The sequence below is a fragment of the Balaenoptera physalus genome (assembly GCF_965194825.1).
Source record: "Balaenoptera physalus genome assembly, chromosome: 21".
NCBI lineage: Eukaryota > Metazoa > Chordata > Mammalia > Artiodactyla > Balaenopteridae > Balaenoptera > Balaenoptera physalus.
Genome location: NC_138902.1, coordinates 40424094 through 40496182, shown reverse-complemented (window position 1 = coordinate 40496182; position 72089 = coordinate 40424094). Strand labels below are relative to the sequence as shown.

The 72089-nt window shown below is 40.5% G+C and overlaps 1 protein-coding gene across 2 annotated transcripts; it reads left to right on the top strand.

Moving 5' to 3' along the window:
- The first annotated feature begins 34020 nt into the window (after positions 1–34020).
- Positions 34021–46695, top strand: AGA (aspartylglucosaminidase). Of its 2 annotated transcripts, XM_082444115.1 has the most exons (9): positions 34021–34250; positions 36129–36282; positions 37615–37727; positions 38645–38757; positions 39990–40104; positions 40744–40819; positions 41660–41767; positions 42486–42619; positions 44030–46695. In XM_082444115.1, exons 1-9 carry the CDS (start codon positions 34124–34126, stop codon positions 44128–44130), a joined length of 1041 nt encoding a protein of 346 aa, XP_082300241.1. In that variant the 5' UTR covers positions 34021–34123; the 3' UTR covers positions 44131–46695. The 2 variants fall into 2 exon arrangements, with proteins under 2 accessions (XP_082300241.1, XP_082300242.1); XM_082444116.1 differs by lacking the exon at positions 41660–41767.
- The last annotated feature ends 25394 nt before the right edge of the window (positions 46696–72089 follow it).

Here is a 72089-nt window from a genome sequence, read left to right as displayed (position 1 = left end):
AAGTCACTTGAAAAAAAGAAATAGAAAAAAATTAAAAAAAAAAAAAAAAAAGAATGGACCTTGGGCATGGAACACTTCCTTACCAAGAGATAAGGAGCTCACACAGCTCGTGCTGGGCTTTTCCCCTTGTGTGGGAATATCTTACCTTGTTTCAGGCTCAGTGAATACTCTTTGGTTCTGCTTAAGCCTGTGTGACATATGGTAGCTGGCCAACCCCACTGTTATATCTATCCTCTGTGGGGAAGGGAAGCGTCCTTCCATGGTGCATGAGAGGCATGTACGTAGGTGAATAACCCTGTGTAGCTGTGGGAAGAGACCTGCTGGCCATAGGGGACCAAGGCCCACTATTAAAGCTGATCTTTTGCTGTCTCTTCATGTAAGTAAAGCATTGCTGCATCCTGTGCTTGACTGCATCGTGTTTTCCTCGGCAACTTCCATACAAGATACAACCATCAGAAGTGTTTGGACTTCTATTCCTGGTGGTTGGTGTAGTGATGACCTTTGCTATTCTGCATGGAGTTGGAGCGCTCCCCATGGGATTAATAATCAATGCACAACAAGAAAGAGATTCAGAGAAAAGAGAGTGTCACTTTCCAGTACTAGGATACATCTGTCTGGCAACCTTCAAGTAACAGAGGTCTTTGTACATTTCAGAGACAATGGACCAATAGCAAATATAATTAACAACCTGGCATCAGAGACAAAATGTTAGTTGGCCAAAGGAAGTACACACAGATTGCCAAGTCTCTGGAGATTTTAAGAGGCTTCAGGCTCTCTATTAATGGAAGTACATTATAATATTTAGCATTCATAGGCTTAAAAAAATGTTAATCACCTCGGTGATTGACAGCCTCTAAGATGATCCCCAGTGAAATCCACCTCATCTCCTCGTGTTCATGCCCTTGTGTAAATTCCCTCTCCTTGAGTGTGGCCTGGACCTAGTGACTTGCTTTAACTGAGTAGAATACAGTAAACGTAATGGAATGTCATTTCCTCAAAAAAGCCGTGGTTTTCATTTTGGTGCCCTTTTTCATTCCCTCCATCCTTCACTCTGAACGAAGCCAGGCGCCATGTTATAAAGTGGTCCATGAAGAGGCCCATGTGGCACGGAACCATCTCCATCCAAGAGCCTGTGAGGACCTGAGACTCACAGGGGTGAGTTTAGAAGCCAGTCCTGCTCCATCAAGACTTGGGATGTCTGCAGCCTCTGCTAACAGCTTAGTTGCAGCCTAATGAGCTGCCCTGGTCAGAGACACACAGACACCCCTGTGCCCCATGCCTGACCTACTGGAAACTATCCAAGAATCATGTCTGCTTTAAGCTGCTACGTTTGAGGGTAATTTATCACACAACAATAGATGACTCATACAGTCTCTAAATTTCTAATGTTAGATCTGTCCTTGGGATAAGTAAGGTGTTTTATTTATTTTTAACAATGATTTGAATCCAGGCACTATTCTAAGTACTGTACAAATATTAACTCACTCTAGCCTTACAACAGTCCTTTGAGTTAGATCCTGTTGTTATTTATTTTTTTGTAGACGAAGAAACAAACCACTTTTCCAGTGTTCAGCACTTCGAGAGGTAAAATTTAGATCCACACTTTTAACTATGATGTTCTGCTGACTCTACAAGACAGTAAACGTTGGTTATTTTCATTGCCATTTAGATGGAAACCTCCCCCTAAATAAATTCCCTGCAACTGAAGTATTCTAGTCAAATAAGTAGTTCATGAGTTTCTCAAGCCAAGAGCTCTATCTGTATGTCTTGCCTCTACCAAGCACCTACCACAGAGCATACATTCAGAAAATGTTGGCTGAAAAATATTGACTTAGGGGATGGGACAGCAGTAGGGTCATGCAGAGAAGAATTCATCCTATGTGAAATGAAACATCCCAGAGTTAATTTTACTGCTACTTACACTCTCTATAATTATTTCAACCCAGTCTGTAAAACGAAGTCCAACCATGCATTTACATAGATGCATTTTTCTAGCTCTTTCTCTTTACTTCCATCTTGTACCAGTTGGAAGGAAAGGTTTATCAGCTGGTCAATGACAAGTAATTTATGAACAGTGGACATAATTTGGAGACACCGGACGCTCACCTGGGCGTTGGGAGACCTTACTTTGTTGTTAGTAGTCATGCAATATCACGCCTTCTGTATTCGTTTTTAAAGCTAAGTGAATTGGTCCTGAATGAAGCCTCATGAGATTGTTTTACAATTAATACACAGAATTACTGTCAAGTAGAGGGAGCTTTACATGGACATCGTAAATTATTGGTTCATCTCTGAGATGTCTCCCCACTTACAAATATTTCTTTTTAAAAATTAATATATATATATAAGTTTGGCTATGATAGAATACAAAAGAAAGAAGAAAAAATTCAGTAGTGAAAAGTTCAGGGAGAAAACACAGTGAAGCAAGAAGCCAAGAAGCCCGTGAGCTTAAAACAGTTCAAGGGAAAAGATGCCGTATTGTTTGGATCTGAGTCACTATGGTAACTGCAAAAAGACTTGGTCCACAGAATTAAAGGAGCTCATTTGTGAGTCCCTAAGAAAAGCTGCAGATATGACTTCTTGCTTTCTCAGAGAAAGAGGGCAATTTCACAAAACAGAGTAGGGATGAGAGGAAACAAGAGGGGAATGAGATCAGTTCCCTCCATCCCAATCCACATGGTACCATCTGAACTCACAGGTATTTGAACATCAAGTTTCCCTTACTAGGAAAAGTTCAGAGATAAGTTCAAAAATGGTTCTTTAATCAACTGAAAAAGAACAGTCCAATGTTTAGTTTTCACGACATTTAAGAAACACTGGAGAAAAATATAGATATGGAGTGTGTATTAATGCCAACATAATTACCAGTATATTCTGTGACTGGAAATATGGCAACTGCTTTTATTATTGAGAACTTACAGAGTGAAATATTTCAAAAGGGCCTTATTAGAGTATATTTTCACTTTCCATATTTACTGCTATATTTCTGCACATGTTCAACACCTTTGTTTATTACCTGATTTTTACTAAAATACAATGTAGAGGCCACACATATGCATTGTTTTATACTAGTAATGAACCCCCAAAGTGGAAGAGAATATACAGCAAAAAGCAGAAGGGAGGGCTTCGGCTGTTAACAGAAGAAATTCTGTGCTTCAAAATTAAATACTGAATTTAGTGGCTAAATATTTTGTTTCTTGTCAACAAAAGCTTTCCTCCACTAGAGCAGTATTATAAATAACTAATATTTGCTAATAATTTTATAAGTTTTGAAGTGCTTTCATATTTCTTTTAATCTGTACAAAAGCCATGTGAGGTGTGAACTACAACTATCTCCTTGATGAGAAAAGAAGCTCAAAAAGCAAAATGGTTTGTCCTAGAATACCAGATTTTTCAATATCAGATTTCATGTGTGTTTCTCACTACATGCTGCCTATAATTATATTGCTGAGGAATATGCAATGCTCAGGAAGAATAAAATCAAGGTAGCTAGTCACTAATAGTATATCGTTTCCTTGAAACAGGTATTCCTGATATTTAATTCCCATAAAACTGTCATCCCATGCAAAATATGACCAATAGGTAAAAAGGGAAAATAATTATACCGACTTCAATCCATATGACAAATGTATGTCTAGATAGCCGAAGAAACATGTTTAAAAGAAATGGGGAAATGCCAGTAGATAAAGAAACCAAATTATGCAACTGCATTCAGAAATAAAGGCCCTTATGGCTATTTCTGTTTCCAGATATTGAAAAAAAAAAAAGTGGAAATGCATTTTCATGATTTACTTTCAAATAAGATTGACACAAATGTGATGACTTGGGGGCTTAGGGTAAAAATCATACCTAGGAAAAATGATAAATGTTTATAAAATATCCTGTACAATAGAATTATATTATAAGGAAAATACGAAATGTCTGGTGTTCCTTTGTCATCAGCAAGAAAGTGGTAAGGGTCGTGACTATGGTATCACCACACATAGCAGAGCATGCATATAAATGAGCATGCTTTTTTTAAACTTTTTATTTTATATTGGTGTATAGTTGATTAACAACGTTGTGTTAGTTTCAGGTGTACAGCAAAGTGATTCAATTATACATATACATGTATCTATTCTTTTTCAAATTATCTTCCCATTTAGGTTGTTACATACTACTGAGCAGAGTTGCCAGTGCTATACAGTAGGTCCTTGTTGGTTACCCATCGTAAATACAGCAGTGTGTACATGTCAATCCCAAACTCCCTAACTATCCCTCGCCCCCGACGTTTCCCCTCTGGTAACCATAAGTTCGTTCTAAAAGAGCATAGTTTTAAACAAGATTTCAACTGTGTTTACTTTAAACATTCTAAATATTAGAATACTAAGCTCTTAAAGGAGTTTTTTAAAATCCTGGCAAAGCTACATGGAAGGCACGGAAAGAATACTGTACCGCTGAAAAAAAAAAAAAGCAAATTAAACGAATCACTTTAGCCTTGACCTAAATTCAACGACAGGTCTGATATTCTGAATCTGTCTGGGAAAACTATATTCCACAACCGCTTGAAAAAGCTATGGGACATCATGATTTATAATAGCAGTTCTGAACAAATAAAAACCCCATGTTTTTACACTTGAGCAAAATTGGGCTTGGACAATAGGGAACCTGAAACTCATTTGGATTCACGCCGTGTTTCAAAAACATATCCCTAGGACCTCTTAGCATCCATTCTGGCCCTAACTGACGGGCCGGACCAAGCGCTCCAAGCAGAGCTACTCGTTGACCAGACTCTGAATGTTTAAAATCTCAGGGGCTGCATACTTGTACAGGCTATCTTTTCTTTTTCCAGTGGGACACCTGAAGGAGGCCGGGAGGCAGAGAATGACTGTAAACCAAGTTGGAGATCATAAAAGTATGAATTAAAGTTTCACTGCCCATCTGTGACATTACATTCGAACTCACTCTGTTACTAAACTGATCACATATGGGTTTTCCCCAGTAGTCCAAATGTAATTCAGGAACAACAGCCATCAATTAACATTCATGCCTTGTGCACAGATAAGAGAACGGAGATCATTTTTGCTTTGTAGCAGGAAGAGACGAAAATCTGCCGGCACTGAATTTCAGGAGCTTTAAAGTGTGTATCTTTTTCATATTCTCTGAATTATACTTCAGGATGTCTGAGACCCCCAGAGCTCAGCCTCCAATATCCTATGAGACTGAAGCAGGTGTCGAATAGGGAAAATACTCTCTAATAGCTTGGTCAATTTCACCATTCTATTCTTATTCTTTTCTTGGTTCATAACATCTATTTATTCCTGAAATACTCAGGCACAAACTGAGCTACATCGCTGTAAAAATGAGAGAAAGAAAAGAACAGCCAGCTTCTGTCCCTTTACCAGGAGGGGTTACAACAGAACTTAATAGGAACACGACTGGATCGGGGCAGCGAGGCTGAAGAAAGGAGGTCTGATCCTCCATAGGCAGAGGCTTTTAAGCCCCACGTGGCACAGAAGGATATCAAAGTTTCCAGGCTGGATTCAGGAAATCCAGTTAACTTTACCGTTTAGCCTGAACACATGGTTTGAATACAATAGATGGGTTTCATTTTTGTGTTATAAAGTCGTATGGTATTTTGGGATTTGACCCAACTATTCAGAAAATTTTAACTTTTCCCATAAAAGTAAACTGATAGGGACTTTTCATTATCAATACAGATTTGCTTTTCTAAAATGGATTAAACATTTCGTTCCCTAAACTATGCTGCATAGGTAATGTTTCTTTCATCTTTTTTCTTTATTATCATAAAACCTGTATAATTTTATCATCATACCAGAGCAGAAGAAGTTACTATTTCATGAAGATATAAGCTATCATGGTGATTTCAGCCCGAGCCTTGGAGAATTCTATGTACAAACAGAGTTTTTATAATAAAAGTGATTTTATAATAAAAATGATTTTGATAATGATGGATAATGAGTGCGATATAATATTGATATCCAAAAGTCTTTGTTCCAAAGATTTTGCTCTTCTGGACTCCTTCTCAGAAATCCTCAAGCTAAAGTTGTGTATATGCATTATTTGTATGTTTTAGTAACCAGATAATCTATGACTTTCCTACACAGGCAGAGCAAATGGGAATTATAATCAGTTACCAAATTGGGCAAGTGATAACAAGCCTATACAGACCTATCAGAAGTGGTCTACTCCTTCTGTAAAGGAACGTTTCCTTCTAATCACACAGATGAAGGTCTGGACTCCTCACATCCCTGTTCTTTGGCAGACTGACCTAGAGAAGTAGAAGGACCGTGATACACTCTGGCTAACAGAATGTTTCCGCAGCCTGGGAAATTCCACTGGGCAGATCTACGGAGAATGTGCAGGTCACCACATTTCAAGTACTGACGCTTAATGGAGTTTGGGTGGGGTTTTTTTATGTGAGAATTACTATGAAATTTTATTTTAGTGTTTTACGTTCACTCCAACTTGAATCTGTACAGATTTTAAACAATAAAATATACCATGTAAACTTTATTTCATGCTATCTGCTATATAGTTTTATTTTAACTTGGGGACTCACTCCCTTTATTTCATACATATTTTTTTCTTTGAAAAAATATATCATTTTCTAAGAACATCTCATATTTGCTGCCTTCATGGACTTTGTCTTGTCATTATTTCTACTTAAATTGCTCATCCCCAATCTTTACCCATTATAAGTCTTCCAAGAACCCGTTCATCTGCTAATTCCTCAATGATTATCCCAGACAGACAGACTCTCCCTCTACTCTGGACCCTTAGAGCATTTGGAGCCACACTTGCAGCGTGTGTTACTTGTTGTGTCTATTTAGAGACTTATTCTCAAGCTAATTATAGTAGGCAGGGTAAGAGGAAGAAGAGGGGTGATAATATATTCTCTCATCACCAGTAGGCACTCAACACACACCTACTAGATAAAACAGTGTCTGGCAATTAAGAGCAAGTCTAGGTGTTCGTATATTTTTCTTACTAAATGCCATTTATTAACAATTGTAAATTTTTTCAGGAAAAATTCTAACAATGGCAACTCTTTTATGAATTTACTGTAAGCACAAAAGTGGTATTTTGTCTTTAAAATCACTATTAAACATCCAAAGTTCTGTTAATACTCTATGAGTACCAGAAACTACTGGCCAACATATGAAAATAAAAGGAAAGAATGCCATAACAAAGAAGAGGAGGAATCAGACAGAGTAGGACACCAAAGGAAATCTACAACATCACAGGAGATGACACCTTGAATCTACTGCTCTCAAGCAAGGAGTGAATATTACAACCGTATCAAAGTAACTGATGTTGGCAAAATGAAAGGGAAACTAGTAGAAAAAACATTCACACAAAAATGGATTGACTCTCAACGGCGTTCATAAATGGTTTCATAACTTACAAACCATAACGGTGCACCTATACCCTCCACCAAACACAAGATGGCAGGTTTAAAGTAGAAAAAGACAGTTCAGTTACACAAAAATGCATGATACAGGAGCCAGGTCAGACAGCACAGAGTGAGCTAGATGGCTAACACTGTCGAGAAAAATCCTGCAGGGGAGAAATGGATTTGAATTCTTCAGGATAACAACCAAGTCAGTCAAAAGTCAGTCTAACCACAATTTTCTTTCTGAGACAGACCTATTCTGCTGACACCAAGTTGTGCTGTGCAGACATCATTAATGAGCAATTTATTCAGATAAAATTATTTGTTCTATTAGGATATCCTTATTTAGGACTAATCCAAGATGATTTTGGTTTATCATAAATTTTGCCGTTCTGTGATTTCAAACTTATTTCAGGCATGTGGCTGCATAGAATAATTATAAAGTGCTTTTTCTTAGAGCAAGTTAAAACCAGATTTTTATAGACCTGTATTTTGACTTCCTCTCCATTTTTAGTGGGTTTTCTTTCTTTTAATTTTCCTCTTCCCAAACCCACACGCAGCAGTACCAAGGCTGGAAATTCCCCTCCACGTCGATGCAAAAATTTTATTCAGACATTTGTGAATTCTACGTCTTCAAGCTTAGCCTAGTTGGTTGAGAAAGCTAGTTCTTGGTTTCCTTCACCATTCCTCCAACTTGTGATGCCTTCCAGCTGTACTCCAGAGTAGCTGTCTCATTCTTCTTGAGCTGGGGTAAACTTCTACATAATAAGAGCAAACAGATCTAACAAAGGAACGGAATTGTCCAATTATATGTTATCAAAGTCCAGTTAGGGGGAACAGAGTATATCCAGTCACATAATTCTTAAGAGGTCAATTGGGAGAAAAACATCATGTTTTCTGCTAAATGCAACCACTTGCAAAAGCTTCTATGTTAGCTCTGCAGATGTACTTCCTTTTAAAATAGCTCTCTGTAGAATTTAGCAGTTAAAAAAAAAAACAAAAACAAACTGTAAACCAGATCGATTTCTCACTTTAGGCTCTGTATACCACCAGTTATTTTGTTCCATTTTATGATTATACACATTTGGGTTAGGTATCAATGGCAATGAAATCTTGCATTTTACAGATCCTTCCAGGAGAAAGCGGACGATGATTATAAATACTTATTTACAGAACACGGCGCCTAAAGGCAATTGTCCCCAGGTCCCCAGTACACACTAAATAAACTTTACATTAAAGCTCTAGGGTCAAAAGGGGGAAAAGAAGTAGCCTTTCTTGAGTTGTTACAGGTGCTGGGCCTGGAACCTTGGGTGCTTCGTGTAGGTTTCAGCACTTGACCCTCTAAGCCCAGAAGGAATAGGTCACGGTCACTGTACAGAGGCCTGGAGATTGATTTTCCCAAGTCATCCAGTTATTCACTGGCACCATTGAGGCTGATGGCTCCAAAGTCTACGTGCTTTCCACCACAAAAACGCTTCTATTTATCAAAGTGGAGGATGAAAGAGATAAGCTTTGGGTACATAAAGGCAAGCGCAGGTTTCCTTTGCAAAATTTATTTTGGCTTAAAAGCCCACATATCTTCCCAGACCTAAACCAAATACCTCCTCCTCCAACCTCTTTCCTTTTTTGAGTCACTAACCAGAAGCGATCTCTCCCTCCTAACACTCTGCAAATATGTTTTCATGTGACAAATCATTACTACATCAAACTCACGGGACGGCGCTTAACACCAGGGCGTCCCTTTTTAGACTCACACCTAGTTCTTAGTTTAACAGTCAGAATGTCAACTGATCAAATGTCCAGGGGCGTCCCCCTGGCCAGAGCTCAGCGGGAATAAGAGCCCGGGGTTACTGGTAATGTCTCTGCGTATCCTAATTACTGTCTTGAATCCCCTTTCTCCCTCTAAAAAAGAAAAACATGGAATTTGGAAGAGTTTGCTCAAAATAATAAGAATAATGATTCGATAAACCTCATAAGTGCTTATGTTTCTGTGCTTCTAAATTTGTACCAGAGTTCATCATAGGTACATATGCAAACTGCCAGATAGCTTTGTGGAGCCCGAGAACGCAGGGAGCCCAGGGTCCACACCACGGGGAGGGCCCAGGGCGGGTAGCGGGGTCGGAGCAGGAACCAAGGCACAGAGAGTCTGCACGGATGGGGCCTCGAACAGCCTTGCGGTTTCTGTGTGTGACCAGGGACAGACAGGACGCGGACGTATCGGACATACATCAGAAATGACCCGGAGGGTGACGACGGCTCCGCTCAGCGGACAAGGGTGTGAGCGACGATGGAGCGTCGGCTCTGGTGTCCCCAGCGCCCCGCCAAAGCCCTGCCACTGAGTTCCCAGAACATACACTCAGTCCTTGGATGAAAGGAGACAGGACTCTCCAAGGTGACTGAACGTGTCTGCTGGGGAAAGGGAACTGGCTCCAAGTACACCCAGAAAACTAAAAAGCCACATGGCATGTATTGGGTGATACATGCTTTCTACGAATTAACTCAGTCCTCAGAAAAAGCTACTGATGTTATTTTTATTGCTAATTTGTACACGTGTAAACAGAGACGTTTTACAGAATAGGAAACAAGGTTGAATAATTTGCCTGAAGTCACACAGCAAATAAGTGGCAAAGTTAGGATTTGACTCAGGCAGAGTCACTGTATATTATTAGCATCACCAATAACATAAACTACATAACTGTCACCTTTTGGCAAGTATTAATTCATAGTGCTGTTTACCAAACATTGACAATAAATTCCTAGTTCATAAAACTAAAAAAACAAAACTATAGTAATAAGTAACGTCATGGAAACATTAAAAAAATTGGCTGATGAGGTCCATTTCCCCCTAAGTAAATTAAACTAATTAGAAGCATATTCATGTGTCATGTAGCCTTCACTAGAAAATTCAGCAGCCAATAAAAATACGTATTACTGATATATTCAGTAGTGTTTTGTAATAACTACAATCCATTAGTTTTACTTTTTTAATGAATATAAAAAGAAAGTATTAGTAATACTTTAATATTAGTAAAGTATTAGTAATATACCAATCTTTATTACAACCTCTCAACCCATCCACATAAGACTATATTTAAAGATATGGTTTTATTTTCTTCCAGGACAAAAAAGTGATGTTCTTTAATTAAAGCTTTATTTTTCAGATCAAGATAATTTAGCTCTTGTCATTGACCAACTCTCTTTTAGAAAGAAAAGGAAGAAGTAAGATCCAGCTTTAGAAAGCCCTGGTCACTTGGTTTCAAATTTACACTAAAGAAACTACCTACATCTAAATGGAAACGTGAACTTTTTTTCTGAATCATTGGTATCTTTAGCAAAATTAGAGCTAACCAGAATGAAAACTGTGCTCCTCAAAACCACAGCTAACACAAATCTGAAGTATGTTTCTTTGTCACCAACTTGAGTCAGAATTGCCTTAATTGCATTAGAATCTGAAATTTCAATTAAACATATATTTTTTTAACTCTCACTTCCCATTTTCTCTTCCCTAACCTTTCCATAGTTAATGATGCACAAGAATCCTATTCCTTACACAAACTAAAATATAAATATGCAAGAATCCCATTAAAAACCATTTGGTTGAGGTGTGGATTTGGTCATTATTTAAGTAATATGCCTTATATTGAGTGGGATGGATACCCCATCTCAGTAACTATAACCCAGCCCTCTATTACGGGGCCTTGATTTCCTGATGAATAGAAGAAGTAAAGTTCTCCTAGGAGGGAAGAAAGGAGTACAAGAAGGAGAAAGCTAGCTAATAAAAAACCAGCTACAAGCTAATAAAAAGACTGTCTAAACTATTACACAAATGGAATATTGAAGGTTTGCAAAATATATTTTAAAAACTATTCAATCATCACAAAATAAAACAAAGAGAAAATATATTAAGCTCTTAAATACACAGGACTTTTCCGAAATCGTGCAATAGTCGTAATTAAATGAAACAAATTAATAAATTGAATATAAACATTTTATGTGTTACTTTCATGATAGTAGTGGAGAAAAATAATAATCATAATGGGTAAAATGAGAAATCTGTTGACCTTACGAAAAAGAAGGCTGGCATTTTTAAAGTTAGATGTTCTTTTTCCTATTTTAATTTAACACTTGGAAAATGCTCACCCCGTGTGAGGGTTTTGCGATAATACTAATCCTTAAGGAGCGCACAGTCTTGCTTAATAAGCATTCCTTTTTTTTTTTTTCTCCAGAATAATACCAATAAGAATTTATTTTTAGAATTAACTAACAAAATATCAAAAAGGTTACCTTTTGCTCATAAGTCCATAAAGGATTTAAGCTTACCGTCTTTGTATTTCCACCAATAATCCTCTGAAATGAACTTCTTTTGAAGGCATGCTATTCTACTTCTAGTTTCTATTTTGTAACTTTTCCCCAAGATAAACAAATATTAACTGAATTTAAAAGGTGTTGATTGACATAAACACTGCCATTAACACTGGTCAACAGCATTAGGTAAACTGAGTTGGGTGCATTTCTCAACTTTATACTTTTCTGTTGTTTGATTTGATATCATGTGTATATATTACTTGTGTAATTTAAAAAGAAGTATCTTATGGAGGAAAAACAAAAAGAGAATCTGTTGGTGTAGGCACCACCAACCTTAACAATTTTCAGATGTGTTCAGAATCACCTTACCAAGGATGGAATCCGGGTAAGCTGCTTTGCCACTGGCCTTGACAGTGGAAGAATAGAATGGATTTTGAAAATAGTGAGCTCCCCGTAGCTTGCAACAAGAGCTTTGTTAGTTGGCACCTTCAACATGGTGGACAAGCTCTGGTTTCTCTGAACTACTGCTTATCGACCACTCACTACATGCAGAAAGTGATCTAACAACTTTATATTAATGAACACATTTCGTGCTGAGTTTCTATGTATGATACACAGTTAAGGGGGTTTTCTGTTTTAGGGGTTTGCTTGCTTGTCTTCTGTCTCAATCATTTTCTTGTTCATTGTTGTTCATGTGTCACTGAATTCACATTTTGTGTCTCAGAATGATTCTCACCAAAAAAGGATTTTGCCCATATACGTTCCAGACATCTTTGATTTTTCTCACCACTTTCAATTTTAAAAAAAAATTATTGTTCCCACTTTTTTTTTTTGTCATCATATCTATGTTCTTACTAGCACTTAATTCACTATAGTAAATCCCTTTCTGCTTAAAATAGACAGACTGGTGTCTCTTCACCAACCCAAAGCAAAATTTCTCTCACTCTGCTTTTTATTCTTTCTACATCTTGGTTTTACAGTTTTTCCGAGTTCCTCTCAGCCCTCTCACTCTTCCAGTACATTCTATCTCAGCCTTAGAAAAATAACGTAAAACACAGAGTGCCCTGCTCTTGTGGTCAAATAACGAGTTCAAACTTTGGGCTTCTCCTCATAAGCTACACAACCCTGAGGGCTCTCATTCAAGTTCTAACTCAAGAGAGAGATTTACAGCATTTGCCTTGGACCTGGGATGCAGCGACCAGAACCCCAGACCCAGGTCAGGGCATGCAGATGTGCGGTAGGTTACGTCCCCTGTCTGTGGATGCATCCCGCTGCGCCGGGCAGGGGACAAGCAACGCTTTCATATCAAAGTTGAAAAGGGGACACATGAATAAAGAGAAAGAGTGGTGACTCCTTCAGCATAAGGGCAGGGATTAGCACCCGTGCCATCTCCTAAGAGAAGTGCTGGATTCCACGCCCTCAACACTGAGGATGGAGCCAAGACTCCTAACCCTGGAGCGGCCAACTCACTGCCAAGTCCAATCAGATGGCCTGTATCTCAGGAAGGAAGTGGAACATAAAAAGCCAGCAACATAGCCAAGTAAATACAAGCAACAGTCTCCTTGACTATTTCCAGAAGGAAAGTCCAAGGCTGCAAATAGAACAACAAAAGCCTTCTAAATAAAGAATTCCGCAAGCCACCATTACCTAGTTGTAGCAATTCTTGAACCCAGAATCCTGATTAATCCTTTTACTCAATCAAAATAGATGAATTAGAGAATTAGTACCGGGCACAATATACGCCAGGCTGAAGACATTTAGTGAATAACACAGAGTGTCCATCTTCTCGAAGTTTCCATTCTCATGACGAACAGCAACCATAAACAGGGAAGGAAGAAAATAATAATTCCCCATAAATGCTAAGAATATACCAGGTAAAGAAATAGGGGGTGGGTTAAGTAGGTTGGTCAAGGAAAATGTTTTTGTAAAGTTAACATCTGAACAGAGATTGGAATGTGTGGAAGAACAGATCATGCAAAGATCTGAGGGAAGAATGATCCCTGTTTGGGGATGGAAATGAGCTTAGTATGTTCGAAAAAACCACAAGAAGGCAAGTGGGGTTGAAGTGTAGAGACAGGGAGAGAGTGACGGGACAAGGGAGCCTAGAGAAGTAGTTTCCAATCTAGGTGGATGTTGGCACCTCCCAGGAGCCGTCAAATGCCAAGTATCCAGCTCAGGTAGGATCCTTCAACCTTACAGGCAATTCTCAATGTGCGGTCAAGACTGAGAATCTAGAGCTTTCCTGACCAAAAAGGATTTTGGTCCAAGTGTGATGGGAGGTCAGAGGAAGTTTTTGTTTTGTTTTGTTTTTTCTGTTCTTTTAATAGTGGGGTGTCATTATCTAATTTATATTTGTAAAAAACAAACAAACAAACAAAAACAATGTTATTTGCAGGAGGGATGGTAGATTGTACGAACAGGTCAAAACAGTGCCTGTGTGGAAGCAGAGGTGCCCGTGAGTGGGCCGCTGTGGCCGCACTGGGGGACAAAGGGGCACCAAGAAGTGGGATAAGTGTTTGTATTTGGAAGGTTTTATTAAGAGCCAATAGGATTTGCTGATGATGGATTGGAGGTAGGTTTGAGGAAAGAAAATCAAGGATGAATCCCAGGTTTCTAGTCTGAGCAACTGGAGGAAGGTGACGTCACAGAATCAGGTTTCAGGATCTTCTAAACTTTGAGCTAGATGAATTCTGAGCCTGAGACCAAACAAAAAATATTTCCAACTCATTGTGCTTCAAATGCAATGCCTAAGCATACGTAGACGTAATTCACACTGCTTTTCCTTCCTCTGCCTGCAGGTAAAGGTCCTGAGACCCAGAGCAGAGGTGGTATTTCTCTCTGTGATCAGTGCTCTTGTACAACAAAGAAGACTTGCAGGCTTCTTAGGTTTTTTGTAGGGAAGGGCTGGAATTTGCTGCAGGTAATGTCAGAGAGATTCTGAACTGTGTGTATCACATTTTTTGGAGCAGAGAATTTGGGCTGAGAGGGTGGCCTTGTGGTAAACTATTTTCTGATAATCTCTGCCTATGGCATCATCCCAATAGGTCCTCTTTCGTAAATCTTGTTGGAGACCAACTCATGGGCTATCTCTACAACTTTGGTTTTGCTTTCTTGGTAAGATGGAGGCTTTATTGAGGAGATAAAGTAACATATCAAATGAACAAGGAAGCATAATTCCTCAACAAAGAGACTGTAAGTGGATGATTTTCTACTGCTAGTTAATCTCCCTTCAGGCAGATATCTGTGATATGGAGAAAGGTATTTATTTGGCATACGTTGCTTAAGAGCAATGAGTCACACTACAGAAATAAGTGCTAAAGTCTACCAGAGAACGTATATAGGCATGTAAGTAGCAGCTAGCCCCAAACTGGGCACAATGCAATTAATTAATACTACAGTGGGTAAATAAATTGTAGAACAGTGTGTTACACACCAATGAAAAGAAAGAACTATGATTCCATGCAACAATGTAAATGAATATCACAGACATAGCGTTGGGGGAAAAAGAAAACAAAAGCCAGACATAAAGGGATACAAACTATATGTTTTCATTTACATAAAGTTCAAGAACAGGCAAACTATTCTACAGTCATAGAGGTCACATTAGGGCTTATTTTTGGAAGGGGATGGAAAATGGCTAAGTACAGCTGTTGGAAATGTTCTCTACCTTGATCTAGGTGGTGGTAACATGGATGCATTTCTATATGTAAAAATCCATCAAGTTATACACCTAATATTTGTGCACTTACACTATAAACACAAGATGTACTTAAATATCTTCTATAGAAATATATAGATAGCACCTGAGTAATCACTTGCTTATGTTCATGCAGGCAGCCCCAGGAAGCCTGGGGAAGCGGACCGCACATCACATGTGCAGGCCTGGGCACTTTGCTCCAGCATGAGGTCAGAACGAAAACAAATGCACCCACTGTGCTGCAACACCCTTCACACAAGACTGTTATCAGTCTCCAGGCAAAGGTGTTTAAAACTGAGGAATTCCAAATATGCTATTTTGGGACTGTTAGGTTCTTAGTATAAAGTGTACAAGATCACATTCCTGTTGCCAAGGAAGAAACTTTCTCTTTCTGAAGTGTTTTCCCAGTGCCAATCCCTTTAGCCAATCTGTGCTCCTTTGTCAAGTTCAAGGGAGTCGCTTATTTATTGGAAGTTACTTTTGACTGTGATACCGAGAGCCCAGGAGGAAGTTGCAATGCTACAAAAGTCAGCTGTTACTAAAACAACCTGGAGCTGCGCTCAGTCTGTGGCTACGCTTTACACCAACAGCAGAGGACTTTCTTGGCAGCTAAGATGCTTCCCGGACACCTGACTGACAGCGTGTTTTCTCCTAACTCCTGCACATCCATATGGCACCAGTAGCCCCAAGTGGTGGTCCACCTGGGTGGTCCAATAGAGGCCCTTCATAGCTGGACCTAGAAACACTTAGGCCTTGGTGGATTTATGACTCATGAAAAGAGGGGCTAGAATGTGTTCATAGGGTTTCATTTTAATATGCTTTTCCCTAAAACTGTTCATCGCCAAGTCTCCTCATTTTCCCTGTGTGAAAGGAGGTGCCACTGCTCAGGAGACTTTAACACAAAGTGTGGGACCCGTACCTGCTTCCTCTGTAACAGGAGATGGACTCCACTACACTCAGGTTCCCAGAGGCTACTGGATTGGGAGCCCCAGTGATTATGCCAGGAATCACCTTCTGAAGCCAATTCTCTTTCCAGAGTACACAGCTTGAGAAAGAGCAGAATTTGAAAAATATGATCACTTTTAAACCTAGCTGGGTTATTTTAGCCTTAATATAAAGATGACTTGTAAAACATCTGTGCTTCATAGGGACAAAGCCAGGGAAAATATTCAGCTAGGAGCTACATTCGTTTCACATCTGCAACTAAAGTGCTCTACTATTATGCTCTCTCTTGGGAAGAATCCATCCTTATGGCCACACGGGAGAGTTAAATAAAATATGTTTCATAGTTATAGATACAGATAGAGTGTAATTTATATGCCTCAAAGAGAGTAAATAAATTGAAAATAATTATAATGGTCACGAGTAACCAAGTTCTCATTAGAAGGAAAACTACTTATAAAGCCAGGACCAGGAAGTTTTGGCTCCATGTACAGACTTTCCTGACAATATCTCATCAGAGACATACGTGAACAACCAAATCCAAGGATCTACACAATAATATTTAGGCCCAGGAGTTACATTCAAGCTATTTAATTTGGATGCATTGGCCCTAGTTAATTAGAATGAATACCTGTTCAGAAGAGACAGCAGCTATTGCGAGAGAACTGTGTGCCCAGCCTGCCCAAACATCTACTTTGCCTTTCATGAAGATGATAAAAGAATCCACTGAAAAAGATGGAGTTCATACCCAGAAATGAGAACTATCTACAATTAGCATATGTAGTTCTACATAACAAACCATGAAGCTTGAACAGTGGGTTCAAACACATGTAGGCTGACTCCAGGGTATGTTGTCTTAGGTACTCTGCTGTGCTTCTGATACACCAAGACACCAGGAATAAGTACATGGGTCCCCTCATCAATAAGCTTAGCCTTTGCTGGCAATTGCTCAAAGTATATTTTTTAGGCATGAATCTAAATCAACAAATATGCATGAAAGGTTGCTCTCCTAATTAGGCTCTGCGTATGACCGTAGGGTTCTTCAGATCTGTATTTCCAGCCTGAGTCTTGCATGTCTTTAATTTCTCAAAGGGACTGCATTTTTCTGGGTAGAATGATGGGAGGCTTGGGCTTTTAAAAATCACTCCGATAGGAAGCGTCACCTACTACTCTTCCACTGGGCAGAATCAAGTGTGTCATGACACTTTCTATTTGTCACCATTAGACAATCTCTTCCATTCTGGGAATAGATACCATTTAATTATTTCATGCCCAATATCATATATGTCATGCCTACATTCATGGAATGAGTTTTTAAGGTCATCTATTCCGTTTCCAAGTCTTCTGAAATTACTACCTTTACTTCCTGCCAGATAAATGAGAATGTTTATCACCAACAGACCAAAGAGGGTAATTTCTATTCTAATATCTAATACCTAATAACCCTCATTGTCAAGAAATGTCTTGTGTTTAAATAACCTAATCCTTTAGGCTTCATCTTAACTGGATTTTATTTCAATTTATCCTCAATAGTTACTGACCTTGAAATGTCACCAAACCTGTTAAAAGAGATGAAGCACTTTGGAAGATGCAATGAAATTTTATAGTGACCTAGAATAAATTAGTGAAGTAATGAGAACTTAAAAAAAAAAAGTTTGTTAAGACTGAACAAGTTATATACATATGAGATCATAACCTGACAGAACATAGATCACGGTGTTGCAAATCCATATCTTTGTATTTTTAAAAAATAAGCAAAAACTGGGAAGGAAGGATCTTTACGCTCCTCAGAGCCCTATTTTACCACTAGTGTAGGTCTCACAACTAAGAGCGGCCTAGAAAATGTGACTAGTTCAGATAATAGTATTATGATGATTGGAAGGTTAGTAATACATAGACAGGCACTTCTAAGACTAATGAATGCTCCCTGAAACTTATCGTTTGTATAAAGGTCAAATAACTATTTAAGATAATTTAGTAATTGCCCCCAAAGAAAATTTTCTTTTGTTTCTCTTTCCAAACAACTAAGTAATGAAATGATTGTATATATTTTGTGTTAAAATTTTAGATGGAGATTGTCTTTTCTTAGGTTGTAATCTTGGTGATGACTATCTTTCCTAGGAAGAATCTGTGTTTTTTCTTAACCTAAACTACATACTTGGCTAGAGGCTTCTAACCCATAAATAAGTAACCCATCATTAACTAACCCATGTTTGGTTAGAATTTATTGAGTTCACCTCAGATATTATTTAAGTAATTCCAAATGCTTTGTAAAACACCACCATTGAGCTCTTATAGTTGGTAATAACATTGTTATTCTTGCATTTTCTCCATAACTATGCAGTTACCTATAGTCTCTATGTTTATATGCATCACAGCCCTTATAATTAAGTTTGGGTGGTGGTAGGGGAATATGGCACCACTCTTGGTCAAGTTTAACAGACTCGTAGAGGTGGAAGGAATTTTAGTGATTCAGTGATAGGTGTGTGAGTTGTGATAAGCAGGACCAAGTGAGTTGCTATGGCTTAGGTTTACTTCACATAATCTTGGAAAGATTTATTTATTTATGTCCAAACCAGATCCGCCTTTCTGTGAGCAAAATCCGCTTCCTCTTGATCTGTCTTCAGATCAAGGACGTGGAAACTTTGTCCTTTGTTGTTCAGGAATTGTTTTTAATGTACTTGAGTACCATTTAGGTAACCTTCCTCAAATCAGAGCCATTTCTGTTCTCTGAATTCCAATGCCCATGTTAGCAGCTAAGTAATTCTTTCACTTGATCACCTTCCAGATTGCTCTCCTCAAATTATCTGCAAAATGTGAAAGGCTTTGACTCAAAGGAAATCAACTAGAGAATTATTAATCTAATATATTTAACATATTCTAAACATAATCATTTCTTTTGCTGGTGGTTTAGGTGGAAAAGAGTGCACACATGTGTGTTATGTGTGTTTGTGCATTTTGAGTCCTGGTTGTTTATGTGATCGCAATCATATGTTATTATATAATATGCTCCAATACAACATAACGTAATACTTTGGAGGCAATATCATTTACCATAAAAGGATGTGGTTTCTGTAGGCAGACATTATGAATTTGTATTCTGGCTGTACCATTTACAAGCTATAAGAATTTGGAGAAGGTATTTAACCTCTCTGGTTAAACTCACAGCTCACCTATACAGTGTTAATAATAATATTAATTTTAATATAATGTTTTAATGATAGTGTTAAGAGGATTCAATAAATTAACACATGAAATATTTAGAATAGTGCTGGAATCACAGTAAGTACATAATAAATGGTAGTTGTCCGTCATCATGGGCATTTTTGTGTAAAGAAGGTAACATATTGGTATATTTAGGCATCTTCGGTATCACAGCTCCTAGCACATTTCCTAATCGGAAACCAAAATTCACACCCCCTTCAGGACAAATTAAAAACAACCCCACAGATCCCTTCTCTTGCAGAAGGTCTGACTCTACAACCTATCCCTTCATAGAAACATCAAATTTACTTGGGTCATTTTACCATTCCCCATTTTTCCCCAGTAGTTTCACAATATAACATAGGGATTATATAAATATCCATTATCATTTCAAGTGTTTTAAAAAATTCACTAACTCAGAAGATCCCCACCCATCTCCCATTTTCAAAAGAAATAATTCACACAAAGTGAAGAACCAAAGTCACTGAAAATTAGTTTCCCTTACACTTTTCCCACCTGGCCTATCAACTTCTTGTTGTAAAGAAGGGATACTTGCTATCACAGAAGGGCTTTTAGGCAACCTGGTGACTTTGGCAAAATTAATTTTCTAAGTCAAATAATGAAACCTCTATCACCAAGTAGCAGTAACCTTCAGTTTTTCATTTCTCTACACATTGAGGTACAAAAGCATGTAACAAAATTATTTTTAAGGTATTCAAAATGAAAAGAAAAAAAGAGGGTTAGTCTAAAATTTAACAACTGTCCACAGTTTAAATCTGAAAATAAGAGGTGTAGTGCATGTTTTAAATCTTCGTAAATTTAAACTTTTTGTAAAGGTCTTTGTTTTCTCCTTGCTGTTTCTCACTTCTGTCCTCGCGATTCCTATGACCCGAAGGCCTGCCCCTTCATGCTCTGCGGAGTTACTTCAACTGCTACTATAGGCTCCGTTCAGTCCTGGGATTGGGGTATAGAAAATGGCACCTATCAAATTTAAGGGATGGATTTCTTCACTTTGTATCTGAAGTATTAGTGGGGTTTTAAAATATATATTTTGGAGAAATTACAATGAATATATAATCCTGATAGCAATTCTAAAAATCTTTTCAGTTTAAATTCTCTTTCAAATAATGCAAAAAGATTAGAAATTGTAATGACACATTCACTGGTTTATTTTAGACCTCTCAGAAAGTTAGAAACAAGTCCTGAACTTAAATCCATATTATTAAAATTAAAAGTGTTTCTTAAGAATTTCTGCAATTAGACTCAAAAGGAAAATAAACCACCCAAACTGAATAATATACTCTGTGGTGGTTAATTTTATGTGCCAACTTGACTGGCCGAAGGGATGCCCAGATGCTGGTAGAACATTACTTCTGGATGTGTCTGTGAGGGTGTGTCTGGGAGAGACTGGCATTTGACTCAGGAGGCCCTCGCCTACGTGGGTGGTATCATCCAATCCCTTGAGGGCCCAAATGGAACACAAAGGTGGGGGAAGGGCAAATTCTCTCTCTTCTTGAGCTGCGATGTCCATCTTTTCCTGCCTCTGACCTCAGAGTTCCTGGTTCTCAGGCCTCAGATCCAGACTGGGTTCCACCATTGGCTTTTCTCATTCTCCAGCTTGCAGACAAGAGACTGTGGGGGTCTTCAGCCTCCACAGCCATATGAACCAATTCCTACCATAAGTCTCATCTTATATCTACCTATTTATCTGTACCCTATTAGTTCTGTTGCTCTGGAGCATCCTGCCTAACACATATGCATTGGAAGTTCGCTTTACTATGCTTAACTGTGTTTTGGTTACTCACTTACTCCCTCCGCAAGATTTTCTCTAAACACACTTTAAAAACATAGTAACAAAAAGAGTCTTTACTGAATAATTTCTCTACACATACATTCACTTTTTGTGTGTGTTTAAATTAGCGATGGCAGCTCCCAGAAGAAGGTTCCATCTAGAGATAAAAGGTGAGTTTTTCCAATCAGAAGCCACAGGATAGAACAAAATTAATTAATTTTAAAGAAAAAGAAAACTACTTTATTTCAATCTCAGTTAATGTATTTGACAGCTAACATACATTAATATATAGCATAACTCTATTCTTCACCCTAATTACATAACTAATTACATAACTCTAATAATTAACTAATTACATAACTCTACTCTTCACTAATTACATAAACTCTAACTAATTACATAACTCTATTCTTCACCTTAATATATAGCATAACTCTATTCTACACCCTAATTACACTAGGGTATAATTAATACACCCTAGTGATGTTTGCTTAAGATAAAATTATCTATAGAGCATTCACTAAGTGAAACATTGCCCTAAATTATAATAAAAGTCTGTTTTTTTGAAGATATTAAAAAGTAATAGAGACTTTCCTGGTGGTGCAGTGGTTAAGAATCTGCCTGCCAATGCAGGGGACACGGGTTCGAACCCTGGTCCAGGAAGATCCCACATGCCGCAGAGTAGCTAAGCCCACGCGCCACAACTACTGAGCCTGCGCTCTAGAGCCCACGAGCCACAACTACTGAGCCCGCACGCCTAGAGCCCGTGCTCCACAACAAGAGAAGCCACCGCAATGAGAAGCCCGCGCACCGCAACGAAGAGTAGCCCCCACTCGCCGCAACTAGAGAAAGCCTGCACGCAGCAACAAAGGCCCAACGCAGCCAAAAATAAATAAATTTATTTTTTTTAAAAGTAATAAAGATTAAGTCATAGTTCCATATAGTTATACACAGAAATGCCTGAAGATGCTGAAATAGTCTAATCTTTTGAGGTCTTTTTCTTCCTGAAGATGCCATGATTAACCACACATAAAAAAAGTCAAGGCAGCCTTTTAAGATCCTTCCGCTGGAAACATTTGGTATTGAGGGAGGAACGTGTCTGATATTTCACGTACCTACAGACGGAATGATTCTGGAATCAGGCTAATTACCACCTTTGCTGTTTTAGCCTTCACAGAGCACCTGATTTTTCCCCTCAGAGAGATGAGGGAAGCCAGGCAACTATACGCAGATTGACCCTGCACACAAATAATCTGAAGAAGATTGACAAGCTTCATTCTCTTCAACTATTTCGTTTTGTTTCATAGAAAGAAAATGAAATGACCACACAATTCTGTGGCTTTATTTTGGCAAATGCTATCATTGAAAGTGTAGAACCAATCAATGACACCTCTGGCTGAAATTTATTTCTGAGGAATATCCCAAAGGAGTGATTTCTGAGGAATAATATGCAGCCTTCACTTGACTTTATCACAGCTGGATACGAAGTGAAATTCCCGGCTGGAATTTAACCACCCAGAACCAAGCACCAGATGGCTTATCTGTACCTCAGCCCGGCAGCTGTGTCCTGATATGCACAGCTGGTCTTCACATTTGAATGACAATATTTAAATGATAACATTATGTGATGTAGAAAAATGTGTTTGGGTGGCTCGGGTCTTGAAAACTAGATTGCACAGTTGCTCTTAAAAGTAAATGCACGGCCTCAACAGCTAATTCACATTCCTTCTATTTGTGTTGATGGGTCTTGGCTGGAGATAAGAGTTTAGTGCCACGTGGAAGCATTCCAGCGCCATTCATATTGTGCTATCTGCCCATCATGACTCCCCTGGGTACTCACCATGTTAGATTTTCCTTCACAGAAAAATAAGCACAGCATAGTTTTCATTGCAAAGCTGGAGACTTTTAAAATTTTGTGATAATTAATAGATATTGCATTCTGCCAAGACAGAGGAATTCAAAAGTACTTGGTAGAAAGCAGCTGCTATAGAAATTCTTCAACAGTTTGGGGATGTTATTATTCATTTCCCAGTCGAGTCACAAATATCACCAGATGAACAAACATAACAAAATTCATACCAAAATTCAGCACTTAAAAAAAGAAAAAAAACTATGAAAGGCAACTCTCAAAGAAAATATATTTGAATACATTTCGGACACGAATGAAAAATTTGACCTATTTCAAATGAGAGATGGATGAACGAATGTGCAAGGCTTTAACTAATAAAATGTATAGTGACACGTTTTCTATGTTCACGCTTTGTCAGAGGTTTCCTGTGCTGCTGCGCAAACTTTGACGAACGTGCACGTTACCCCGAGGACTCAAGGGAAACTTACCCTTAATATATATCCAAAGTCGTTGTGGATATAAGGGGGGAAACATTATGTTTAGCAGTAAGGAGACCTGGATATATTATCTCCATGCTACTTTTGGTTACAATGAGTTTGGTCATGTCAGTTTCCTGCTATAAACTTCAATCCCTTCACCTGCACAACAGGAGCCGTGGATGGGTTGACGTGTGTGTGCCTATGTCTGTAAACGGTGATGAAACACAAGGCAATGTGACCGTGACCGCTGTGTGGTTCCCCAGGGAACTCCACCCGTAGGACTCCTGTCCGTAGCCAGGGCTCTGAGTCAACTGCAAGATAGAATCCAGGAGGGGCAAAGAGTGGCCTGATGATCACTTTCACGATAAACCAAGAGGATATCTCTTTACCACGAGGCAAATGGGCTTCATCCCGTGAAACCCAGAGGCGGCCAGCTTCCCCGGGCGGGACCGCAAAGCACAGCGCAGGGCGAGGAGCCCATGCCTGGGAGCAGCTCAGGCTCCAGAGGAAAAGGTGAGTCTGCCCAGTTTAGTCTTCTCTGACTTATCACTCAGATACGTCCCTCAGAGCACGGGCTGGAATGGCCAAGAGTTCCATGAACATCCTCCATGAACAGGAGAAGGAATATAAGCAGTTAGGAGGAACCTTCTCGGGGAAGGGAGCTGCAGTCAGCAGGAGAGTCTCGTGATGAAGGACTTGGATAAGCTCCCCCCCCAACCCCAGCGGACCACTCCTGTGAGTGCCCACTGAGGCCGCTGTGAGCAATACGGGTTCTGCCCTCCTAAGACTCAGTAACCTGTCGGAGCATGACACTAATTAAATCAACTCCAAGGTCACTCTGTTCCCAAAACCAAAAATGTAGCCCTTGTCCCATTTCTCATCCTGAGTTGTAACTGGTCACATCACCCAGCGCAGTCAGCTACCCCCAGGCATCTTACACCACGTCTCCCAAACCATCAGCGAGTCTATAGGCTTTTCCTTCAAAACCCATCCAGAATCTCACCGTTTCCCATCACCGTCACCAGGACTATCCCATCCGGCAACCCCATCACGCTGCCTCATTTTCCTCCAGGGCTTCCACGGCTCTTTAACATACGACGTATTTGTTCAGTGGTTTACACAGGTTCCATCAGAGTAGGAATTTCTCTGATTTGTTCACCACTGTATCTATATCATATAAAAAATCCCTGACACATAATAAGCAACCAATAAATATTTTTGAAAAGAAGAAAGGGAAGAAGGAGAGGAGAGGGAAAAAGAGGGGAGGAGGAGGGAAGGAAGGAAGAAAAGAAGGAAGGAAGGTGAAGGAGGAAGGGAGAGAGAGGGAGAAAAGAGGTAAGGAAAGAAGAAGAGAAAAAAGGAGACAACAACTGTTGAGGTTTCTAAGGCTAAGTCCAGCCCAGATAGTAAATTTCCTCGTCCTTAATTTGAGGATGGGATCTGTCTTTGAAGCCTAGAATGTGATAGTCAGCATATGCGAAAAGTGCTGTTGCCGTTTATTACAACCTCCTTACTCTCCAGCCCTCTAGCCCTTGGCATCCACCAAAATGGGCCCTCTACCTTTACAAGACCTTCCACTCACCCAGTTTGGTGACGCTCCCTTAAACATACACACACAGTGTTCAGTCTGAATGTTGCCATTGTCAGCAATACCAATAAATTTCCCATCAACCAAGTAGACTCCCTCCCCAGTAGCGGATGATTCTCACTTTTGACATTATAATTCAGGTGCTTTAAAATGATACTAGAGAAAGGCAAAGACTATGATTAATTAGGATTCAGCAACATCAGGCTGCTTGACGTCAAATGGATCTGTTTCCGTGCTCCACGATCTGTTTTGTTCAATCATTGCCCATCTTTATGATACTTCCCATAATGAATCTCCTAAATTCCCTCACCAATCTCTAGTCACCATTTCAAACTTGCTGTAATCTTGGCAGGTGATTTTTACTACTCCCAGAGAAGATCAAGATTATCAGACATTAAGTCCCCCATATTCCTTTAACCTCATATTCTCAAAAATAACGCTGTTTCTATCACAGAGGGAGAATGCCCTATTCCCTTCAACCTCCCTCTGAGCAGCATAATCATCATTCTGATGTTGAATGAGGCTCCTTTGATCTTGAGATGTAAACAAGATGGGCTCAAACTCCAATTTTATACTCTGATGAAGTCCAAAGTTCTTTAAAAAGTTTCTAGAAATTTACAAAGGTCTTAAACTCTCAAGGTCGCCTCAGTATCTGGCCTCTTTCTGTATGTGTTGTTCCTATTATGTACTACACTGACCCAGAAGTGACATCCAGCCACTTCCTTCAAAAAAAAAAAAGAAAGAAAAAGAAAATGTCGTGAGTGTTGAATGAAGGCTTTTACTGGAAAGGTCAAGAGACACCATTCTAATCAATGAGAACGAAGTAGTTTTCTGCTGGGCATGTCTGGGAATCTCCCACCCCCTGGCTTGAACATGGATATGATGTCTGGAGCAACAGTAGCTGTCTTGTGACCATAAGGCAACAAGTAAGTGCTGACCTTTTAGAGCTACTGAACCAATGCCAACCCCCTTTTACTTCTTGTTTTGTGCAACAAAGTAAATCCTTTTTGCTTTAAACCGTTACTAAGTTTTCTGTTATTTGATACTCAAAGCACTTAAAGCTGATACAAAATTTCAAAATCACAGTTATCATAACCCTAAACCTGTGAAGTTCAAGAATTTAAAGATGTGTGATCTAAGCTTTTTACAGTTAGAGCCATCGGGTAGTCAGGACCCTGGGATGCAATTAAAAGCTAGTTGGTTCACAGCTCCTTAATTCTGTGACCAGAAGATGATAAAGATGGTAGGAGGGTCAAAAAGCCCCTCTTCCTCGGAATGAGAGGTCATTTTCTCTCACTACCTGACTCCCTGAATTTGCCCCAAATTTGGAGACCTGCCTAATATCTAAATCTGTCCTGGCTCTTCAGAAACCTGTGTTAGTAATGGGCCTTGCCCACTCACCTGAGCCATGTAAGAGTCCTGAATTCCTAATATGCACCTTCACCCATGAGCTAGCATGATACTATTTTAATTGCTATAGTCTACCATATAAACTCAATGTACTACCTGACAGGTTAATTCTGAAACATTATTTATACACGAAGACCTACAATTTAAAAGACAGTAGAAAATGATCATTTTTGTTCGGTCATAAATGAATTTTACACCTCCACTACAGATTATGCTGTATGAGCAGTTAAAGGCTCTCTGGGGTACTCAAAATACTCTATTTGTTGACATGAATGGTGATTACACGGGTTTTCCTTTTATGCAAAATTCTTTAGGTTGTATCTTTATGCTTTATGTCCTTTGCTACATTTATATTTCACAATAAAAAGGGTTTAAATGGTGTAAAGACTATTAGTGACACACAAAGAGGCTAAAGATATCTTTCAAAAGCAGGTTACACAACAGTTTGTGTATTGTCAAGATTTTTCACCAAACAGATATGTACCAAGATGTTAATGCCTTATCTTCAGTAAGGGCTAGAGAACAGAGTACTGAGAGATTGTCAAACACCTATGCGTTTCTAAAAAATGACAAAATGAACACCAAGTCACATGTAAAATAATCCTTCCTTTTAAATTTTTATATGAACCATTGGGAAATAACAGACTACTTAGATAGTTATACACAAGGTACATTTGTTCACATTAGAATATTTTTCCATTTAAATCATGATCACTGGATGAGTATTACTTTAAATGGTGAGAGTAATCTTGTGAGTCATGGATTTTTTCTTTTTGGAATTTTGCTTTTATTGTTAAATTTCTCCATTAAAACCATTTGTGACACTAGTTAACGATGTGAAGGTGATGTTTAAAGTGGTAGGAAGACATCCTGAAGTTTGTTCTGTTGTCCCTGCCTTTCTTATTATAATGGATCACATTCATGAAGACATCATAACATTATAAACAGCTGTCATAAAAGTAGATTCCACCATGTAAAATGGTCTGCTATATCCTTGTTATAACTTTATTGTAGCAGTGACCAGTATTAAAATTACAAATTGAAAATATGTTGTGTATAACTCATTTTGAAAAGAAATCACTTAATAAGACACTACTCTTCTACACAATCTTGGTCCTGTAAGCCACCAAGATGACTTTTAAAGGCTAAAAAGTCAAAAAAAAAAAAAAAAAACTTTGTGATTTGAATCTCCTATGATTTGACAAATGGGTTCAAGGGCATGACCCAGAAAAAGTATTTCAGAAAGGAAGAATACTTTCTTTTCCAATTTAGAGAATAATAAGATAACACTTATATCTGTATAATGACTCTAATTACACCAAAATGTACAATCAGGAAGAATCATCAAGTGTCCCAGGATTAGTGTAAAAATGGACATAAATGAGAAATGCGGTACCATGAGTTTCTTTTGTTAGCAACTAACATTACTTACAGTCTGCAAAACTGACAAGAGCAAATGCCAATCAAATAAATAACCTGTATTTAGATAACCCAGGTAGTAGTTCACTGGGGAGTTCTTGAAAAAAGAAATTATTAGTTCAATGCCAAGTCACGCTTACAGCTTCGAACAAGGAGGAAAACATGGGCATGTTTCTCAAATGGATTTCACAGAATCAGTGCAAAAGCCGGAGGGGACGGCTTAGTTTTTTAAGCCTCAGATTTGAAATACCTAGACTCCCTGCAACTACAGCGTTAAATCCTCTGTGGAGCCACAGTTTCAAATGCTATCAGGAGAGACTCAACTCTGCATCCTTCTGAGACTGACAAATTGAAAGCCGTGAAGTTTAGAGGAAACAGAGGGGAGGCTGCGGCCGCCTGCATGTCCTCTTCACCCCGCAGAGGAAGGCTCTACCTGTAACACCGTTTAAGGTTCCATTTGAGGCTGTCTCCTTGGTGAGCCTGCAGGATGGTGTTTTTAAGACACTCCAGAAATCTCACAACCCTGCCATGGACCATCTCTGTAAACACTGAAACCACATTTTAGTCGAGGGAAAACATTATTTTTAACTCTCATTTAAGACAGTCAAGGAAGTTCTAAGTGCTTACTTAAAAATGTGTTACAGGTATCTGGCCAACTCTGCACGAGTCCTGTGGAAAATTCTGAATCTCAGAATGATTTCTTTTTTGTTGCTTTGTGTATTTCTGCAGCACCTCCTCCCTGACATCAATTGCTTGGCAGATGCCAATTAAACAACAGAATTTTATTGAATTTTCATTGTACTTTACTATTCTCTCACATCTCCTAACTCATTCCCAAAACTTCGTAAGATAAAGAATAACACTCCTATTTTCTCCATTTCACAGATGAAAAGTTTGCCTAGGGAAGATTTTATGAATTAACCACACTGATACGTTGTTGCCCTGTGTTTTAAGATGCAGAGGTTGAGAATCCTCCCACAATATTGCTAGTTATAAGTTCCATTTAGGAAAATAAGCTTTTGACCAAAGAAAACTGTGTAATGCATTCTAAATTTAAATAAAAATAATGTCTATCTAATTATTTTGATTTATCAATAATGCTACATACTTCTGCTGTTATATATAATTAATGATTTAAAAGAATAAATAATTGGAGCGGACGCTGGAAAACTGTGGACCATTTGTTTTTAAGGTCTCCTATCTGATTAACAGATATCTCTTTTCATTTAGATTTACCTCAAAATAAAGCATAAGCATCCAGTTATACACAGGCGCAAACGAAAACCTGAGAGTAACATGAGGTGATTTCTAGGACTGAAACTCAAACTATGCTCCAGCTGTGAGTCAAGGAAAAATTAATCCAGAAGAAACCCAAATATCCAGACTAATTTAACATCTTTAAGACATAGCTGCAGAGATGATTCTAAATTGAGGCAAACTGAAGAGTGGATCTGCCGGGTATTTTAACAAATGTTAGAAAGCCGCCAAATAAGTTAGATTCCTTTGAGATGGCACACTAATTATTTTAAAAACAAATATCCTTGGGGAAGCTAACATATCGCGATCTTTTCTCTGACACTCCCACTATCAAATAATTTAGCCGTTTTCCTCCAACCAATAGATGAACTGAACCTCTCTGATAGGAATTTTGATTTCAAGTAGGAAATTTGGACAAGAGTGGACTTAACAGGAGGTAACAAGTTCAGGCTCTTTTAGCCAGAAGAAATATACGTGCCCAACTAGGGAGAGCTATAGAGACCAGCGGGCAGGGAGACCAGTTTTTCACATATTATGTTACACGATTATTTTTATTTTTATTATTTTTTATTTATTTTTGCTTAAGACTTGACCTGGCTCCCGAGGTTGTATCAAGAAAACTAAGGCTCAGTGCAGGTGCTAATGAAAATTAATTGAAATTTCAAATTTCAGCTGGCATTAGTTTACCCTGATGACCCCAGCACAAACAACTTGTTCCTCCTCCAAAATCCCACAGCAGAAGTTTATAACACTTCTCTTTAATTACACCTAACTTTTTTCTTTTTTTTTTTTTTTTTTTAATTTGGCTGCACTGGGTCTTCATTGCTGCCCACCGGCTTTCTCTAGTTGTTGCGGAGCATGGGCTCTAGGCACATGGGCTCAGTAGTTGTGGCTCGCAGGCTCTAGAGCGCAGGCTCAGTAGTTGTAGCGCACGGGCTTAGTGGCTCCGCAGCATGTGGGATCTTCCCAGGCCAGGGCTCGAACCCGTGTCCCCTGCTTTGGCAGGCAGATTCTTAACCACTGCGCCACCAGGGAAGTCCTTACGCCTAACTTTTTAATAGCACTTCCCTATCTTGGGATAATTCTTCTAGGCTATCTTATGCTGTTTAAATTGTCTATTTAATTTCATAGCAATAAGAGCCTTGAAGTTTCTGTAAACCTTGCAATTCCTACCAAGTTAATATTTTAAAAGTCTGGGCGTGGGGAGTGGGATGAATTGAGAGATTGGGATTGACATATATACACTCATATATATATAAAATAGGTAACTCCACATCACCAAACTAAGACTTGACTTAATCACAGTTTTGGCTCTCCCAGAAATGGAATCTTAAACCAGTTAATCAGGAACTGTCTGGTCAGCACTAGTTAGGTAATCTGTTTCCTCCCCTATAGGCAAGTAACTTTGAAATAACCAACCTGCTTTTTTGCCAGTGTAGCTACCTTTTTCCTGCTCTCCTCTGCCCGTGAAAGTCTTTCATGTTGTACAGCTCCTTGGAGCTGCTTTCTACCTCCTAGATTGGATACTGCCTGATTCGAATTGATTTTTGCTCAAATAAATTTAAAAGAATGTAACATGCCTCCGTTTATCTTTTAACAGTTCTAGTGTCAGAAGAGAGTGAAGGACGATATACCCCCGACACCCCGCTGCCAAGAGCAAAGAGGAAGGAAACGTGGGTACCTGCTGAGCCCTGAGCTCACGCCTCCCCGCCGGCTCTGGAGGTCATGCGCGAGTCCCCCCGGATCCTAGTCTGAGCTTTCAGACTTCGTGTGAGCATTTCTTTGTCCGTACTGGGTCCAGAAGCTGGTCGGAGTCAGGCTGGGTCCGACTTAGAAACCGGACTGGCTCTGGGGTCGGATTGGGACTGACTTGAGCTGGACTGGGTCCAGGGTGGAGCCTCAGGTGAATCAAAGTTTGTTTTCCGGCTGAACAGGCAGGTTAAACTCATCAAGAATAATCCTGAACTGCAGTGGCCACGGTGAACTTTTCACCTAGGTAAGCGTATCCGGTTAGGAGGCGTCCTAAAGTAAGGGGGTCTCAGACAGGCACTCACCAGAAAAGGTAGAAGGAACATTATTTTTCTCCTTTACAGTTTCTGGGGACCTGGAAGAGACCTGCTGGGACACCCCAACTTGCTCCAGAGCCTGCAGATGGGATCCCGGGGAAACTGGTGAAGCCGGCAAAGGTTCTTACCAAAGTCAGCTCTCCCGGATCTCTGCTGCGGGGCCTGGTCGAGAGGAAAGTACAATTTCATGCTGTGCCTTCCTTTCCAAACCCAGATGGGCAGGAAAACACAGTTGTGAGAATGAGATCTTTGAATTGGGACTCTTGACTTAGCTTTTAGGTGCCCGCTGGTGGTGACTCTCTCATTCCCAGGGACAGCTATGCCTGCTTGTTTATATGTGTCCTGAGAACTTGGCTTGGCAGCTGTCAGGTTGCAAGCCCCTGACTATGGCCTGGAAGAAATGTGGGCTGCATCCCATTTGAGGCTTGGGTCCTCCTGACTGTTGCCAGCTCTCGGCGGGGGGGAACTGTCTGAGTCTTTCCTTTGTTTTTGGGGGTGACTCTGGATCTTGGGAGAGTAGGATCTTTTGTATCCTTTTGGGGGATACCTCTGTATCCAGGGGCTTGTTCAATACCACCAGGAATCTACTCTGTCCCAGGTGACACCTGACAAGATAATTTGAAAGGATTTTTTTTTTCTTTTATTAAAGTAGCTCTACAGTCATAAGTTGGTCAAATTGGAAGCTGATATTTAGAGCCTGAGAGCAACTTTTTTTTAGGTCTTCTCTAAACTAAAATGAAACTATGTACCCAGAGGGAAAGAAAAACATTCTGAAGCCTTTGTGGAAGGATTTACTAAAACATTCCAAGGACACAGAACTCTAAAATCTGAAACATAGAAATCTTTTGATTTTCATCTTAGTGGAAGATCTTCTCCCTGATATAAAGAAGCAAATTGAGGATAAGTAGTTGGATGGGTGGGTCAGTCTCTTAATATCATTCAGGTTGCAGCCCAATTATTTAAGGAATTAAAAACATCTAACTTGTATTACAAATCAAGTCTTTACAGGAACAGAAATGAAGCTCTAGAAACAATTCAAAGCACACTCATACTTTTTTTTTTTTTTTTCCACCAATCCCCAAACCTCCCCAATGAGATGTCAAAAGATTTGCAGACTCTGTAAATGATCTGGACTTAAGGAACAAGAGTCCTTGGGGGAACTTGCATTCTTTCTCTGTGCCTTTGGAGATGTAACTCTTCTACCTGGTCTTCTCTAGAAACCAGGGAGGGGGAGGATATTTTGAAATCCAGGCCTAAGAAAAATCTTAGAAATCTCTTTCATAAAGATTAGTAAAAAGCTATCTGAACAGGTAAACTTATTCTATCTGCCAGGAACACAATTTGGATCCAATGTTCTTTTATAAACTAGTAAGTTTGCATTATCATACCTGTCTCATGGCTAAAATCTCAAAACGAAAGCTATAAGATCTGTTTGTACCTGTCTGTATGTTTATAATGTCTAGGTATATTATAGATGTGTGATTTTAACTTCCCAATAGTATTGCCACAATTAATTTGTAAACAGCTCTATTTTAATTGGCTTAAAGACAAACATTAAATAAATCAAGTATACTCACAGAAATATAGAAACTAACCCAAATGTTTTTCAATTTCCCATGATCTAGGCTAATCTTCGGTAAACAAAACCTAATTTAAGTTTGTCACTTAATTAGAAGAGGCAGGTCTTTGGAGCTCTCAGCATTAAATATAGTACTTTTATTCCACCTCGGTTTACAAAGTCAAATAAGCTCGTTATCTCTGTTGCAGAATTTGTCAGCAAGAAAGATAACTTAAAATGATGATTAGCTGTTTAATGTCTCATGAAATTTCCAAGAGTAAATCTAATTAAGAACAAGCAAATTACATAGACGTTAAGTAAAAGGTTATAAACGCACTTTTCAACAATCATTGTTTTATGGGATGTCTACTTCAAACATAGTTCCCAGAACCTTTAATACGCTTCAGTTCACCTTTCAACAAGGTAAAGTCTCCGTTCCGCCTTTATTCAAACATTTATTAAGCACGTAATGGTGCCAGGCGTAAGGTAAAACACATTCAGAAAGGCACAGAGGAAGCTTCGTGCCCCGGAGGCGCGGGAAGGTACACTTCCCTGAGCTGGGGAGACGGCGGATTTCTGCTTCTCCAGTGTCTCCATTTCTTTCAGCTCAGAGATGCAAAACCAGAGGACGTCCTACAAAAAGCTGTAGAGGAAAGACGACCGACGGTAGGGTGGGAGAAATCTAAACGAAGCGTGGCCGTAAGCCAGGCCGCCTCACCTACACTCAAAACCCATCCCGGATCTCTGCGGCCAGGCACCCACGGAGCACGCTGTGAGCTTCGCAAACTTAGCGACTTCAACTTTTCATAAGAGGCTAACACGTTAAAATCAAACTTGAAAGCTCCCAGGGTCGTGTAAGCCAAGGCCGAGCAATTTCATACTAACTTTCGGTTGAATATTAAAGAAAAAAAAAAAAATCTGCGTAGACTTAAGGACGGTGGCGTAGACATCCCGGCGCCCAAGGGGCACGAAAACCTCCCGCGGTCCCCAGGAGGAGGCCAGTTCTCGCGAGAGTTGAGGTGCCCGGACCGCGCCCCAAGGGAGCCGGCGGAGTGGGCGGGGCGCCGGGACCGCGAGTTCCGGGATCCCCAGCCGCGGAGGTACGGGGGCCCGGGCGGCCGTGGGCCTCGTCGGGCTTATTCTTGGCGGCGGTGGGCGGCCATGGCGCGGAAGCCGAGCCTCCGGCTGCTGCTGTCGCTGCTGCTGCTCTGCCGGGCCCCGGTGTGCAGCTCCGGCCCGCTGCCCCTGATCCTCAACACTTGGCCTTTCAGGAATGCAGCCGTAGCAGGTGCGGGGCCGGGGGCTGCGCTGCCAGAGCTCGCGGGTGGGGCGGGCCGCCGCCGACCGCGCCGAGGGGCTGGGAACCGGGAGGCGGGCCTTCCGCAGCCTGCCCTGCAGCCTTTCCCGCAGCCGCGGCGCCTCGGGCACATGGACCCTCCTCCCCGCCACTGCTGCATTTCAGGCCCTCAGCGTTTTTTGTGACTCCGTCTCTGCAGCCCCGAGTCACTGTATTTTCCACCCTGCTGCCGACCCGGAGCAGTTACGGCCTTTCTGCTCAGACTCTTCCTCCAGTGGCTCCGACGCCGGCTTTTGATGACCTCCAGCCCTTCCCTGCCTCTCCACCTCACCTTTGGGGCCCGTCACATCTCCCCAGTACCCTCTACTTAGGCTGCGCCGACGACTAAGTTCCCCCACAACGCGTGCTCGCTTTGCGTGTACTTTTTGTCGCTCCATGCTGACGCGCTGTATTTGCCACCTGGAAAAGGAGTTCCAACCTTGGTTATACGTTAGGATCATCCTCAGAGCTTCTCAGAAGGACCCGTGCCTGGGCCCTACCTCCTGAGGTTTTCCTTTCACTGCTGGAACCAAAGCTTTTTTTTTTTTTTTTTTTTTTAAAGCTGCCTAAGTGATGTTGATTTGCAGTCAGGATTGAGAACTACCAAACTAAGATACTACCTCTTCCAGGAAGACCTCCCTCATTTACTGTCCTCAAACCCAGTCTGAGTCAGGTGCCTGGCTTACGTGCTTTGATACCATCCTGTACATACCATGACCTTGTCATTTTCTTATCGTACTTGTTTCATTCAGTTCAAGACACACTACCCTAGGAGTAGTTTCGGACCCCTTCTCCCCCATTTGAGGCTGCTAATATGATTTTCTGGGGCTGAATTAGCCTTAGAATTTGATGGAGCTAAGTTTGTATGTTATAGGCAGTGCAAATGATTCAGAGAAAAAAATGAGGAAACAGGCTGTGAGAAAGAAATTCCCAGCGATGATGAGACAGAAAAGAAAGTTCAGGGCCCTGGGCTGGGAACAATTCTGTGTATGTTGTCTGTGTTCAGAGGGGGGGAACTTCTCTAAATATATTTTCAAGCCTGTTCTTTCAGTAGTAATGCTTATTATTTACCAATAGTGGCATTAACCCGTCAAGGAATTCTATTTTTATTAGTAAAGAAATTGACTATTGAACACCTTTTTTTTTTTTTCCCCCCCCTCTTTTCCATGTTTGGGGCTCTGGAGAACATAGTTTACTGTTAAAAGCATGGCCCCTGGAACCAAAATGGTTACTTTTGAATCCTGAGGCTGCTGCCTACTAGCTGTGTGACCTTGAACAAATAACCTCTCTGGGTCTGTTTCTTCCTCTTTAAAATAAGGATAGTAATTGTACAGTACCTGAAAGATTAAATGAATTATCCACGTGAAGCCCACGTTGTAATTATTTGCTGTTATTTTGTTGTTATGGAGACTTGCTGGTATATTTTTAATAAGCTGATGATGCAGAAGAAATTTACGGGGCTATGATTTCATGAATTTTCAGTTTGCCTTTTAGTAGCTTCAGTTGTAACTTTTAAAACTGAAGGAGAGAATACTTCTTTTCTCACACACACACAATAGAAAGAGGTATTAATAAGTGAAAAAACCCTCACTTTGCATCAGTAGCCAAAGTCTGAATTCTTCACGGTAAAGGGTTGTGTTACATAATTCTGTCTGTATCACTCTGACTTCTTTGCAGCACCTGATAGACGAAAATTTCAGTTTAACTTGCAGTAAATGTGCAAACAGTTTTAAAAATAGGAGTTTTCAAGGCATTTTTGGTTTGTTGCCTTTGGCATTGAAAAAAAAAAAATCCGTGTCTACACGAGCACTCTTGGGATTTGATTGCCAGCGTGGAGGACGTTGGCGGCTGGAGGGTCTGCGCTGGACGCGGTTGAGAGCGGCTGTGCGGCGTGTGAGCAGGAGCGCTGTGACGGCACCGTGGGCTTCGGCGGCAGCCCCGACGAGTCCGGAGAGACCACCCTGGACGCCATGATCATGGACGGGTAGGCGCGCCCTGAAACGCCTTGGTGCTCTCTGCACCTCCGCTGCAGGTTGAGTTACATATATAGTTGATGAGTCTTCTACAGAGAGCAAGATGGAAAATATATGTGTTTTTTTTTTAATTTTTATTGGGGTAGAGTTGATTTACAATGTTGTGTTAGTTTCAGGTATACAGCAAAGTGAATCTGTTATACACATACATATACATATATCCACTCTTTTTTAGGTTCTTTCCCATGTAAGTCATTACAGAGTACTGAGTAGAGTTCCCTGTGCTGTACAGTAGGTCCTTGTTGTTTATCTGTTTTAGATATAGTAGTGTGTTATATGTCAATCCCAATCTCCCAATTTATCCCTCCCCCCGCAATATATAAGTTTTGATGCAGGTCAAAACCCCTAGCATATTGTATTTGGCCTTTCCAAACACAAGGCGTTTCCCCCTCAATTAAAAGAAAGTCATGCCATTTGCAGCAACATGGAGGGACCTAGAGATTATCATACTAAGTGAAGTAAGTCAGACAGAAAAAGACAAATATCGTATGATATCACTTATTTGTGGAATCTAAAAAAAACGATACAAATGAACATATTTACAAAACAGAACTAGACCCAGAGACAGAGAAAACAAACTTATGGTTACCAAAGGGGAAAGGTACGGGAGGGATAAATCAGGAGGTTGGGATTAACATTTACATACTACTATACATAAAATAGGTAAACAACAAGGACCTACTGTATAGCACAGGAAACTATACTCAATATCTTACAATAACCTATAATGGAAAAGAATCTGAAAAAGAATATATACATATATAGAACTGGTTCAGTTTGCTGGACACCTGAAACTAACACAACATTGTAAATGAACTACACCTCAATAAAAATTTTATTTCCAAAAAAAAACGAAAGAAAATCATAATCATAGTAGAAAACTATCACATTGAGGTAGGTAGTCTCCTTAGAACAGGGAGAACCCCAAGGTACAGAAATACGTCTCTGACCTGGTAAACCATCGTTTACCCACCAACCACAAATGCTGTGGGTTGCCTGACCTGAAGCCTTAAAACCCCTTTCAAAAGCTATATTTAAAACGAGCCATGGGAAACTGAGAATTTTAGTGCTTTGGGAATATAGGGGTAATAGATTCTCTGTTTGTTCCCTAGTATGTCTGAATGTGGGAATTTGTATGAACTTCATGGATGTGCCGTCACGTCTACATTAAGACAGTGGAGTTTATCCTACAAAACACTATAGCTTGAAGTAAAGCAATTTTTTAAAAATTTGTGAACCTATAAAAATACCTTAATAGATCTTACTGCACTTTTTTCTTGCAGTACTACCATGAACGTAGGAGCAGTGGGAGATCTTAGACGAATTAAAAACGCCATCGGTGTAGCACGAAAAGTACTGGAACACACGACACACACGCTGTTAGCAGGAGAGTCAGGTATGTTTTAACTGTACTCAATTTTTATGTAGTCTTGTGTCCATCGTCTTCACTGTGAAAAAAGGAGTCAGTATAAAATAGTGGATAAAAGCAGACCTAAGTTCAAATTCAAGCTATTTTACTTAACATCTATTTAACTTTGGATAAGTTACTTAACTTCTAAATTGTACTTTCTTCATTTTTAAAGTAGGATTTTTAGAAATCAGTTTATTATTAATAAATGAGTAATTGCTGGAGGGAAACAGGATTCAGCATTATTTCTCTTCTTGTATTACATTTTTATGGGTGTAAGACCCAAGGCGCATAAGATAACAGAAGATGGGAACGGATGGAGTTTTGCTATGGCAATGGCACTTCCTTGAACACCTCCCAAGGTATATACCCAAAACCATACCGTGATCTGTATTCAAAAAGATCATTCTTAACCACGTATTAGCTCACAATTCCAGTAGGCATCCTTCAATTCTGTTGAAACAGAATGGAAAACCACCTGACAAACACAGGAGCTGTCAGTCTTTTGTGGAATCCGGTGGTGCCTTTATTTGGTGTCTCAACGTTGTTTTACGCTCTGGGCATTGCACCCCAGTTAGTGTCGCGGTTGTTCCGAGGTGTCCCTTTCCTTTTGTGAAGCAGAAGCAGGGAGATTCTGGAGGGAAGGTGGGAAAGGAGAGCTGTCATCACACCCCCCCACCAAGGGTCTCGGCAGATCAGGGTCAGGAAGGACGTAGGGAAGTCGAGATCTAGAAACTGATGCCCGTGACACTCTTCACGTGTGAATACTCCCTTGACCGTCTGTGTTTACCCCCAGGATGGCTGCGCTCCACGTGCGAGACAGCTGACCCACAGCACTTCCTGTGCATACATTTTGTTTAAAAGATAATACTTAACTCGTTTACATTTTTCTTCCTCATCTCCAGCCACCAAGTTTGCCGAAAGTATGGGGTTTATCAACGAGGATTTATCTACCGATGCTTCTTGTGCCCTTCATTCAGATTGGCTTGCCTGGAATTGCCAGCCAAATTACTGGAGGGTACGTATGCGTGATTTGTAAAAGTCAGTTACTGAAAATATTACGTGGCACCCCTTCCGCTCTCGGTCATCCACCTGTTGCCTGCGGTGCCAATCAGCACCCTGGTGGCACTTCAGAACCAACGACTGGTGCCAACTCTGGGCACAGGATGTTCTCGAAAGCTCCCCAGCTGCATCCGAGCCACGTCCTGAGTGGGGAACTCCCGGCCCCCGGCAGTGGTTTCAAGCTGTGAAGGTTCTGCTGTGGGAGAAGCGCTGCCTCACTCAGAACTGCTCTGCTGTGTTCCCTTGTAACAAAAGGTTCCATGTATGAAGAAAACAAAGTTTGGAAACCATTAGTCTAAAATATTTCTTACATTTTATCTATGTGAAGTATACCCAGTTATCTCGCCCTTTTTTAACTTGAGGATTTATACTATTAGGTGTCTAGTATGTTACCAGGAAGATAATTTATCTTTAAGTCAATGGGAGTTTTAGCCTAAATCGGTTTGTCTTTGCTATCCAGAATCCTGCTGTGGAGCGTGTTAGTCTTTTACCTGTTTCTTCGCCAAATCCTAGTTACCTCTGAGTAACCAGGGAGTCACTTGAAAGAGGCCACTGCATGAAACCAGGTCATGGGACGCACCTGGTGCGCAAATGAACAAGACATGAGTTGTAGGTTTCTTGCTTTAACACTAATCCATACCCACAACCTGAACTTACGAATTTGGATTATTTTCCTGAGCCTTTAAGATTCATAAAAGAATCTGAGAGTACAGCTTAGGATATGTTCACATGTACCTAGCTTTGAAAAATAGAAGATTTTAAAATAGATTTTGCTTTAAATTTCAGAGTAGCTCTCCTTTGGTCAGGGAACAAATTCTAAAATTTAAAAGTCATGTTCTGTACCTGATTTCTTTGCGAAATCTAAAAAAAAATCTAATCTAAAAATCTTCATTTACATTTGCCATTGTGCTGAGAATTTTTGGCATATACAGGGAAAAACTGGGGATCTTTACCGGATAATATAAATGTCTCTTCCGTATTATATAATTCTGAGACTAGACTAGGTATTTAGTAAAATTATATCCATCTGTCCACATAAGACTTAGCTAACCTTTGGCTTTTAATTATTATCTTTCAGTTACCCGATGTCCTTTTGGTTTCTCGCTAATGTTTAGCGATTGTACATAACTACACGCTGGTTTCTAAAATCACCCTTTCTAAAAAATAAAACTTAAATCTTGTTTACAGAATGTTATACCAGATGCTTCAAAATACTGTGGACCCTACAAACCACCTAGTATCTTAAAGCGAGATGGTTCTACCTACAAGGAAACAGGAGATAGCTACGGTCATGATACTATTGGTAATTTGCCTTCTATACCGTTTTTATGGTTAAAGTTCAGCTAGTTTTAATTGTCTTCCTGTAGTTCTTAACTTCTTTATCCTTAATCATGTACCAGAAGGTGATTTTGATTAACTGGCAATTAAGAAAAAAAAAATACACACACACACATATATATATATACACACACACACACATTCTTTTCATATCATCTGTATACATTTTGGTAAATTACTTTATACATAAATCTAATGATTATTCACTTGGGGATTTTTAAATCTTTGTTTGATATTTAGTTCTTTAATAACGTTATGTTTGCCGCATTCAAATGATCTTTCCAGTCATTTCCTGTAATGTTGAAAATTTCCATTAGTCTATAGCCGTGATTCTCTTTGGCATTACCTTTCAAAAAGCATTGAAAAATGAGCAATTTGAAGTGAGGATATGGGATGTCTACAAAATGATGCTGTGAAACAAGGTCATTAAAAAACACAGATTTCACCACTGGTGTAATTTTCAATATTGCCAAGATTCCTATTGTCTTCTACCTGAAAATAATGGAAGAGGATATTTATATTACCAACTGCTCAATTATTTGGTTATATTTGAGGTACACTTTGGAGTTGATACCTACAATGATTTTTTTTTTTTAATTTCTAGGCATGGTTGTCATCCATAAGATGGGAAATATTGCTGCTGGTACATCTACAAATGGTATAAAATTCAAAATACCTGGGTTAGTGTTTCTAAAAGACCAGATCTCGAAAATATGTACTGAATATCAACCAGTATGTCCCAGGTGCTATGGGGGATGCAAAATACAAAGCACAACCCTACTCTCACAGCTAAGGTTATCGTGAAAGAAAATAGATTAGTAGCTGCTAAGTGCAAAGGAGAAGGTGTCTCAGCCAGGGCAGCAGAGTTGAGGGATGGAGGTGTGACCAGATTAAGCTGGGGCCATCAGGGAGGCCTGGAGAGAGGGGCTGGGGGCTGACCCTGACCCTGACCCTGAGAGAGGGGCCAGGGACATCCAGGCCAAGGCACTAGCAGATCCAAAGTAGCACAGGCTCAGGTTCAGGGCTCCCAATGGCCAGAAACAAAACCGCACATCTGTCGGGTGCGGGGGAGGAAGACCAGAGCCAGATTTCAGGGGGTCTTTAAGGATTTCTGGATTTTATTTCAAAGTAGTAGAAAAGCATGGAAGGTTTGTTACAAGGAAAAACTTGAGTAAAATGTTGGCACCTGACCTAGACAGCAGGAATAGATTGTAGGTGAGGAAAACCAGTTGGAACCTGCTGAGATAATCCAGAAATGAGACGATCAAGGATGGCGATGGTGGAACAGTCACCGTGAACCTGTGCCATCCCGCCACGTATGATGGGCTGCTGTGTGATTCTCATGTAATGAATGCAGGTGTACGAAAACCTAAGTGGAAAAACTAAGGAGAGTGTATTCTCTGTATTCTGATGAAGAATTTACTTGAAACAGTAGTCAGTGACTAAGTAGAAACGTCTCCTAAAAGAATTTTCTGCACTTGACTTCCTGTCCTGAATGACCACGCTGTGCCCTCCCAAAGTCGAATAGGAGACTCGCCAATACCTGGATCTGGGGCCTATGCCGACGACACTGCAGGGGCTGCAGCAGCCACCGGGGACGGCGACATACTGATGCGCTTCCTCCCAAGGTGCGCCCTCCCGCGTTTGTGGCTTCAGAGATCTTAGAAGGAGATATTGTCCCTCAAGAGAGAACGTAATTGTCTGTGCCGCGTGACCCGAATTTGCGTGTACGAGAGCTTTTCAGAAGCCCTGCTTCCCAGCTCCTGACACCGTCATTTTGACAGTCCTCATCATTCAAATGAAGTAATCATAGCCCTCTGAAACAGAATAATACTGCTCACTCTGCTTCACAGATGAGAATGCTTGGGGTCTATTTAAATAATTTACGTAAGGCCACTGAGTAAAGGAACCGTGATAATTGATGATAAAAGTAGGAAATGCAGTCGCTGTGTACAATTAATTACTGAGAGATACTCCTTGCAACTGGATGTTTTGCGCATGCCTAGTATTTTTCCCCATTGATTGTAGCCCCATTTCTTACTTAAATATAACCTCTATACTTCATGACTTCAGGCTGTTTTTACTAAGTAACAGTTATTCAGCTGAAGCCAAAAAGTCCTTATCTGAAATGAGTGGGTGGATTAGTTGAAAAGGTAGACATGGTATCAAGGTTTACTTCCTTTCCTGTTGATACTTTCACAGGAGTTACAGACCTCTTTTCACTTAACATGCACTGTATTTTGTCAAATGTGACAATTTTGATGGTTTTAGATGTCTAACCTCAAGTAACCAAATTTGGAGTTAGTTTATTCTGTGATACTAAAGTTTTGCCTCTGTTTAAATCAGCTACCAAGCTGTAGAATATATGAGAAGAGGAAAAGACCCAACCACAGCATGCCAAAAAGTGATTTTAAGAATCCAGAAGTATTTTCCCAACTTCTTTGGGGCTGTGGTATGTGCTAACGTGACTGGAAGTTATGGTAAGTTTTATCTGAAATTCATATTTATATGAACCTGCAAATGTTGATGAGGACAGAGACTTTAAAATGTTGTTGGGTATTTTAATCCTCTGCAGTAGAAACAGGGACTATATTGAGTAGGCAGTGGATACATGTTAATGTGTCAGGACGCCCAGAGCGTTAGAAGTACACCCGAAACCCTCCTCTGTCGACTGGCAGTGGTCAGGGTCCAGTCGTCGGCTTTTCGGTCTTACCCTTGACGTCTGTCCTCAGGAAAGCTTAGCTTCGGCTCAAGTACATGCTGAGATGGGCTAATCTAGTCAAATGCTTTTATTCGTTAGAAGTAGGTAGGGATAAATGATCTTCCCCACTTCTCTGTTCATTATTTAAAGGTCTCAGTCATTTAGATCTCAGGGCTCCCAGGTACAAAATGTATTACTAATTAGTAAACTAAAGGCGTTAGCAGAATTATTTTTGCGCTGTATTTGAGGCACGTCCTTTGCTTCATTTACCTTCCGTGTGAGCCTATCACAGTTTCAAAGCATTTCAAGATCAACCACTGCTGCTCCTCATTAGTGAGATTTCAGGTGGGGAAGGTACACAGCCTACACTGATCAATACAGCTTATTAGGGTAGACTGCTTATTATTGCGCTTTGATCTTTTACTTCCCACAGTTTGGTATCTGAAAAACTTGTTTGAGGAATTCCTTACTCCTTTTTAAGTACTAAAATACAAAAGTCAATATAAGTTATGGGTGGGGAGGCTTTGTGTCTAAAATAAATCAGTTTCATTGATTCCCTCTTAGGAAATAAACCTTAGAAGGCTCAAAGTTAGATTTAACAGGATGTAAAAATGATAATTATATAATTGTAGATGAATTTAAAATTGACCAGCCCCTTATATTTAAAGTAATGGCATTAGAAGGGCTTCCTCCAGGTGTCTAAGCAGGGGAAGAAATCACTGTTGTCTGACAGAGAGCATCTTGACAAAACAAGTCTCACTTTCTACCCATGTAGAAGCGTAGAAAAGAGCAGGGTGCCTGGGGAGGGGAGGATTATGGATGGATGAAGGGAATGGCCTAGTCACTAGGGAAATACAGTTTTTAGTGTGTACCTGAAAATTTTCTTCTTCTGCGAAAAGGGTATGAAAACATTAAAATAACAGTAGCAATGACCGCGTATGTATAGGAGCAAAAAATCAGCCTATATTCCGAGGTTCAAAGAGATGGCTTTCCCACTGCCTTTCTTTGCCCTCATGGACTGTCAACTAATCTGCACTAAGGTGGACACACAGCCCACTTCCGTGTGGCCTGACTGGACAGCAGGTACACAACAGCCAGTGTCCAGGTGGGGAAGCAATGTCTGTACTGGTTGTAAATTACATGTGCATTCTCTATTTAACCAAACAACTTTTTCTCTTCTTGGCCCCAGGTGCTGCCTGCAATAAACTTTCAACATTTACTCAGTTTCATTTCATGGTTTACAATCCCCTAAAAAGTGAGCCAACTGAGGAAAAAGTCGACTGCATCTAATCCATCTTTTCTGTCCGCATCTATATTTAAAGAAGAAAGAAACAGAGGCTGAAAAGGCTACTCACTGTCATCGTATAATGTGCCTCATGTATTCTAAAATTCTTTGTGTAAGATAAGCACAAAAATTTTATGCTAAAAGAGCATTTTCACTTTCTATATCTGAAAAATTTTTATTATCTGTTTTTATTTAAGCTTTGTATATCCCCTGAAAATGAATATGTGTGTATGTATTTTGTATATGTTTAAATTTTGAGTGATATTTGGATTTCTGCTTAGTGTTTCAAGAAATTGCTCCTTTGGGGATTTATTTCCATAGTGGTATAATAAAGCCACAAGAAATAATCTATATTTGGATACTTAAAATAATTAGAGTAGCCAAGGTTTTTAGACCCAAAGAAAAAAGTAACAATGAGTCACAGCATGATAAGTCCTGATTGAACCTCAGTACCTTAGAGTAATATGTCTCTTATCACTGGTTATCAGTTGTACATAACGCTCTCTTCTAGCTTGAAGAGGAAAGAATGCTGTTAATCATAAAGGTGCGTTTTGTTTAGCACGTATTAGAAAACGTGGGCCGTCTTCTGACGAGCAACTGTGTTGATTTTCTTGGGCTTTTTCCTCTGATGGTGCTCTCAATGTGTGAAGGTTTTTAGCCACCAAAAAAAATCTCTGACCTTTTAGCTACAAATATTTCGTATTGATAATTTCTTCCGAAAATGATTTAGGGAACTTGATCTGTACTGTGGTTTTACTAATCTCTTGTGCAGATGTTGGTGGTTTGAATTAGCAGTGAGTCAGTAACTCTCGTCTGCCTTGTTTTCCTGAGCGCTCGGTCAGCCGTCTGCGGACAACTAGACAGGACTGTAAGTGGGCTTTCTCAGTATCATCTTTGCCTTCATTACCTTCCTTTTACATCAGGAGTCATTAATAAAACTGTATGTACAATATTGTCCCCCACCTTCAGTATATCTGCTCCGTTTTCTCCTACACTCATCTTAAGATTTAATGCTCTTTGTAAGTTGGGGCTAGAAAGCTGTAGTTTTGAGAATGCCCTCAGGTCACCTGTTCTCAGGCCTTGCCGTGTGTCGTCACTGTCTGGGGAGCCTCGTCACAAATGCCCTCTGCTCTGTCCACCCAATCCGAGTCCTCACAAATGGGAACTTGAAAGCTGGACTCAGCAGCTGCTGACGGCAGCCTGAGCGCTAATAAGGAAGCAGTCCCGCAGCCTCACACTCACAGAGCGGAAGGGGAAATCTGACTTTTGTGGGTTCCCCCAAGGCACCTCGACTTGCTGACATCTGATACGGGGCCTTGGAACAAGGGAAAAGCAGCCAGATTTAAACTGGGAATGTATTTATATCAAGACGAAACGCCTGTTCTGTGTGTTTGCCATCCGTTGACATGTTAGGCAGCCATGTATCACCAGAAAAATGAATTTGAAAGTCTTCATGGCCCGTTACTCCCCAGCAGATTAGAAGTTTAGCCGATCCTGATTTATAGAATTCTGACCTGAAGTTGTTAGACATACATATGTGCACTATATACACAAAAACAAAAAAAGGGTCTGTTTCCATTACCAGCACTCAAATGATCCCTTTTGGTTTCAAAAGGCAAATAATAAGCATAATGCATTTTTAATTGAGATATCATACATAGACTATAATATACTTTTAAAGCCCATAATTTTTAATTGTTGGACTTCTTTTTAAAGTGTTATTACATCTGATGCTTGGTATTTGAATTTGGAGCTAAGAACATAATTGAACCCAGTATCTTAATAGTTTAATTAACTTCATTTGAATTAAAAACTGATGACATAAATATGTATCTTAATTGGATGCTAATTATGAAAATAGATTAAGACCTATTTATGTCACTTTACCGGTCATTTTTTCAAAAAGATTCCTAGACCTTTAAAAAAGCTTCTAAAAAGGCATATTTAAATTTTTTGCTTGTTTTCTTGAGTACTATGCTATTTATGTTACTCAATATATACTCAACCCCTGTCTTAGGAAGTTAAAAAGATGAGATAACAAGGTCTACAAAAATTGTTCATCTGCGAATTGTTTGTGCCCCATATGTGCTATATGATGAGTCTTTTCACATACAACCCAGGGTCAGCCAGTAAAGAGGTGCAATATTTCAGTATTTGGAAAAGCATAGCCATTTGAGGGATAAAATCATTGCCACATTCAAAATGGATATAATGGGGAAAGTTAAAGCTGCCATCATCAACCTATTTGCTTCTGAGTTAAAGGGACAGGAAGTCATATAGTTCTAATGCAGGGACAGTGCACTAAAGACTTGGTCAACTGATTTAAACTTGTGACCTTTCTATGCCGTGCATTAGACGTGGTTGCTCACGTATTCTCTTTAATTAAAATTTGGTTTCTAGAATGTGGATAATATGAGAAAATCAGGTATTAGAGTAGATGTGGGAAAACAAAGTCCCTACCAATTGCCAGCAATCTGTCTCTATTTCTTTCTAACTTGTGCAAAATCCTTAAACACCATAAATGCCAAAACACTTCTTTCCATTCCTAAATAAAACCAATGTCACTTGTCTTCCTCTCCTGTTCTGTTTATGGCAATAAAGGCTGATTGAAAATTAAACCAAAGAGTTAAGAATAAAAGCGATCCAAGCTCACTCAATTGAGTTCTTATGATGCTAAAGCAGTGTTGTATTGGAGACCCTTTAACCAGGGAGCCAATGGTTAAATTGTTAATGTCCTGAAATCAGCCATGTTGGGAGTATTTATACCACATATGTCAGCAAATATTACTAATTAGGGCTTGTTTTCCCCCTAGAAAGACAGTTTACCAGCATACCATTGGCCAAAAGTGTTTTGAGATACTGTAGCATATATATCACACACACACACACATATGCATATACACACTGTCTTAGAGGAACTCTGGAACTTAATTCCCACCCTGGCTCCATCACTTACTAGCGGTATGCCCTTGAGCAATTAACTTGTCTTCTTTGTGCCTGAGTTTTCTCTTCTGTAAAATGGGAATGCGGATCGTAACAGTACCTACTTTACCAGATTGTTCTGGAGATCTGCCTAAAGTATTTAGAACAGGGTCCCACACAGAAGGTGCTCAGTAAATGGTGGCTAATATCATTGCTGTTATCTAGCCTGAAGCAAGAAATCAGACTTTAAATAATATTTTGAGCAACTGTACCTGATACATCACGTATCTTACTGGCCACCATTTGCATCGTATCGAGCCCCTCGGCCTCTGACTCACTGCATTTACTCAGTACTGCTACTGGAAAACCACGCGTGAATATGCAGTTACTTGTGCCCATTATTCTCTGCCTGGGACCACAAAGGTGGCATTTATACACACCTACACACTCGCCTTCCTTTTCCCACTGCATCTTGCCTGCAAGGAAAAAACCCAAGGCAGGAAGAGCATCAGTGAAATGTGTTCCTGAGCCTACTTAGTTATGTGTGAAATGTTGCTTGTGGGTGATTATTTCTTAATCACTGTCTGTTACTCAAAGAATGGCTTCTCACAACCCTCCTAACATACAATAATACAAGTCAAGATGATAAACACGTGCTTATTTCCTCTCCCTCTAGTGCTCTAAAATTACGTTTAAAAAGAAGAAGAATAAAGATAAAATAAGTCCACAATATCAAAGGGAATGCAAGGGGATCAGTGGAAGACTTCCAAAAAATTCAGAAGATGGAAGAAAAATGTCAAAAATGAGTGAAGGAGATTATACTGAGAACTGGTGAAGAAGATCTGCTCATACAACTCTGGGAAGATTAAGAGTTCAGCTGTCAGTAATAATACAGTAAACTAGTGAAATATAGAGTTAAAAACAAGAAAATATAGGAATCCCCCCTACTCTCTGCCACACGCATACACGCATACACGCACACACACACACACACACACAGAGGTTGCACACTTTGGATAAACTTGGAGAAGGAGCTAGGGAAGCTTGCTCAAAGAGTTCCTTTTCCCAGACAAGGCACTCTGCATGCAGCGATTAAGACGGTCAGCTCCTAGCTAGCTCATCCTAAAGTAAGGACTGCCAATTGCCAAGCCCTGCCCATGTTCACAGAGCACAGAGTGGACTTTCTGACAGTTGCCTTATTCTTAAATATTAGATGGTAATCTAGGATTGCTGGATAGTTGAAAAAAGTCTACAAAACGAAAGCCATTTTCTTAATGTAGGAGGAATCACACATCCCAGAATGAAGCAGGAGGAAAGAGAAACAACTTGGGGACACAACAGTAAAAGAGAAAGTGCAAGAAGTATTTTCAGTGAGATTTTAAAATATAATATCCTTCAGACAAGAACAGGATAGTATGAAAACGGTGCAAGGTAGAGGAAAGAAAATCTTCAACAAAAAAAAAAAAATAGGGCAAATGAATTTCTCAATATAAATACATTTCCCACAGTTTAAAGTGTTCACTGATTTTGCTTCAGAGAGAAATAAAAAAGACACATGTTCAGACATTGTGAAATTTCTAAACTGTTGGATAAGTTTCTAAAAGCTCTCAAATAGAAGGAACATGTTGACATACAGGGAATGAGAATCAGACTAGTGCCAGACCTTTCATCTACAAAACACTGGATGCTGGAAAACGATGAAGCAACCAACGCCTTCCTTTTTTTTTTTTTTCCAGGAAAAATTAAAATGATCAACATTAAACAATTATCAACCAAGAGTAAGGGCTAAAATAAAGATCTCTATAAACATGTAAGATTCATAAAGTTTACTTTCCACCCATCCTGTCTTATGAAGTTACTTCAGGATATTCTCCAACAGAGTGAGTGTAACATTTGGGAGGGAGATGTGGGTCCAAGGAAACAGCGGTTTCCAGTTTGAGAGCTTAGTGATGGTAGTCGTACAGCAGGCCTGGCATGCTGACTGCATTTGAAAAAACTATGAGGCTAGATTAAAGTTGATTAGAAAAAGTGAGATAAAAAGCAAGAGAGGAGGAGGGGAGAGAAGGAGGAGAAAGTGAAAGAAGAGAGAGAGAGAGAAGTAGGTGGAGAATAAAGAAGGAAGGATGTGGAAGAGGGAGAGAGGGAGGGAGGAAGGGAGGAAATTAAGAGAAAGAAAAACTTCAGGAGAAAAAATACCTGGCAGTATCATAATACATAGAGAATATTTCCTGGCTCTACAGGTAATAATAATTGGAGCCTTCAGATAGGCTATGGGTAGGTGAAAAAAGAGACCACACACTTTGTGCCCTCCAAGTTCTCGACTGATTTTGTCAAGGATCTAGAAGTTGAGCTCAAGTGGGTGACTGATGCCGTTTCCTTTCATCCCTAACGGGCAGGCAGCTGCCAGCGGCACTCTCCACACAAAGCAAGATTGTGTCTGATGCGAGAAGCTTAATTTTGTTCTCTGCTGAAGCCCTTTCATATTCAGGATTTATATTACCATTTAGGAAGAAATGCCACATCTCTGAATGTGGTAAAAAGCAGAATCACTGCCCAAATGCCTTAAGCAGCACGTCTGCTTCCTATTTCACTGCATCCCCACATAACTATATCAATAGAACAAGGTAAGCACTGTTAATGATTTTCAACTATTAGAATCACGGTTTAAGCTTTAGCTCTTCCACAACACACACACACACACACACACACACACACACAAACACACCTTGAATGAACTTGTGGGCAGAGCTAGAGAAGCTAGTGTTAAGGTTGCAATCATCATTTCAAGTACTGGAATCCAACACAAAACTTAATCTGGTTAAAGACCAGACTGTAACTGTATACCTGTAGACATGTGTAACAGTAAAGTTTAAAGATAAATGATAGAAGGCGGGAGGCGGAAATGGGAAGAAAGATCACATAAAGGAGAGGGAGATATTTGTAATATTTTGTAATATTTTCATCTTACAAAGTGCAAAATCAGGAAATGAAACGAGAAACAAAGGTATAGATGTTTACAGGTAAGCAAGAAACAAAATATATCACTATAGTGATTTAACTACAGTGAGAGGTATAAGTAAAATCTTTATCATCTAAACTTGATTAATCAGAGAAGAAGCAAAAGCATCACTCCCCCTTAATGATATGGAGGTTATCAGCAGGAGAGATCGTTGAGCGATTTCTCATGAGGAGAGGAGATGGGAGATAAGAAGGTCACTGATGCTTCCATGATAAGCCTTTCTCTTCTAGAATTTTTAAAAATTTATATATATATATAATACATCAAAGCTTGTTAAAACTCACTTTATTAATATAAAACATGGTTCATAGGATCTGAGTTTCATAAGTGAAATCCACATTTGAGATCCCTGAGTCTAACTTTGTATTTTGTAGCTGAGTAAGCTGAGACTGAGAGAGAGGTGACTCATAACTTAGAGAGAAGGCCAAATAACTAGTTAGTGTCAAGAACATGTCACTTGTCTCTGCCTCTGTCAATCAGGTTTATCCAAACAAGGGTGCAGCCACTACAGTTAATTCTATTCTTCAAGAAGCTGCTGTTTAATTTTTTTTCCTTCTTCAGCAAGAGCAGTCTGCAAGGTTCTCAAATCCTAGATCAGACATCATGCTCAATAACCTCAAACATATTCATGTAGTTCTAAAGAAACTAGATCATATGTAAATGATAATCTCAAGTATCTATATGCTTTAACGAAATACGTTTTGTCCAACACTGCATGTCCTTTTTAAATTACTAACTGTCTTAGCTTGGGCTGCTGGAATGAATAACCCTAGGCTGGGTGGCCTAAACGACAAACATTTATTTCTCACCGTTCTGGAGGCCGGAAGACCAAGAAGAGGATGCTGGCAGCTCACACACCTGGTGAGGGCCTCTTCCTGGTTTGCAGACGGCTGTCCGCTTGCTGCGTCCTCACGTGGCAGACAGACAACTCTTATAAGGGCGTCTCACTCTTAGAAGGGCTCCACCTTTATGACCTCATCTAACCCTAATCACCTGCCAGGGGTCCTACCTCCTAATACCACCAAACTGGGAACTGGATTTCAATAGGTGAATTTGGAAATAGTGGGGAGACAAACATCCAGTCCACAACACTAGGCTTCTAAAAATTTAACTTGTACACAAAATTTCAGATATGGGGGATAAATTCACCGAATCCATGATTCTGATATTCTGAGGCACAGAGGACAAATCCCATATTTTGAGTTGTGGCTATTGAACCTAAGGGCATTTAGTAAGGATTATTATACACAGGGCAATATTTTTAAAATATATGTATCTTGTAAGACAATTTGTTTGAATTATCTGATACCCTTGACAGTTAAAATAATATGTAAAAACACGATAATACCTACCTCTTCCCTTAGATTTGGTTCATTTTATAAAAACATTTCAGTGGATGTAGCTTATCCAGTTGCTTCATTCAACCAGATGTTGGTATTGGAAAAGAACCACTAGTTGATATCATTCAGTAAGATTCTCTAGCAGTCTATTGCCAACAAGATAATCCCCTGTTCAGTGGAGCATTTTGAAGCCAAATTACACAAGTCAACTAGAGTTCCTATGGCAGACTTATACAATAGAGGGAAAGGAAGTCCCTGATATCAGGGGTATAAAAAGCAGGAAGGGCAGAAACACATAGTCATCTGATCATCTACAACTGCATGGAGATGCCCCCCCACCATGCCTCCCCTGGAGGATCCTCAGGGCTCTCAGAGAAAACAGTCACTGAAAGAAGATGCAAACGGGGCAGTGCAGTGAGATCCTAGCTGGCTGTAGCAGAGTTTAGGCCTAACTAGCCTTTCTGAATTAATTCGAATCTCTCATTGTTTGGCTTGGAGACCAACCAACTCTGCCAGGGCGGTCCCAGCTTGTGAGGTCTCCGTAAGGTTGGTTGAGGCCTTTGCAGATTCTGCATCGCCCCCAGTCCTGCCTCCTTCCTCATCCTCCCTGGGAGCTGTGTTTGGGCTGCCTTCTTGGGATGCACACACGTGTTCACGCTTGTTAGCACCCTGCCAGGCCTGCGGAGACCTTTCCACTACTTGCCCGGCCGCAGACATTTGAGCCTCTGATCCCTGTTGTAGAAGAAGTGTAACGGCTTCTTTCCATGACCTGCTTGTACATTACCCTTCGTTGACTTAAAAAAAAAAAAACCAAAAAATGTACTACGTGAAGGCTGTGTGTTTATTCATTGTCTTACTGAGGCCGATAGCCCGGGGGACAGCCTCGCAGCTCCGAAGCGGGGAGCCAGTATATATGTGATTTTGGTAAAGGGGGTGCGTGCAACCCAGCACACATCTTGGTGGAAGGTTGCTGCCGGTCACGAGGAACGGATATCTTAGTTAATGGTTTTAGTGCTTTTCTAAGCATGGGAAGAATCCAGGTTTGTAAAATATTTCTCCTAAAAATATCTAACTTTCCGAAGGCCTGATCTACCAGTTTTCCCAGAGCACAGAGGGCCTCATTCCTGACCTCCGCCCTGAACTCCTTTCAAGGAGTGTTAAAGGCCAGCAGCTGCAGTGGCGAATGCCTCAATCCTTGTAGAGCCCGATGGTGAGCCAAATTCTTTAGCTGGCAACTTGGAGAGGCTACACCTGAGCTGCACTGGGAAGAGCGTCAGCTGGAGTCAGGACACAAAAGTTCCTGGCAGAGGTGACTCCGGAAGCCCACTTAGAAGGAGGGACAGGAATCCACTGGAGAATGGAGGCTCAGGCCCTTCCTGTAACTGAGTTTGCCTAGCGAGCACATGCGTCTTTGTTTTTATGTGGGTCTCCTCTGGGGGCTGCTGGAGGACAGGAGGGGGCTTCCTCCCAAACTCACCCTTGGGTGTTGACCCTGGCTCACACTCAGCCCTGGGTTCTTAGGGTCTTCATCTCTGAACCGTGGGTTTCCACAACAGAACCCAAGAGGGTAAACTGGAGACTGGCTACGTTTAGTCCCCAAACCAACACCATCAGCAGGATCTGGGAGCTAATTTAAAATGCAGGTTCTCAGGCCCCACCCCAGACCTACTAATGCAGAATCCGCATTTTCACAAGACCCTCACTGACACGTATGACTTGGGATTTAGCAGCACCGAGCCAGAGGGCGCCAAGTCTCCTTCCAGAGGAGCCAGCCTGGTGAATCAGAAAGAACACAACGCTGGCATTTGGTAGCCCTAAACTGGAATTTTTCTCTGCCACCACATTATCTATGTGCCATTGGAGAAATTCCTTGACTTGTCTGAGCCTTCTTCACATCTGTCATATTGGGTCTCTTAATATATGTGCTTTTCATAAATTGTAAAGCACCTACCACAGTGCCTGGCATACAATAGGAATGAGTATCTTTTAATTCCCCTCCCTTGCCTGCTCTCTCCTGCAGAACCAATATTCTGTGATTCTACAGATCTCAAGTCCTGTCATAGACCTCACTTCCTACTGCCATTGCCCCCAACTTAAGAAAATAAACATAAATGATCAAATCTTGCAAAAGTAACATCATATACTAAAAACTAATAGTTCTCAGGGGCAGCAAATGGAATTAATCCAGGCTTTGATATGCAGTATCCCTTAGAAATAAACAAACTGGCATCTTCCCCTCCTCGTGTCAGTTCCGCTAGAAACAATCAAGCTAACGTTTCTGTTTTTCAGACTATCAAGGTGAGGCTGTTGCCTGGGGGCAAGATGTGCATATCCCAGGAGCGTTGTCTCAAAACAGGGCGACTGTCAACCCAATTACCTATTCAGAGTTTTTAGTCTTTCAAAGTAACCCTGAAGAAATCTGTTTATTCTAAAGAGTTGTTAGGGGAGGGAAATGTCTCCCAAGATATCTTTTTAAATGCTGTTCCATTGTATTTTGAGGTGCTTTGTTTTGTCTTTTACTGAATAGGTTATTATTCAGAAATGCTCACTTATCTTTACACTCTTCATTTTGAATTCAACTACACTGTGACTTTTCTGTAAATCTTTTATGAACAAGGTCTCCGGTGGGTCCTCTTTAATTGGTTAAGGATTATCAGCCGAGAACACTGTCAAAACTCTAGACAGTATTTCTTTTTTAAAAAAGTCATGCACAAAACTTTGCCTGGGATAAGTTGTCTGGATGCAGATTAAAAAAAACCGTGCTCTTTGCCCACAAATACTATTTGAACCTGGCTTGTCAAAACAAGGAGGGCTTTCAAGTGCTCCATTAGCAGTCATATTCTTGAACAGCTTTGCTTTTTAAAACTGAATAGTTTGTGCTATGATTCTGACAAAACTGAAAGAAGGAAGGGGATTGTAGGCCTTTGCTTATAAAATATCCTTGTAGCTATTCTTTCGTGGTAGGCCAACAGAAGGTATCAAATGCAAAAGCCTCTGAAGGGTTTCCTTCTGTCATCTTACAAATCTAGACAGCAATTTCATTATCCAGTGTGAAGGAATAAACATAAACACACACAGACATCCACCTGCCACATGGACACAATTTCCCTTTTTTTTTTTCCCTGTTAAGTTATCGTCTACCCCAGAGAATTCATGCTTGACTATGTATTGGCCCAGTTCAAAATCTTCCCTCACCTTCTTCCTTCCTTTCTTACCTGAAATTTGTGAAACATCTTCCCAATCTTTTCCCTATTCATATCACAACATGCACAAATGTCTCCTAGGCTTTTCTGTGTACATCTTTGGAGAGCCCCACTAACTAAGATGACTATTACTACATTTGCAATTAAATGAATTTCTAAATACTGTATTTGGAACTTCCCTGGCGGTCCAGTGGTTAAGACTCTGTGCTTCCACTTCAGGGGGCCCAGGTTCAAGCCCGGATCAGGGAGCTAAGATCTCACATGCCGCAAGGCACAGCCAGAAAACAAAAACAAAACATAATAAGTAAATTAAATAAATAAATAAACAAATAACTACTGTATTAAACTTAGAAGCGGTACTACAGTCAATGTTAATATGTTTAATTCTAAATTTTCTATGCTATCATACTTATGCATTAACTGAGCTATTTTACATCACTTTTTAAGTCATTTAAAAATAAAACTGGATCACTAATCATTAGAGAAATGCAAATCAAAACTACAATGAGGTACCACCTCACGCCGGTCAGAATGGCCATCATTAAAAGGTCTACAAATAACAAATGCTGGAGAGAGTGTGGAGCATGTAAGTTGGTGCAGCCACTGTGGAAAACAGTATGGAGGTGGCTCAGAAAACTAAAAATAGATTTACCATATGATCCAGCAATCCCACTCCTGGGAATATACCTGGACAAAACTATAGTTTAAAAAGATACATGCACCCCTATGTTCATAGCAGCATGGTCACAATGGCCAAAACATGGAAACAATCTAAGTGTCCGTTGACAGATGCATGGATAAAGAAGATGTGGTACATATATACAATGGAACACTACTCAGCCATAAAAAAGAACAAAATAATGCCACTTGCAGCAACATGGATGCACCTAGAGATTATCATACTAAGTGAAGTAAGTCAGAAAGAGAAAAACAAATACCATATGATATCACTTATATGTGGAATCTAAAATATGACACAAATGAATGTATCTACAAAAGAGAAACAGGCTCACAGACATAGAGAACAGACTTGTGGTTGCCTGGACGGGGTGTGGTGGGAGGGAGAGGGATGGAGTGGGAGTTTGGGGTTAGCAGATGCAAACTATTATATAGAGAATGGATAAACAACAAGGTCCTACTGTAGAGCATAGGGAACTATATTCAATATCCTGTGATAAACTTTAATGGACAAGAATATGGAAAAAATGTAAAAAAAATAAAATAAAATTAGCATTCAAAACCAAGATTAAACTAAACATGAAAACATGTGCAATATTCTGCCTGATACCATAAGTTGAACTCAGGGAAAACAAGCTGATTCTACTGTTACTATAAATTAAACATTATTAAGAAGATACATTTCCTGCCAAGGTCTTCACAACAGGCATTCCAGACCTAATACTACATCAGCAAATGTTTGATTATTACTTTTGGCTTACATTCTATTGGGTATAACTTCCCTCTGCTTTTAGGAGACATGTAAAATTTTTGCCAGCTTTGAGAAGTTGTTTTGGATTGGCATAATTGATAATCAAAACTAAATTATATTAGTCTTTATGCCTTAATATACCATATTTTGCATTTGCAATGCATTTCAAGATGTCCTTATGTCCATTGTTCTTAGATTTTAGAAAAATCATTCACAGCCATTTGTATATTCAGGAAATTCATGAATCCCAGCACATGCAGAGTTGTGTTTTCCTAAAACCTGCTTTCATTTTGGCAACTCCCGGTCGGCCGTTAATAGGAAGGGCTTTCCCACCACTCACCCTGCACCAGAGAGAAATTTTCTGCAGGGAACGGGACCAGAGCTGTCCACTCCAAACACAGATGCCTTGCTGGGAGTCCCTTCCCTTCTTTTGAGATTCTGATCTGCTTTGGGAGAAGGGCTCAAAGGGTCAGGGGTAGTTGAAAGAACTTGCACAGGGGACAATTTTTATATTATCTCTTTCACCTGGGAGATTTTTCATAAGCCTGCTCAGAACCTCTCTGCTTGGTATGCAATACAGAAATAACGGGGTAAGTCTCTCATAAATTGAATTGAACTGACCATGGATTTGAAGCTGCTGCCTTTCCCGCTGAGTTAAAGCCAAACAGAGCTGCCTCCCCCGGCTAAGCTTTGATCAGTAGTTCAGTACTTCCCTCTTCCTGACTCAAATGCATCCAGTCCCCAGCCCTGGTTTTATTAAATGTTCTTGTTCACTTCACTGGAAATGCTTTAACCCTGGCACCTGCTGGCTGTGAAAGTGATTAGGATTTCATGGGACCAGAGCGTTTCATTTCTAGTAAGCCACGCCACGGCCCATAAATTAATACAGGATTATGCCTCAGCATTTACTCTGCAGGCTTGTTTTGAACTGAAAAGGAAAGGCAATTGAAAGGATGAAGAAAAAAAGCAAATGATCAGATGAAAAGTGAACAGTTGTACAAAACCTGACCGTGTGTATTAGCATAAGAGCTTTCTTAGGAGGGAACTAGGAAGCATGCACTGTGGTACGCTGTTCCCCCGATAAGCGTCCTCGCTCCTCTCAAGACCTGACTCACTTTACATACGGAAAATGTCTTACCCGCTGCCAGAATGTTTATGGGCCATCCTGAACCTCGCTGAAAGCCAGCTGAGTGATTGCAGACACGACCCCAGCTGAGCCCAGCCTCGCAAGCGTTCCCACCGAGGTGCAAGGCGCCTGAATAAAGCTGTCTTAGACCCTCCGGGCCAGCACATCCAAAGCCAAGTGCTACCAACATCAAGATAAGCAGGAGAATCACCCCAATTTGTCAACATCAAGACGATCAGGAGAATCACCCCAATTAGTTCTGTCTGAATTCTTAATGCCTGCGGATGGAAGATGAAAACGGAGCCAGTACTGCTAAGGGAGCTCTCTGAAACAGAGCTGGGAGGTCACTGAGCGACTGTGACTTATGCACACTTCAGCCTGGATGGGATCTGAACTTTTGACCATTTATTATCCTAACGAAGGCATCTAGAACATCTGCCAGAAACTCAAGATACTTCTCGGACCCCTACCCTAAAATAACTCCTGATTCCTTAAAGACAAATATTCCCTGACGTGTCAATCATAATTCTCACCAGGCAACTTTCACAACCATGTGGCTATTTGTCTTTATAAGACCCTGACTCTTTCCCTCCCCTGGAACCCTCTTTTGGTTTTACCTGAATCTGTGTCTCCCAAATTGCAATTGTGAAGACCCCAAATAAAGCTCCTTGTTCTTACAGGGTCGATGTTGTTCAACATCCCCAAATAGTTAAGATAATATAAAGGTTGTTGTTGGCCCATGGGCCAAATCCAGCCCACTGCCTGTTTTTGTACAGTCTGTGAGCTAAGAAGGGATCTTACATTATTAAATGGTGGAAGAAACTCAAAATAATATTTTTTGACACAAGAAAATTCTCTGATGTTCAAATGTCGGTGCCCATCAGTAGCGTGGCATGGAAGGACAGCTATACTCCGCTTGTGTGCTGTCGACAGCCGCTTCTGCACCACAAGGGCAGAGTGCAGTAGCTGCAGCAGAGATTGCTGACTTACTGCATGACCCTTTACAGAAAAAGTTTAACTTCTGTTTTAAACCACTAAGTTTTGTGTTGATTTCTTACACGGCAACAGATAAGCAACTGTCATCTAAGTCAAGAGACAAGATCTTGCAAATGGAATACCTAAGAAACACATCTTAATACAACAGTTGATTTCTTTTTTTTTTTTTAACATCTTTATTGGAGTATAATTGCTTTACAATGGTGTGTTAGTTTCTGCTGTATAACAAAGTGAATCAGCTATATGTATACATATACGCCCATATCTCCTCCCTCTTGCGTCTCCCTCCCACCCTCCCTATCTCACCCCACTAGGTGGTCACAAAGCACTGAGCTGATCTCCCTGTGCTATGCGGCTGCTTCCCACTAGCTATCTGTTTTACATTTGGTAGTGTATATATGTCCATGCCACTCTCTCACTTCGTCCCAGCTTACCCTTCCCCCTCCCCGTGTCCTCAAGTCCATTCTCTATGTCTGCGTCTTTATTCCTGTCCTGCCCCTAGGTTCTTCAGAACCTGTTTTTGTTTTTGTTTTTTAGATTCCATATATATGTGTTAGCGTATGGTATTTGCTTTTCTCTTTCTGACTTATTTTACTCTGTATGACAGACTCTAGGTCCATCCACCTCACTACAAATAACTCAATTTCATTTCTTTTTATGGCTGAGTAATATTCCATTGTATATATGTGCCACATCTTTATCCATTCATCTATCAGTGGACACTTAGGTTGCTTCCATGTCCTGGCTATTGTAAATAGTGCTGCAATGAACATTGTGGTACATGTATCTTTTTGAATTATGGTTTTCTCAGGGTACATGCCCAGTAGTGGGATTGCTGGGTTGTATGGTAGTTCTATTTTTAGTTTTTTAAAGAATCTCCATACTGTTCTCCATAGTGGCTGTATCAATTTACATTCCCACCAACAGTGCAAGAGGGTTCCCTTTTCTCCACACCCTCTCCAGCATTTATTGTTTCTAGATTTTTTGATGATGGTCATTCTGACTGGTGTGAGGTGATACCTCATTGCAGTTTTGATTTGCATTTCTCTAATGATTAGTGATGTTGAGCATCCTTTCATGTGTTTGTTGGCAATCTGTATATCTTCTTTGGAGAAATGTCTATTTAGGTCTTCTGTCCATTTTTGGATTGGGTTGTTTGTTTTTTTGATATGGAGCTGCATGAGCTGCTTGTAAATTTTGGAGATTAATCCTTTGTCAGTTCCTTCATTTGCAAATATTTTCTCCCATTCTAAGGGTTGTCTTTTCGTCTTGTTTATGGTTTCCTTTGCTGTGCAAAAGCTTTTACGTTTCATTAGGTCCCATTTGTTTATTTTTGTTTTTATTTCCATTTCTCTACGAGGTGGGTCAAAAAGGATCTTGCTGTGATGTATGTCATAGAGTGTCTGCCTATGTTTTCCTCTAAGAGTTTTATAGTGTCTGGCCTTACATTTAGGTCTTAAATCCATTTTGAGTTTATTTTTGTGTATGGTGTTAGGGAGTGTTCTAATTTCATTCTTTTACATGTAGCTGTCCAGTTTTCCCAGCATCACTTATTGAAGAGGCTTTCTTTTCTCCATTGTATACTCTTGTCTCCTTTATCAAAAATAAGGTGACCATATGTGCGTGGGTTTATCTCTGGGCTTTCTATCCTGTTCCATTGCTCTATATTTCTGTTTTTGTGCCAGTACCATACTATCTTGATTACTGTAGCTTTGTAGTATAGTCTGAAGTCAGGGTGCCTGATTCCTCCAGCTCCATTTTTCTTTCTCAAGATTGCTTTGGCTATTCAGGGTCTTTTGTGTTTCCATACAAATTGTGAAATTTTTTGTTCTAGTTCTGTGAAAAATGCCATTGGTAGTATGATAGGGATTGCACTGAATCTGTAGATTGCTTTGGGTAGTAGAGTCATTTTCACAATGTTGATTCTTCCAGTCCAAGAACACGGTATATCTCTCCATCTGTATCGTCTTTAATTTCTTTCAACAGTGGCTTATAGTTTTCTGCATACAGGTCTTTTGTCTCCTTGGGTAGGTTTATTCTTAGGTATTTTATTCTTTTTGTTGCAATGGTAAATGGGAGTGTTTCCTTAATTTCTCTTTCAGATTTTTCATCATTAGTGTATAGGAATGCAAGAGATTTCTGTGCATTAATTTTGTATCCTGCCACTCTACGAAATTCATTGATTAGCTCTAGTAGTTTTCTGGTAGCATCTTTATGATTCTCTATGTATAGCATCATGTCATCTGCAAACAGTAACAGCTTTACTTCTTCTTTGCCAATTTAGATTCCTTTTATTTCTTTTTCTTCTCTCATTGCTGTGGCTAAAACTTCCAAAACTATGTTGAATAATAGTGGTGAGAGTGGACAACCTTGTCTTGTTCCTGATCTTAGAGGAAATGGTTTTAGTTTTTCACCATTGAGAACAATGTTGGCTGTGGGTTTGTCATATATGACCTTTATTATGTTGAGGTAAGTTCCCTCTATGCCTACTTTCTGGAGGGTTTTATTATAAAGGTGTACAACAGTTAATTTCTTAGCCACATAACTTTAAAGTTAAAATTTTAAAGGAAGTTAACTGAAGAAAAATTAACATTGAGCTTGCTAAATCTTTTCTCATTTATTGCATACAAATGGCAATATTTTATTCCCACGGGGAACAGGATGAATGTAACCTTTCTTGAACTCCTACCATCCACTAGACACTGTCCTAGGCCATGGACATGCAATGGTAAGTCAAAACAGATCATGACTCTGCCCTCTTGGAGCTTACTGTCAAATGGAGAAGAAAGACAGCAATCAAATAATTCCACTACACAATTTGTAATAGGTGTATCACAGTAATTACATATAGTGCTCTGATAACTATAGCAGGAAGATCTGACCTAGCCTTGACGACAGCTAAGTGTCCCCCAGAAACGTGATACTTAAGTTAATATCATAATGGTGAGTCAGAGTTAATTAGGAAACATGGGGTGAGCATGCTGAGCACAGAATTTTGCAGACTTGGTGTGTACGGTACATTTGAGGAGCTGGAGACAGAGACAATGGTGCAAGATGCAGCCTGAGATCACAGGGCTTGGTAAACTGTCTTACTGCTTTTAAATTTTTATCTTAAGAGTCACTGAGGGCTTCCCTGGTGGTGCAGTGGTTGAGAATCCGCCTGCCAATGCAGGGGACACGGGTTCGAGCCCTGGTCCGGGAAGATCCCACATGCCGCAGAGCAACTAAGCCCGTGCACCACAACTACTGAGCCTGCGCTCTAGAGTCCATGAGCCACAACTACTGAGCCCACGTGCCACAACTAATGAAGCCCGCGTGCCTAGAGCCCATGCTCCGCAACAAGAGAAGCCACCACAATGAGAGGCCTGCGCACTGCAAGGAAGAGTAGCCCCCGCTCGCCGCAACTACAAAAAAGAAAGCCCGTGTGCAGCAACAAAGACCCAAACGCAGCCAAAAATAACTAACTAAATACATAAATAAATTTTTTTAAAAAAAAGGAGTCACTGAAGTATTATAAGCAAGTGACATGGGAACAGAGAAGGGTCTTGGCTTTAATGTTATCTGATTCACATTTTGAAAAATCATTTTGCAGCGTGCAACAAATGATTGCTGGAAAGCAGGATGGCATTATACAGAATGAAAAAGGAAAAGGGCTGGTGATAACAAATGTTGGGGAAATAAAAAAAAAAATCTTCTTGCATCCCAGAAATCATCTTCACAAAGGTGGCAGAGAAATAAAATCCTTTTCTTGTTGAATAAGCATTAAACCAGAACATGATTCGCATCTCAGGCAACCCGCTAAGAGGCTGCAAAGACGGAAAGAGATCTCCCCCTGTGCACAGCTGTGGAGCAGTTCTGTGCACCAGCCATCAGTCCCGGGAGAACAGGAAGCCCTGCACAGCTAACCAATCCCAGGGGGAGATTCCCACTACATGGAAGATGGCAAAGATAGTCACAGTGCTGGTCACCAGGAACAGAAGAGCAAACGCTCTGCCTGCTGCCTCTTGGTGGTGCCGAAGCAGGGCAATTCGCCTACATGCACCCCTGTCCTGATGCAGTGGAGGACGCCGTCCTCTCCCCGTGGAGGACAGACATAACAGCAGAGTTGGCCAGGTGCCACATGACACACTCGCTTCAGGTGAAGACCAAGGAGCACTTACTGAACCTGAAACAAGGAAAGATATTCCCACACAAGGTGACAAGCCCAGCATGATTTGTGTGGGCTCCTTATCGCTTGGTAAGAAAGTGTTCCAAGCCTAAGGCCACTCCTATGCTGCTGAGGGAAGCCTGTAAAGTTGTGCATGAGACCAGCTTTCCCAACAGTAGCCAGCCAACTTCCCAACATCACATACATGCTCTTGAGATAAACAACTAGTCCTCAAGTAAGAGGACTTGACAGCACCGTTGGTCACACACGTTCACCCCAACTTTACCTGGTAACTGGGGTGGGGTGACCATTTATGCTAGCAAATTGGCTTTAACCAGAGGAAAAACAAACTTCTCATATCTTTTTGACTGGAGGTGGTTTTGCAACTTGAAGCAAGATGCCCACAAACTTAGTCTCCTACCCTCCCACACAGATTGGGGGTCAGTGGTGCTCTCTCTCTAGATGTTAAGTTTCAAAGAGATGGTTGCCAGGTCCTTGGGGAAAACATTTCTGGGTCATTAAGCTGACAAAAGTTCTACCAAGTCTTCAAGAAAATGTATATACATTTCAAAGAGAGGAGAAAGTACCTAGAATTTTCCTAAAGTAAATGCTCTGAGAAAAAGGAGGAAAAAAAAATCTCTTTTCAACAGGGAGAATTAAGCCTCTTAATTTGTTTTTCCCCTTACACCTGTCCAAGGGAAGATAGAAAGTATTTCAGAAAGAATGGAGTGTTGAGAAATGAATACCTTCCATTAAATTTAGGGTCACAGAAGTCATTGGTGACTTCCACGAAGACGGTTACTAGGATGTCCTTAGAGCAGAAGCCAGATGGAGTGAGTTAAGATGACTGTAGGTGAGGGGATAGAAAGAGTAAGAAAAATAAGCTTCAATTTAATGAAGCTGCCTGTGAGGAGAGGGAGGGAAGCCATACCTGGAGGGGAGTCAGGCAAGTCAGAGGCCGCTGTTTTTCCTTCAGACGGAAGGTGCCCGAGCAGGTTGAAAGCCAACGAGGAGGCTCTAGTAGAAAGGGAAAAGGGGAAACTCAGGGTAGAGAAGCAATAATTCACGGCGTGAGATTCCTGCGGAAGTAAGGGAGGATAGGATTCAAATCTAGGGTAGAAGGATTGAAAGCTTGGCAAATGAGGAGAGTTTGGGTACACAGAGACAGCTCTAAATTCTAGAAAGCAGTTAGAATTTTGATGAACAACCTTTTAAGGAGATACAGATTTTGTTATATCTTTGTTTGAAGGCAGATTAGTTCTGGAGAAAACAGCGTTTAACCCCATATGAGTGCAAGGGAGAGACGATCACAGAGGAACAACTCTACTTACAGAAGTGTGAGGTAGGGAGAGAGGCAGCAAGCTGGTATCCTAGGGGAAGGAGGAGCTTTCCAGAGCCCAAGGCCACCAGGCTCAGATCTGACAGTGGAGGAGGGCCCTGCTGGGAGCTTTAAACCGGCCCAAACAGCCAGAGCAGGACACACGGGCACCGAGGCAGGGAGGGAAGCCGAGGAACACCTGAGTCTCTCCTCCTGCCCTCCCAGCTCCCGCCGCGGCTTCCTGTGGGCAGGACAGGATGCAGCCGAGATTAAGGAAGGGGTCAGCCTCCCAGGCCTCAGAGCTGAGTCGAGAACAGGAAGGGGAGGTGGAAAGTTGAGGGTCTGAATTCTCATTACATCTTGAACCTTGAATTGTCTTGAATTTTGCATCTGTCTCCTCTTGACACACACGCGGATGAGGGGTCGATAAAACACAGGAAAGAGAAGGTGCCGAGCCCAGAATGCTCCGCTGGTGATACTCGCCTGGTTCTGCTCTTGCCCCCCTGGACACTTCTCAGCTTTCTCTTCTTGTTTCTCTACCTTGAATGTCTGCCTTCCTCCGAGCTCGGTTCTGGGTCCTGTCACCCTCTTCCACGCTCCTCGTCGGCTGCTGTCCTGCTGTCTCATCCACGCCTGTGGCTCCAAGTCTTGGCTACAACGTGATGACTCCCAAATCTGTTTCTCCCGGCATCTCACCTCCCCCCGACCCTCTCCCGCTCCTTCTCTCTCCCCTCCTCCAACCCCCCCCCCCACCTCTCTAACTTGGACTCAGGGATTGACGTGCCTCCTGGAAAGCTCCCCTGGGATGCACTACAATCATCTCAAACTCCTCAGGTACAAATGGAACTCCTTCTTCTCACCAAACATGCTCCTCCTACCACGTTTCCCATCTCAGGGGCTGACAACACCATCCATGCAGTCGTTCAAGACCTCGACACTCTTGTCTGTCACCACACATAGAGTCAATCACATTTACCTCCTGAATGTTTCAAATCCATATATTTCTCGCCATCCTCACCAGCAGTTCCTCAGCTTGGCCACCGCTTTCTCTCATGGTGACTATTCTAACCAGGTACCTAACTGCTCTTCTAACCTCAGTTCATGGCTCTTCTCTGATCCATTCTCTAAACTCCACACCAATCTTCTGATAACTCAAATGTGATGACACATGTCATTCTCAGGTAATTACACTGGTGCTAGCAGAGAGGGCTAGTCTTTAACATGGTTTAAAAACATGTTATAAGGGGCTTCCCTGGTGGTGCAGTGGTTAAGAGTCTGCCTGCCAATGCAGGGGACACGGGTTCGTGCCCTGGTCAGGGAAGATCCCACATGCCGCGGAGCAACTAAGCCCATGCGCCACAACTACTGAGCCTGTGCTCTAGAGCCTGCGAGCCACAACTACTGAGCCCACGTGCCGCAACTACTGAAGCCCACGCACCTAGAGCCTGTGCTCCACAACAAGAGAAGCCACCGCAATGAGAAGCCCGTGCACCGCAACGAAGAGTAGCCCCCGCTTGCCGCAACTAGAGAAAAGCCTGCACACAGCAACAAAGACCCAACGCGGCCATAAATAAATAAATAAATAAATTCATTAAAAAAACCAAACAAACGTGTTATGATATGGTCCCTGCTGACATCATCAAGCCCATTTTTCACAAGTCCCCACTCCTCACACTCTGTCTCCAACCAGACCCCCTTCTTCAGCAGGATAACTCCTCTGCCTCTCCTCCTTCTACTGTAAAGGTCATCACTTCTTACAGGGTGCTTTCCCTCACTGTTTTAGTGTCCCTCTTAAGGGCTCACCCCCCCGATCATAACATTTATCACATGAAATTGTTATTGCCTATAACTGTCCTTCCTGAATGATGACAGGACTATTTCTGCGTTAAGTATTCTCTCCCCAGTTTCAAGCGTAATGCTTTAACCTGAGTAGGAAATCAATAGATATTTTCATATAAAAGAAAGAAGGAAGGAAGCAATAAAACTCTTCCATGGAACAATGTTGGAATTGGTCATAAGGGAATTTTGTAAAAGTATAGGATGCTACAGTAGCTAAGGTGGCCGATGAGGGTGGTTTAAAGTTTGAAGGGTAGGGGAAGGCAGGCTTCTTAGCTACTCGTGGTGGTACCTGTAGGCACATAGATCTTGCTCTCCTAAGCTTGAAGTTAGAGGTAGAATTAATTACATGAAAACTTCCACAATAATAACATTTATTAGTGACAAAAAATGGTCTCTGTTGATATTGGTACATGACAATTAAGTAGTAAGACGTGACAGGCTGTGACTGAGTCTGCAATAAGCCATGTTTGGGTGTTTTGCACAAGTGTGATAACAGGGTGTCATCTTGACAGTAGGTAGGATCCTGAACCCAGTCTACAAAATATTAAATTGCAAATTTTCCTGTGAAAATCTTTTTCCTAGATTCTTTCCCTTTGAGTGCTTTAGTATCAAAGTAGAAAACAAAATAAAGGAATTTGAACACTAAAAAAAAAAATTTAACTTCTGGACTTTGATTAACCAATTTTAGGATCTAACTATATCCCTCCTTACTCGGCCAGGTCAGAAGCAGCAAAGGTGGGATGGAGTGAAAGTGCCCACTGCTGCTTTCTGCCACCTTTCAAGAGGGCATTTCTTCTTTTTTTTTTTAAGATTTATTTTTATTATTTATTTATTTATTTTATTTTATTTTTGGCTGCATCGGGTCTTAGTTGCGGCATGTGGGATCTTTGTTGCGGCATGCGGGATCTTTAGTTGCAGCACGCAGGCTTCTCTAGTTGTGGCATGCGGGTTTTCTCTCTAGTTGTGGCACACAGGCTCCAGAGAGTGTGGGCTCTGTTGTTTGCAGCACGCGGGCTCTCTCGTTGAGGCACGCAAGCTCAGTAGTGATGGCGCACGAGCTTAGGTGCCCAGTGACATGTGGTATCTTAGTTCCCTGACCAGGGATAGAACCCGCGTCCCCTGCATTGTAAGGCTGATTCTTTACCACTGGACCACCAGGGAAGTCCCAAGAAGGGCATTTCTTCATACGATGGCTGCTAGCCCAGTGGATATTTAGAAATTTTCTCTCCCATGAGAGAATACCCTTCAACTTTTGGAACAGCATATCCAGCATCTTGGTAAGGTGGTTAGATGTTCTTAAGTCAGGGACTTCCTGTCCAGAAAGAGACAGACAAACAGAGGAAGTCAAAATATCTTATGGGGCTTGTCCTTGGAGAAATAATTATATCTTCAAAGATTCACTTTTTTGATATGACATAAATAGGAACAATATATTCATCAAGTTAGATGTTTTTTTGTCTTCCATGCAGGGAAATTTCTGTAATCAACATGCTTGTTTTGTTCTAATATGTAGGAATCTTTGCTTCATGGCATAAGGAAGATGGGGGTGTGCGAATATCACGGTGTTAAGATTTTGCCTGGGTCCATTTTGCTCCCTGATTAACTTTGTGGCCAAGTGACATTGCTTTCTACTAGATTTATTTGGAAATCACTGTCCTTTCTTAGAGTTGAAATCACTTTTCTGCAACTTTTGCTCTTTTAGACCAAAGTACTAGATTTATGCCTTAACTCAGCTGAATTTATTGGACAGTAGGTGAGCATGCAGTGTCTTACTTGCAGATTGGGGCAAGGGGTCTGTCACAACTTTCTTTCCTACAAGTTCCATTCAAGTTAGCTATGAAAGCACATTATGCCACTGAACACCAGATGTGGCAGTTTCTTACGGCTTTGTGAACAGGTTTGCCATTTTTGTTTGGGTTGCTGAGTCAGGAAATTGACATTCCACTGTTGTGGTTTTAAAAGTATTTGCTGTGACTTCAGTTTTTTCTCCCCTCTGACAGCTGAAGCAGAAAGGTGGATTAGCTTTCTTGATTCCAATGATCTTCCCTGTAGTATACTGCTGATACGCTACTGTGTCAGATAAGTTATGTGAAGTAGAAGAAAATGTCACCTGATAAATGTGACAGTGTTTGAGGGAGGCCTTGAAAGATATTTCTTGTCATTGATGGATCTCGAAGAAATGTTTTTTAAGGACAGGTAGAATTCTTTTGAAATATTTGAATTGGATTTTTTTTTCTGCCAAATTGCCTGAAAGATTACCATGCAAATGCCAACTTTTGTTTTTAAAAGAGACATAAATTGAGAAGGTCAGTGTAATATTCTACTTGATTTCATTCCACACTGAGAGTTATTGGAAGGTGTTCTTCATAGCACTTGAATACTTCTCTGTTTTTTCTTATTGTCATACAGTAGATCACATCTCAGAAAGACCAGGTTCTCACTGACACATGGAGAGAGATTTGAGACAATGACGGGATAATATCTGGTGACAATGTAGTCTTCATGTTTACATGTTTTGTGTTGTGAATTGGTGAACGAAGGCTTAAGTACCTGTGACACTTTCAAAGTCTTTTGACTACAGAGAAATGCCTGCAGTTTCTGGCCATCTGGTGAAGTTGAGTTTAGTTTTCTTTTAATTCAGTATTTATTTCATAATAGCTTATTATTATTTTTTAAGTGTACAAGGTTTCCTGTTTTTCCTGATAAATCACCTTTATCTTTTTACCACATTGAGAGAATTTGAATCACAGCTAAAATATAAAATGCTCGGGCTTCCCTGGTGGCTCAGTGGTTAAGAATCCGCCTGCCAATGCAGGGGACATGGGTTTGAGCCCTGGTCCAGGAAGATCCCACATGCCACGGAGCAACTAAGCCCGTGCACCACAGCTGCTGAGCCTGCGCTCTATAGCCCGTGAGCCACAACTACTGAGCCCACGTGCCACAACTACTGAGGCTGTGAGCCACAACTAGTGAAGCCCGCACGCCTAGAGCCCATGCTCCACAACAAGAGAAGCCACCACAATGAGGAGCCCGTGCACCGCAACTAGAGAAAGCCCGTGCGCAGCAATGAAGACCCAATGCAACCAAAAATAAATTAATTAATTAATTTAAAAAAATAATAAAATAAAATGCTCAACTATACTTCAATAAAAAAATAAAAATGTAAAAAAATGTAAAATGCTATCCATATTTTTTTTTCATGGTCAAACATAACTATTTATTATTTTTTTAAATAAACATTCAGTTTCTTCCTTTATGCTATCCATATTTTTGAGGCAAGGATGCATCCCTCAAAACTTTGTAAGGATGAAGGAACTGCTTACAGAGGTAAGATTAAAAAGGAAACTCGGTGATTATGCCTAAGGACGAGGCAGAAAGTGATGGCTGGGTGTTAAATTTGAGTTCTTTGCCTTATGGATTATATCACTGTGTCTTGGTATGATATCAGGAAATCAGTGTGCTATAAAACTATGAAACAAGGTGTTGTGGTTTAAGCTGGGCTCTTTTAACTCTTCACAGAACAGAGACTAAAGACAATAAATGTTTCTGAACTGCTACAGTGGATCATGACTTTTACTAGCTAGGACTGCTGATTGCTAGATTTGTTCATCTTTTTTCCATCAAAAATTAAAACTTCTGAATCATTTTCAGCACCGTATTGAATATATTTTTCCCTTTATTGACAGAAGAATTCCTGCAAATATAAATAGACTTAGGTCCGTGCTCTCATTTAGTCAATTACTGGCATTTCAGTACAAATGCAACCTTCTCAGTTGAGAGTTCCTGTCTTGCCTTCCTCTTGTTATTTACGTGATCTGTAACAATTACCTCCGGCCCTCAACTTCCTTCAACTCAGCACTTAAGCATTTCCAGATAAAGAAAACTCCCCTAATCATTCTCAAGAAGTCTCCCTATTTGCAAACCAGTCTCTTCAAACTAATGAGCAATCAGCAGGGCCTTTACTGGAGCTAAGAAGAGACCAGATAGTAATTTTATTGCCTTAGATTTAATGAACAGAAACTGGGATATGAAACTGGATGAGAAGGAAACCAATGGTATTTCTGTTAGCATTAGAAATATACCTGAAAAGAAAATAACAGATAAATAGGGAAAAGAAGGAAAGTTTGCCCAGCAATGAAGAAAGACTTGCCAATGCTAAGTAACTTTTTCTGTATGTGGTAGCTGACATCTCCCCTTAAATACACCCTTTTCTGTCCTTCACAGCACACCTCAGGTTCTGAGTAACCAGGTTTGATCTGCAAGATGAATTAGGAAAACCCTAGGGACACAGAGGGAAACAGATGGTAATCTACAGGGAGATGAATTACCCGTCCAACTTGAAAATGTGTGGCTCCATCCTAGGTCAACTCCTGTGCTAATAGCACTTGCTTGCTCCCTGATTTTTCCTTCGGGAAATCTACTTCTGCAGAATATGTGAAAAAAGCAAGAATTTAGGAAGGGTGGAGGCAGGCGGATGAATGGGATTATGATTTGTATTAGAAATAATCCCAGAAACAAAAAAATACATGTATTCTTTTGGAGTTGATGAGTTGGTATTTTTCCTGGGAACATTTACTAGAACTCTGCCCTGGTTCAGAAAGACTGACTAATCCAAAACTTGATGTGGCTCAAATAATCTGAAATTTGATACAACTCACATTTTACGGGACCTAACCCAAACATGAAATAGAAAAATTTGATTTATTTTCTGAAATTGCCCTTATAAAATTAATATTTGCTTTGAAAAAGTGAGACTCCATATTCCTGCATTCACTCTATGCCCTTATCATTCTTTCTGTGTATTTATCAGACCAAAATACACACAACATATGTGTGTACATTTGTGGTACATGGCTGCACGCAAACATCACACACAAGTTGCTGGAAGCTGAGTGATTAGCAGGAGGGGAGGCTGAAAGGAAGATGGTTTATGAACGGGGTGAACTGCTAAGGTATCCAAGATTGGCCAGGAATGACGCTATACTCAGGGGAAAAAATGAAAACCAAGGAACAAATGAAGAGAAGAAATATAATGAGAAAGAGGAAACCAAAGTAACTTTGAGTGGAAGGATGAGAGGGCCTTCTTCCTCTTTGGCCAAGCCATGATTTTACCTGTGATCTATGAGTTTCGAGAAAACGAACTTTGCCAGCACACTGCTGAGAAGAGTTGACAACTACCAAGAAACCTACGGATGGAGAGAGATCTGAACAGCACAGCACCCAGTTGGAGCCCTGAGAGAGTAAAACAATGGATCCACTCATTCTTTGGTTATTTCTTGATTTTTCTGTCTCAGACACTATTCTGTGCCCAGGAGATAGAGCTATGAAGAAACAGACAAGGATCCTCCCCAGTGAATCTCATGTAGGCAAGGGTGTAGGGGAGGACTGGAGAGGGAGGAGTTATCAATAAACAAACCCAACAATGAGATCCTCTCAGACTGACTGGTAGGGTCTGGGTGCAGATTTAGGTTGGTTGATCACAGGTCTTCCCTGAGGTGGTAACTTTGAAGCAAGGTCTGAATGTTGGGTGGAGCCAGGCATGGAAGATATGGGGCTTGATATTTTGCAGTGAATATTAGTTACCAAAATTGGCCCATAATTATCCTGGTCATCTCTAATACATACAGAGTTGCAAAATGACATCCTACTAAAAGCATTTCTGAGAGTTCTGGCAACTTCCATGTAGATGTTGCATTAAATATAATGCAGTATATGCCCTAGTCATTCTTTGACTTTTTAAAAATAAAATCCATCCAGTTCCGTCTCATACTCAGGCATATGTCTCCTGTTAATAATCATCTTCCCTTTTGGTCTTCCAGTATTAATTACGGCTCCTTTCAATGTTGGCGCTCTCAATGTTAATTTGAAAAAAAGCAAAAACATGTTTGGGCTATGTAGAAAGTTTTCTTTAGAAAAAGATTATACTAAATGTTTGTCTTGGCAGGAACAAGTATTTTTTTTGCCTGTGATTCAAAACTATCTGTGTTATTTCGTACCCGCTTTCAAGTAGCAGAGCTACATCTTACGTGATAACCAAAATGCTATATTTCTGCTCGTGACTATTTACATATTGGCAAATTTCCCTGTAATGACATCTCTTCACGTCTTAAAAGCAGGGGTGCTTCCTGGCTTGGCTTCGGGCTGTCTTTCCAAGGATGTGTGCGCAGTGAACAGACTTGGAAGACAGCAGAGAGCTCTCTCTGCAGCAAAGGCAGGTCTGAGTACTGTCCAGCGTAACAAAGGTAATGTCTTCCTCTGGGCAAAGGTCAGGCAGGCTTACTGCTCATTATAAAGGGTTTGGGTTCCTTTCCATTATGCAACTGACTACCTATGCAGGCAACACCTGCCTTCTTCATGGCACCTGGCGGGATTCAGGGTTCAGAGAAATGGTGCAAATACAGATACTCTGGCCACTGCTGCATCTGTGGGTAGTGAAGTCCTTTGTTTCTGACCTGGGAGTTTCATGTCTTCTTCCAGCATTCATTAATCTGTTAGGCACACTCGTTAACTTGTATTCAGATAAAGTCTTAGACCCTTCACAATTCTTGACAACCAACATGTTAAACATCTTTAATTTCAAACATGGTATATAATGAATGATAAAATACAGTTGACAATAGACCAC

Excerpts from the sequence above, each read along its gene's own strand:
- AGA (XM_082444115.1), top strand. The coding sequence starts at position 34,124 with ATGGCGCGGAAGCCGAGCCTCCGGCTGCTGCTGTCGCTGCTGCTGCTC. Across the intron at positions 34,251-36,128 it reads CAGGAATGCAGCCGTAGCAG|CGTGGAGGACGTTGGCGGCT; the intron begins GTGCGGGGCCGG and ends TTTGATTGCCAG. Across the intron at positions 37,728-38,644 it reads GCTGTTAGCAGGAGAGTCAG|CCACCAAGTTTGCCGAAAGT; the intron begins GTATGTTTTAAC and ends CCTCATCTCCAG.